The 56,308-nt window shown below is 38.6% G+C and overlaps 3 protein-coding genes across 7 annotated transcripts; all 3 read left to right on the top strand.

Annotated features, from left to right (window-relative positions):
• The first annotated feature begins 6,063 nt into the window (after positions 1-6,063).
• Positions 6,064-19,317, top strand: LOC124867886 (beta-1,3-galactosyltransferase 2-like). 2 transcript variants are annotated; one of them, XM_047364563.1, is made up of 3 exons: positions 6,064-6,259; positions 6,366-6,480; positions 17,634-19,317. In XM_047364563.1, exons 2-3 carry the CDS (start codon positions 6,395-6,397, stop codon positions 18,736-18,738), a joined length of 1,191 nt encoding a protein of 396 aa, XP_047220519.1. In that variant the 5' UTR covers positions 6,064-6,259; positions 6,366-6,394; the 3' UTR covers positions 18,739-19,317. The 2 variants fall into 2 exon arrangements, with proteins under 2 accessions (XP_047220519.1, XP_047220520.1); XM_047364564.1 differs by lacking the exon at positions 6,064-6,259 and adding an exon at positions 6,279-6,297.
• A 4,075-nt stretch (positions 19,318-23,392) lies between these two features.
• On the top strand, positions 23,393-28,911 carry LOC124869102 (beta-1,3-galactosyltransferase 5-like). Its single transcript, XM_047366836.1, has 2 exons — positions 23,393-23,837; positions 27,627-28,911. Exons 1-2 carry the CDS (start codon positions 23,800-23,802, stop codon positions 28,732-28,734), a joined length of 1,146 nt encoding a protein of 381 aa, XP_047222792.1. The 5' UTR covers positions 23,393-23,799; the 3' UTR covers positions 28,735-28,911.
• On the top strand, positions 25,634-41,671 carry LOC124869100 (beta-1,3-galactosyltransferase 2-like). 4 transcript variants are annotated; one of them, XM_047366833.1, is made up of 4 exons: positions 37,348-37,835; positions 37,978-38,011; positions 38,344-38,406; positions 40,410-41,671. In XM_047366833.1, exons 1-4 carry the CDS (start codon positions 37,812-37,814, stop codon positions 41,411-41,413), a joined length of 1,125 nt encoding a protein of 374 aa, XP_047222789.1. In that variant the 5' UTR covers positions 37,348-37,811; the 3' UTR covers positions 41,414-41,671. The 4 variants fall into 4 exon arrangements, with proteins under 4 accessions (XP_047222791.1, XP_047222790.1, XP_047222788.1 ...); XM_047366835.1 differs by lacking the exons at positions 37,348-37,835; positions 37,978-38,011 and adding an exon at positions 25,634-25,977; XM_047366834.1 differs by lacking the exons at positions 37,348-37,835; positions 37,978-38,011 and adding an exon at positions 32,848-33,059.
• Positions 41,672-56,308: the final 14,637 nt, after the last annotated feature.

Raw genomic sequence — 56,308 nt, 5'->3', positions numbered from 1 at the left:
ATGGTTTTAAAGATTTAAAGTACTTCACATTGTGTGTGTGGTGACAGTCTTCCTATTAGAAATCGAGGAGGCATATTCTCGTCATTATAATGATCAGCATTGAGCTGTAATTGAGCTTAGTGCAGCAGCTAGAGTGCCGAGAGGATTTGATGTAGACATTGTAGAACTTAACGGGTCAGTTTTGTCAGGTTTGATTAGCTGATTTCATTCAAGAAATTGTTGGTTTGCTGTAATTCACAAAACTCCCTCATGGTGTGCAGTCAGTCTCTTAGCGTTTTTCCGCCAACAGGAACCAGTTCTTTGACTGTCACAGCACCGTTGCCATGGTTATTTGGACAGGTGGTGGGTGACTTCCGGCTATTTATAATACTTTGCATGTGCATTTAGGGGCGGGGACCAAGCGGTCCAAGTGCCATGTGCAGCTATGTCAAATTCACCACAAATTGGGTGACACGTCTACGCACAGTTTTGTACATCTGAATTTTTTGTGCGCTGCAAGTTGCAGAATTTCACCCTACCCATAACTTTTAGTATGAAAGGCCCCAGAACATTATTCCTGACTTGCTGTGGTCCGTGGTCTTCTTGATGCTGTCTGTTCACTAGCAAACGTCTGAGGCCTTTACAGAACTGCTGCATATTTACCAAGATCAAATAACACACTGGTGGACTCATTTTTACCAATTACCCTACTGCTAAAGCCAATTTGTTGCACTGGATTTATTAGATATAATTACTGGATATAATATAATCAGTGTAAAGGGGGCTGAATCCACTAGACTTTTCATATTTTATATTATTAATATAAAACCCCAAAAGAATACATTGAATTGTATGGCTGCATAAACTGACAAAGTGTAGGGGTGTGAATACTTTGTAACTGTAAAAATAAAAATGTTTGTAAGTTTGTAAACTTCAATAATTCAACAATAACCTGTGAGACCAGACTGAAGAAATGACAAATACTCTACTTGATTGTCAAGTGCTCTTGCAAGTTAAAAGCTTTTTTAAATAATACTGACCAGTGGACTACTGTAAGGCTTTACAGGAGAGAAGATTTGATAGATTAATTATTATTTTCCTATTGTGTCTCTCTCCTTCCTTACACAGATAGCTCACAAAAAAGGCAAATGACTAACTGATAATCTGTCAACTTTTATATATTTTAAAGTTTGTCTTTATACGCTGTTGCAAGTTTAACGTTTTCTCTGGAAACGTTTTAATATTTATGTTGCATTTCTCAGTCACTGCCGTTGTTGCACAATCCCCTTGTAAATGAGTCGCTATCTGCATAATTTTCTGTTTTCTCTCATCCTACTTTATTTAAATTTCTCTCTTACTTTGAGACAAGACATCAAGAAAGCTCCTAACGTCTGCAAATGTTAAAAGTAATGAGAACTTTTAATTAGCCTATGAGTGTCTTATCTTAAACAAGCAAGATGGCGGAAAGACAGAGAGAAAGAAGAGATATTCTCCAAACAATGAGTAACAATGAAATAATAAAACGCTACCAGCTGGACTGCGCAGGGATCCACCCCCTAAACAGTCAAATAAATGAGCACATAAACTTCTATTACAACCATACAATTATTAATTTAGAGATAAGAAAAACCTTATGATCCTCTTAGCTAGAAATTAAATAGTTTAAGTGGCAGGACAGATTAAAGGTGCACCTCTAGTAAGGTAATATTAGGAAGGATAAATAATAGAAACAATAATAAATAACCATGAATAAAAAGTTAACAAAATTACAAACAATATAGTACAGAATTATTTAAATATTTACAGACTAAAATGCTTTCAAAAAATAAATTCGGAAAAACCGAGAAAAAATAAAATTTTATATATATATATATATATATATATATATATATATATATATATACACACAAACTACACAAGATACAGTACACTAACCTAAGCACTCTATACATAGAAGGAAGATGTAAATGAGGTGAATAAGTATTTGCTGTATTGTTCATGATGATGTCAGCAGCCTAAGCTACAACGCTACCCATCTGAGGAGAAGGTCTCTGGTGTGCTGCTATTTCCTCTCTAGCTTCTGAACGCAGCAGGCATCAGAGCTGCTCACATTCCAGGTTGGTGCTGAAAGCAGAGGGAACAATGCATTGATCTGCTCGGGAATACCTGCTTGTTTCCACTGTGATCCCAGGACCAAATCTACTTTTTAACACTCCTCTCTTCTCCTCCACCAGCAGGTTTTGCTCCTCTGTTCAGTTCAGTTTTCTCAACCTTTTTTCTCTGCCTTGTTTTGGCCATTTTACCAGACTAAACCTAATTATGCAGGAAGGAGATCACAGTGAAATGCTGAATTTTAATATTAATATTAAATTAATTCATATGAAATAGATGCAGTAAGACAATGACCAGCATGTAGAGTAAACATAATATTTAATCAAATCAAAATAATGATGAGCATGTAAATAAACTTTGTTTAAACATTTTGAGCCTGTGTGACAATTTAATTTTTGAAGTTTCCTAAGTCATCATCATGATTTACACATTTCTGAATCCAGTCTAAATTCTATCATCAGTTAATTTCTCCCCATTGATTACTTGGAGCGAATTTGTTTTTTTGTATTTTTGCAAAACCAATCACAGCGCTTAGAAGATAGTGCCACACCTAGCAACCGGGTCAACCACACCTCCTCACTAAAATGGGAATTTCTGTCATCTCCTCGCTCAGAGTCACTCTCAGCAGTGGACAGAATCATTGTTAAGCTAGGAGTCCTTCCCAAGAAATTTTAGGCTAAGATAGGAGCTCTCTGAGAGGACTCTGAGAATCTTTGTGAATACAGAGAGGGGACACACACTCACACTGGTACCTAGAAACGTCTGTGTGTTGTCCGTTTTGGAGGGGCCACAAATACCTTTATATACCCTTCGCTGCTATGCAGTACACATACACAATCATTCTATCTGTGGATATCTCTCCAGCAACCATATAACCTCATATCCAAATAAGGAGTACTTCTGGTTCTTCTCTTATAACAAACTTATCGTGTCTGGCCCAATTTATGACCTTGCCCTCTCTGTGCGCTGTTCTCCCCTGTCTTCTTCTCCCCCATCAGTGATTCCTTGTCCTTCACTAATTTGTGACTTTGGACTCTACTTCCCTCCCCAAGGACCTTGCACTTTCTATGCTTCACTCTCTAAGCTTGACCCCTTCTGCTCTATGTACACATGTCAGTTACACACAGAGATAGTTAATATTACACACATAGATATTTTATATTCTACAAGAGGAACAGGAATAGGTCAAACACTATTTCCATCATGGGAGAAGAAGTGGAGGTGGTGGAGGAGCATAAATACCTCGGTGTTCACCTGGACAACAGACTGGAGTGGAGATGCAACTGTGAAGCCATCTACAAGAAGGGACAGAGCAGACTGTACTTCTTGAGGAAGCTTAGATCCTTTGGTGTTTGCAGCAAGATGCTGCATATCTTCTATAAGTCTGTTGTGGAGAGTGTGATCTCTTCTGCCATCATCTGCTGGGGAAGCAGCATCAGAGCCAGGGACTTAAAAAAGCTCAACAACCTAATGAAGAAGGCTGGCTCAATCCTGGGGACTCCTCTGGAAACTCTGAAGATCATTGTGCAAAGAAGGAGCATCCTCTTCATGAGACTGTCCTACAACAACAGTGTCTTCAGTCAGGGGCTTCTTCAGACCTGCTGTAAGACAGACCGCTACAGGAGATCCTTCTTGGCCACAACCATCAGCATCTACAACGGCTCTTTTAAGAAACCAGCATAATATGAGGTACAACAACATTTCATTTCTCTTTGAGATTAATAAAGTATGTTTGAGTTGAATTGAGATTAATTCAGCAGATATAAGGCCCAATTAATTCACAAAAAGAAAGCAGAGCACAGGCAGATGCAACGGGTGGTCTATAAAAGCCAGCTATAGTGATTAAGTTTTTAGATAAATGGATTTAAAAAACAATTATCTCAAATTATCTCATTTACTTTTCCTTCCCACAGAAAGTACTCCTGGATCAGTGCTTCTTTGTTCTCTTTGTGTCTCTGCTCTGTTCTCTCAAACCCCCAGTCAGTCGTGTCAGATGGCCGCTCACACTGAGCCTGGTTCTGCTGGAGGTTTCTTCCTGTTGAAAGGGAGTTTTTCCTCTCCACTGTCGCTACATGCATGCTCAGTATGAGGGATTGCTGCAAAGTCAACGCCAGTGACTGTCCACTGTCACTACATGCTCATCCGGGAGGAGTGAATGCTGCAAGTCACTGACTGGATGCAATCTGCTGGGTTTCCTTAGACAGAAAAACTTTTTATCCAATTTGAATAAATAACTGAATCTGACTGAACTGTTCAATGATTAGGATTAATTGGAATGTATGTACCTGACTTTTGTGAAGTGCCTTGAGACGACATATGTTGTGAATTGGCGCTATATAAATAAACTGAATTGAAATTGAATTGAATTGAAACACTTCCTGCCTTCTACTGAAGAAGTTTCATTCCACACAGTCATCCAAAGACAGGATACCTTTAATGATGCTTCTGGAAAAGATTCTTAGAAACTGAGAGGAAAGCTTTCTGAGGAAAAACTGCTAAGCCAAAAAAAAAAGAACGTTCAACCATTAAAACAATATTTGGCTAGGGAAACGCACCAACCGCAAGCCCTGCCCACACCACATTTCCTCATGCAAAAGAACACAGAAAAAGTGCCACAAGAATATGGCCCTGCAAGTGACTGCTGGTATCATCTTTGACCTCCTCATATAAATACCTTCTTGTTTGAGTCATATATGACTCAGGATAATACGTATACGTATTATCCTGTTTCCTTGAGTCTTGTGCAAATACTGAACTTTGCTCAGATCACCCAATTGTGGTATCCAGCAAGTAGGACAACTGCACAAAGACTACTGTTTGTGCAAAAATAAAATAAAAAAAAAATTAATGTCAAAAGCTCAAACAATTTCTGATTAAACTTTTATTTTGATATAGTTTATTGCTAACATCTCAGCTTCGCCTGTCAGGTTAAAGAATCTGGTAAAAAAAAAACAAAAAAAAAAACCCACCCATAATCATTATTTTTCATTCGCTGACCAACATGATGTTGTCCAAAGTCCGCATATGAAGGAGTGAACAGGCTTTTGCCAGCTCCTTCCCTGGAAACCAAAATCTCTAGTCAGCAGCTGTGTGCCGAGTCAAATAGAAACTCGAGAGACAACACATAACTAACAAGTTTTTGCCCACCTGAGTCAGAACCAAGCCGCTGCTTTTAAGTTAATGTATATAAACTTCTGAATTTGAAGAGAGTGAAAATCAACCTAATTAGTCTAATTTAATGTCTTCATTTCTTTTGCCTTTTAGGTGTGCCTTTTACAGAATTTCTACTTAGAAATATTGAATAAAATCTGCAAATATAAAATGCATGCAAGTTGTAATGGCAATTTTATTGTTTATCAGTTTGTTTCATCAGCAGTGGTAATTTTTGATATTGGCAATATGGCTCACCACCCAGGGTGCACAGTCTAAGAATATCTGGTCGTACAACATCGCAGACAAGTAACATTTACTTTGGTCTTTGAACTATTCAGTGCACATTTTTTAGGGCTGCTCAACACATTTTTAAGAAATGTGGCCGGCGTTTAATAACCTTCACCTTGTGTTCTAGGCCATCTCTAGGTAAACCTTTATTCCATTTCTCAAAAAAACTAAATAAATTTAAAAAAAATTAAACAAAAACAACATATTTTTGGACCATAGACTAAATTATGCTACACTGATAAAAGATGCTTTTCTTTTCTTTTTTTTAAACAGATATTAGTTAAAAAAAATTGATAAGCCTTAGCTTTCTCAACGACATAGAAAAGAAAAAAAAGATTAATGCATTCTTGCACAAACCGCCACTTTTGATCAATGTAGAAAGAATTAAGAGAAGATATTAAATATTTGAGCTGTCCAGTTCTGCCTCAGGTATATTTGCTTTATATGGTTTTAGCTTATGATAAAAACATATGTCATCCTTTAAGGAAGTAGATTCGATCTGTACTTTCATGCAGTTCAAGCTTTATAAAGCGCATCCTGCAGGTGGCACGTATAAACGTCTCGGGTGAAAACTTTCTTATAAAGCTGAGTTTCATTTAAAAACATACAGTGATCTTTGTTTAGAAACGCTGCTAATCAACTTTGTAGGTGTGCCCTTTTCATCTGAATCTCCTCTTGTTTCCTTTACCGTTTCATTAGAAGTGGTTAAAGACCGCTTGTTATGAAGGTACGTGGCCTCATTGTTCTGGTCTCCTCCCACGCCAGGTATTTGCCTCGTTGTTCTCAGTCTCTTGACGTTTAACTGTGGCCTAGAAATGATTCATATCTCACAGGTCGTTGTAAGTTAAACATCCGTGAGGTGATGGCTAAGGCTGGAGAAACGGGTCGGGTCGTAGCAGTCATCGGGGATCAAGAAATTGGTTCGGATGGAGAAACTGGTCGGAGAAGGTAGGGGACCCTGATGTATTGCACTCACTAAAAATGACCTGCGAATTAACAACATTTTATCGGGAATAGATTGTGGTAAATTTAATTGTCTTAAATCTTGACTTGGTCAAATTACCCTGTCGTACACTCAGGAGCGCCTGTTTTAGCGTGAGAGCATCTATTTTTTTTTTAAACAAACACAGCTGTGATATTTTTGGAGCGGTTTTTAAAATATGTTTGTATCAATTCAGTAAAGAAGCAGCGTTAAAGCAATATTTAGACATTTATCGCGTTTCCTTGTAGGGGCAATGACTGGTTCGATATTTAATTTTTTTCTTGTTGCAGGAAGTGTTAGTTTTATATTTGCATAAAACATGTAAACCAGTCTTCCTACACTATGTTGCTTTTAGTCTTAGTGTAAAACAAAGCAGAAACAATGGCAAAAACTGTATCTGCATCTTAATGAAGAAACTTTATATCACAATTATTCAGTTAACTGTCCTCAAAACTATTTCCTTGGTATTACCTCTTGTACACCTGTACACTTTTATCAAATGTAACTGTCAGGCTTTTAAACACATTTGTTGTTCTGGCTGGTTTGTTTTGTGGTGACTGAATTACTTTATGAAGGTGGTGGTAGTTTTTCTTTTTGGGTTGTAGAAAACAACTGGTTTAGCTCTAATGAACCAACTAATCTAAGTATATTATTACATTTTACCAGCTCAAAAGTGGTAGATATGTCAAACAGTAAGCCCATAGAGAATAAAACAGCATATATTTTGATTATTAATCACTGGATCCAGCATCATAATAGGTATGCCACATTGATGTAATAGTACCCTGTCTTTCTGCTCTCGGTGGAGGAGGACGCTTTTTCTCTGTCTCCCGCACCCCTCCCATATTTGCCCTGCTTCAGCTCTGTGTCTTGTCTTCTTTTTGGAGCCTCTTCTTGCATATCTTCCAAATTATTAGTTATGGATTTGGTCAGCTGGTCTCTCAATGCAATTGATAAAATTTTCTTGACGAGAAGACAGGGTGAAGGAGAGCCCAACTTGTCCGGACGGGACGTTTTTCTCTGGATACACAATGGACTCCTGGCAGAAGTGGAGGATTGTGTGTTTGTCGATAATGTCAGTCGAGGATGTGGAAGTTGTGTATATAATTGGATGTTTGATATCAGGATTTCTGCTTTTTGGAGTCAGCGGTTACCTGGCATATCGAGAAATTCAGAGAATGTCAGCAGCTGTTCTGGCAATTGTGAGGCTGCCTGGCATGTGTGATGGGATCTTCAGGGCGATGAGCACTCAAACTGAGATGTTACGTGAGCTGAATCGCAGACTGGATGTGATCCTTACACAGGATCGCAGGCAGGTTGCGGTTCCTGGACTCAGGGGTGAAATGGGATAAATCTTGGAGAAAGTTGTTTGCTCGGATCTGGCGAAAGATCAGGAATTTGGCTGTTTGGATTCGCCTTTGAGAAGCACCAGCGAGACTCTCAAGGCTGACGGAAAATTAAGAGTCAGCCTAACCCAAATAATTATTGTTTTTCTGAATCTGGCTCCCCTGCACGGTCTTGATGGCTGGCTATCTTCAACTTCTCCTGGAAGTTATGTAAACATGACGCTCTGCTCCCTCTGCACCCTCCCTTCCCTGAGGACATCTGTGGACCTGCTCAGAACTTTGTGGCCGGTTGATGAACATTCCAACGTACCATCAAGGACAATGGCCTCTGTGACAGTGCTTCATGGACTTACTTGCACACACTCACTTGCACACACACACACATGCTCAGAATAAACATATGCACCCCTCACACCACCTTTACCGTTCCCGGCATGATGTTGTTTTGTAAACTTGTTGCTTCTTTGTGCTGAGGTTTTTTGCAATCTCAAACTGTATCCTGATAAGGATAAAGTGTGAAATATGATTTTTTCCCCTCTACTTTCCTAATGTGGCCTCTTTTCTCATCTAGCAAGGGCAGCGCCTGTGAGTGGGCAGCAAAGCCTTGGTGACCCGTCCCCCCCTTGTCTTGTGTCATGATGTATGTGTGGATGGGTTGTACTGGAATTCTAATTTCCCCTCGGGGATCAATAAAGTATCTTTGAATTGAATTGAATGACCTTCAACTATTTTGATTATTTGTGTGTCTGTACGTGGGTGGGTAAACAAGCAAATGTGTAGAAATAAGTGTGTTGGTGTTGAATGGCTGTATGTGAGTGGGTTTGTCACCTAGAAGTGCACAGTTGTTAGAATGTTGAGAACCTGCAACACACAGCAACCAACAGCAGCAACAGTCAGAAGGCCTCAGTAGCCCCAGGCAGACAGACACAAGGCATCACCCCAAGGCAGCTATACGCACATGCGTAGGTCATCAGTGAAGCACAGGACAGCAGCCACCAAGCCTAAGAGGCACAGGGTGAGATGTAGGGCAAGCAGCCCCCTGATTTAGCCCCATACCATCTCCCAACGCCCAGGCCAAGCCCAGGATCCAGTTCCCTCTGTGGCCAGGGCCCGTACCAACCCCCTGTAGCAAAACTGCTGCTCACCAATCAGGGGAGATCCCCTCAGACCCTCCAACTCGCTGAGTTGGCATCAGCCCACCGTGGCAGCCAGAACATGAAAGGACCAAAGTAGGGAAGGAACATTACTACTCCACAAGATGAGCTAGCCCCTGGGATGTCAGGAGGGAGGGATGCCTACCAGAGCCCAGCGTAGCCCTTCTGTCCAACGGCTGTACCTGCACATCCCCAATAGCCATAGGCCATCTGACAGGAGCTCATCGCTCCAGGACATGCCCTGTGCACCCACACAAATGAGACTCCACCAAGGGGGGCCCTGCATGGTGCTCACCGGCATGAATCACCGTGGGTGCCAGCTTCCCAACTACTCCCCTGTTGTGCCACCTCTGTCCACACCAATACAGCACCTACCGAGGCTAGGGACCCCTCAGAGATCCCTAAAGATGTCAGTGGGGAGTCCCTAAAGAGCAGCTGCCCCCTCCAAGAATGGTTTGAGTTAAACTTGTTTATCATTTTAGTGCAGGGATAACTAGATGTTAGGTGACCAATGTATGATGGAAAAATAAATCATGCAAATCATGTGAAGATATTTCCCAGTTGTTAATAACAATATGTAGGTAAAAATTATTTTAATATTTCTTAGTGGATACTGGTCAGTTTTTTTTTAATTGTCTCAATCATAAATGTGACTGGAGTGTAAAAGCACACCGTAGTTTGAGTTCTGCAAGTCCAGTTTTGCAACCCACTACAATGCTGAGCAGAGCTGAACATAAAAGTTGCAAAATGCTAAAAGTGCATTGCATTGGACATTAACTTCCCTTTTTTGTGCTACATTTGTGTTGGAAAATCAAGCAAAAATCTGCAGAGCAGAATTCCTTTAGTGATTTGAATACATGACAAAATATGTCCTGTAGTAAAGCACAAGTGAAAGTGTGTATATTAAAAAAAAAGGGGACTGTCAGTGGGCTGGTAAATGCAAATATCTATAACGTCTAAAAAGTTGCAAGCTTCTATCATTCAACCATTTTTGATTAGATAAATATAACCTTTTGCATAGCCGGTAATGTTTCTGTTGTTGTGAAACAGCATGCATTGGCCTACTGTAACTCTGTTTGTTGCCTCTGGCCAGGGAGAAAATTAAGCATTTAAAGCAAGATCTGCCATTGTCAGGTTCAAACAATGTCAGTTGTCAGTTTTTACCCAGTGCATAAAACTGAAAACCTCAAGGGAAGAGGGCAACTGAATGTTGGCACAGAAAAAGAAAAAAAGGGTGCAGCAACCGTTTTTCCTGCATGTATGAGCCAATTTTCACTCAGTAAAGAGAAAACCACACCATGGTTAATAAGCAACCAGTTATGAACACTCACTTCCTCTGATCTTTTGCAAATTTTTTTTTTCAAACCTAACATTGAACACCATGTACAACTAAATTGGCAGGTCTTAACAATATACAGTATTTAAGTTTTACTCAAGAAAGAAAGGCAATGAGCTTTTATTGTAGGAAAGAAAGGTGTTTATGAAATATTTGAACAAAACCCTTATTTGAGTGTGAACTACAGATGATGCATGTTTTTAAATCATCAGACAAAGTCATTGACCCCTACATCAATCCAATTCAATTCAGTTTCATTTATATAGCACCAATTACCGTCGTCTCAAGTCAGGTACATACTGTTGAGGTAAAATAATCCTATCACTGATATCCTTGCGGCCTCAACCTCATCTCAGACTGGATGTTGTGAGAAAGAACAGATGAACAGCAGGAAATTAAGATTACACAAGTTTAATTTGGAAAACAATAAATCCAATGATTTCCAATGCAAAAATTGAATACAAGAAGAATAATACAAAGAAAGAAAGATTTACCAAAGGCCTTTAGGAGAGACTCGGGTTAAACACTGAAAGACAGGGCCATGTGGATCATCGGTAGAGGGTGAGCATTAAGTTGTTGCCAGCAGAAGCTTGGACGAATCCCCCCTTCAGAAAGGTGCCACATGCAGACACAGAGTCAGGCCAGGTGTAGCTTCTAGGAAGATAAAAGAGAGAGAACATAAAGTTAAAAGCTGAAATAACAGCAAATAACGCAAAATTGGAGAGTAGTGTGAGAATGTAGCGAAGTGGGTGAAAGTGGTCATTATGTCCTCCAGCAGCCTAAGCCTATAGCAGCATAACTACAGAGATAGCTCAGGATAACCTAAGTCACTCTTATCATAAGCTTTATCAAAAAGGAAAGTTTTAAGCCTAGCCTTAAAAGTAGACAGGGTGTCTGCCTCACGGACTAAAACTGGGAGCTGGTTCCACAGGAGAGGAGCTGATAACTAAAGGATCTGCCTCCCATTCTACTTCTAGAGACTCTAGGAACCACCAGTAAACCTGCAGTCTGAGAACAAAGTGCCCTGTTAGGAACATATGGAACAATCAGATCTCTGATGTATGATGGAGCAAGATCATTAAGGGCTTTATATGTGAGGAGGATAATTTTAAATTCTATTCTGGATTTACCAGGAGCCAATGAAAGGAAGCTAAAATATCATATGATCTATCTTTTTAATTTTGATCAGAACTCTTGCTGCAGCATTGTGTATCAGCTGAAGTCTTTTAACTGCATTTTGTGGACACCCTGATAGTAAAGAATTACAATAGTCCAGCCTTGAAGTAACAAATGCATGGACTAGTTTTTCAGCATCACTCCTAGATAGGATATTTCTAATTTTGGCAATGTTCCAGAGGTGAAAGAAGAAAATCCTAGAAACCTGTTTAATATGGGATTTAAATGACATGTCCTGGTCAAAAATAACACCAAGGTTTTTTACTTTTTTACCAGAGGTCAATTTAATGCCATCCAGGTTAAGTGATTGACTAAGCAGTTTCTTTTTTTAAAGACTCCGGTCCAAAGACGACAACTTCTGTCTTGTCTGAATTTAGAAGCAGAACATTTTAAGTCATCCAAGTGTTTATGTCTTCAAGACATGCTTGTAGTCTATCTAACTGGTTGGGTTCATCAGGATTTATGGATAAGTAAAGCTGAGTATCATCAGCGTAACAGTGAAAATTGATCCTATGCTGCCTTATAATTTTACCTATTGGAAGCATATACAGGTCCTTCTCAAAATATTAGCATATTGTGATAAAGTTCATTATTTTCCATAATGTCATGATGAAAATTTAACATTCATATATTTTAGATTCATTGCACACTAACTGAAATATTTCAGGTCTTTTATTGTCTTAATACGGATGATTTTGGCATACAGCTCATGAAAACCCAAAATTCCTATCTCACAAAATTAGCATATCATTAAAAGGGTCTCTAAACGAGCTATGAACCTAATCATCTGAATCAACGAGTTAACTCTAAACACCTGTAAAAGATTCCTGAGGCCTTTAAAACTCCCAGCCTGGTTCATCACTCAAAACCCCAATCATGGGTAAGACTGCCGACCTGACTGCTGTCCAGAAGGCCACTGTTGACACCCTCAAGCAAGACGGTAAGACACAGAAAGAAATTTCTGAACGAATAGGCTGTTCCCAGAGTGCTGTATCAAGGCACCTCAGTGGGAAGTCTGTGGGAAGGAAAAAGTGTGGCAGAAAACGCTGCACAACGAGAAGAGGTGACCGGACCCTGAGGAAGATTGTGGAGAAGGGCCGATTCCAGACCTTGGGGGACCTGCGGAAGCAGTGGACTGAGTCTGGAGTAGAAACATCCAGAGCCACCGTGCACAGGCGTGTGCAGGAAATGGGCTACAGGTGCCGCATTCCCCAGGTCAAGCCACTTTTGAACCAGAAACAGCGGCAGAAGCGCCTGACCTGGGCTACAGAGAAGCAGCACTGGACTGTTGCTCAGTGGTCCAAAGTACTTTTGTCGGATGAAAGCAAATTCTGCATGTCATTCGGAAATCAAGGTGCCAGAGTCTGGAGGAAGACTGGGGAGAAGGAAATGCCAGAATGCCAGAAGTCCAGTGTCAAGTACCCACAGTCAGTGATGGTCTGGGGTGCCGTGTCAGCTGCTGGTGTTGGTCCACTGTGTTTTATATCAAGGGCAGGGTCATTGCAGCTAGCTATCAGGAGATTTTAGAGCACTTCATGCTTCCATCTGCTGAAAAGCTTTATGGAGATGAAGATTTCATTTTTCAGCACGACCTGGCACCTGCTCACAGTGCCAAAACCACTGGTAAATGGTTTACTGACCATGGTATCACTGTGCTCAATTGGCCTGCCAACTCTCCTGACCTGAACCCCATAGAGAATCTGTGGGATATTGTGAAGAGAACGTTGAGAGACTCAAGACCCAACACTCTGGATGAGCTAAAGGCCGCTATCGAAGCATCCTGGGCCTCCATAAGACCTCAGCAGTGCCCCAGGCTGATTGCCTCCATGCCACGCCGCATTGAAGCAGTCATTTCTGTCAAAGGATTCCCGACCAAGTATTGAGTGTATAACTGTACATGATTATTTGAAGGTTGACGTTTTTTGTATTAAAAACACTTTTCTTTTATTGGTCGGATGAAATATGCTAATTTTGTGAGATAGGAATTTTGGGTTTTCATGAGCTGTATGCCAAAATCATCCGTATTAAGACAATAAAAGACCTGAAATATTTCAGTTAGTGTGCAATGAATCTAAAATATATGAATGTTAAATTTTCATCATTACATTATGGAAAATAATGAACTTTATCACAATATGCTAATATTTTGAGAAGGACCAGTAGTAAAGAGAATTGACCCAAGTACTGAACCCTGAGGTACTCCACAATTAACCCTGGAGTTTAAAGTTGATTTATCATTTACATGAACAAACTGGAATCTGTCAGACAAATAAAATTTAAACCAGCCTAGCGCTGATCCCTACAGAATATTCCAGCCTTTCTAAGATAATATTGTGATCGACTGTATCAAATGCACCATTGAGATCTAAGAGGACAAGTACAGACACAAGTCCATTATCTGAGGCAATAAGAATATCATTAGTGACTTTCAGCAGAGCTGTTTCAGTGCTATGATGAGCTCTGAAGCCTGACTGAAACTCTTGAAACAGGTCATTGCTGTATAAATACTCACACATTTGATTAGCAACTATTTTCTTACACACCTTGAATATTTCATGGTTTGTCATGTTACAGCGACTAACATCAATGCATTTTGTTCTGATTTTATGTAATAGGCTAACCCAAAGTAGTATGTAATGAAAAGAAAATGATTAATGGAATTCAAATTCTTCTATAAATTAAACCCCAAGAAGAAAAACATCTTGTTGCAATAACAGGTCTCTATCAGTTTTGTGCATTTTGAGACTTCGCCTATTTTTCTTAGCAAATTAGTGCAAGCTCAGTCAGACTGGATAGAGAAGAAAAGGTGTACAACAATTTGCAAATCTTGCCACAGGTTGTTAATTGGATTTATGTTTGGATTTTACCTAGCCCAAAGTAACACATGAATATCTTGCAATCTAAACTGTTCAGTTCAAGCTCTGGCTGTAGTTGATCATTGCTTTGCTGAGAGATGAACTCTGCCTAAGTCCTAAGTCTTTTTACAGGTTTTAACAGGTATTACACAACATTTGGCTTTATAAATCTTCCTATCCACACTGACCAGTTCACTTGTCCCTATTTCAGAGAAGGTGTGCAATAATGCTAGTTTTCCACCACACATAGTGTTTTCATTTAGGCCAGAAAGTTAAGTTTTAGTCCGACCAGAACACCTTCTTCAACATGTTAGTTGTGTCCTCTAAATGGCTTCTGGCTTTTGGGGCTGTGCCACTAATAGCTACCTAGTCGACAGATTCTCCCACCTAAGGTATGATCTCTGCAGCTCCTCAAGCGGTACTATGGGCCTCTTGGCTGCTTCTTCTATTAATTCTTTTCTTGGCCTGGTATGTCTGTGTAGGTGGATGGCCCAGTCTTGGCAGGTATTTTAAAGCGCAATGCACAAACAATGCAGTCACAAGGAACTTAACACGACAAATGGATCAAGTTTAGATATGAGATTTCAGTTTAGATACAACAATATGTAATCAGTCCAGTCTTTTAGACAGAATCAAAGTAAAGTTAAATTTATTTATATAGCGCTTTTCAGCAACAAGGCACTCAAGGTGCTGTACATAAGGAAAACATTACAATGATACAGAAAATCAAATGGAGGTAATTAAAAAAATAAAGAGAATAGAATGATGGCTAAGAAAACGAAAGGAAAATTGGACTGAAGACTTTAATAATGTTTAGATAACAGTCAAAGGCCACTCTAAATACGTTTTTAATCTTGATTTGAAGCATTTTAGGGTTTTTTACAGTTTGCTGGGAGTTTATTCCAGATTAGTGGAGCATAAGAACTAAAAGCTGCTTCTCCATGTTTGGTTCTGGTTCTGGGTATGCAGAGTAGATTTGAGCCAGAAGACCTGAGAGGTCTGGGTGGTTGATACACTGACAACAAGTCTGTAATGTATTTTGGTGCTAAGCCATTCAGAGATTTATAGACTAACAGAAGTATTTTAAAGTCTATTCTCTGAGCTACAGGGAGCCAGCGTAAGGACTTTAGAACCGGGGTGATGTGCTCCACTTTCTTAGTTTTAGTAAGGACGCAGGCTGCAGCGTTCTGGATCAACTGCAGCTGTCTGATCGACTTTTTAGACAGACCTGTGAAGTCAATTGCATATATTCCAAATCAGTCTTAGTAATAAAACAATGCAGTCAAGTTCAGTTTACAATGACAATTGGTAAAAATGTCTAAAGAAAACCCAGCTGAATGCATTGATTTGCTAACTTTGCAGTGAATCCTCCTGAATAAGCATATAGCAACAGTGGAAATTCATTTGCATTGTGTAATTAACTTTGCAGCGATACCTCATACTGATCATGTGGGTGGTGACAGTGAAAAGTAAAACTGCTCTTTAACAACAAGAAACTTCTAGCAGAACCTGTCTCAGTGAGAGCGGCTATCTGCTGCAACCGACCGGGGGTTTGAAAAAACAGCACACAAAAAAATCAGAAGCACTAGTCCAGGAGTACTTTCTATGTAAAACAAAAAAGGTAAAGAGTACATTGCAGCTGTGGTTCAATCAGAATATCAGAACTCCAAGCAGCAAAAGTATCAGAAATTATTTAAAACCTAACAGCTAAGGGAATAAAATACCTCAAATATTGGTTTTGTCTTGCCTTGTGGGCGTATGTAAACCTCCTTCTTGATGGTAGGAGCACTGATGTCAGTGTGCAAATGTTACCGAGGATTGATGTTGCCTCTTAGTCACTTTTGTTCTGAAGACCAGATTAAGGGTTCTCAAATCAGCAACGACAATCTTAGTACAGACCCTAACTACACCTAATAACCTCTTTTTGTTTGCCAAGCTGAGGATACCAAACCAGCACACCATTCCAAAAGTTAAAACAGATTCAATAAAGGAAAAAAAAAACATAAAAAAAAAACCATTACATCCATTCATTTACCTTAGAACAAACGACCTCTGGTTGACCTTCTTATAGAGGACATTTGTGTTTGCCACAAACGTTTATTATCCACTAGCTTATTATCCAGGATAGTGCCCAAATACTTGTACTGCCTGACAATCTCAACAACTGTACCAATAATGAGTGTTAGTATAATTATAGGCTGATTCCTACGGAAATCGGTCAACATCTCTTTTGTTTTGGAAATATTTAGATGCAAGTATAAATTGTCGGACCATTGCCTAAATTAATCTAAAACTGGGCCATGGCTTGCCTCCTTGTCCTGCAAAAGGCTAACAATTAGAGAGTCACTAGCAAATTTAATGATGAACTCAGACTCTATTTGGCTCTGATTCTCATTAGTGTAGAGCATAAATAGCAGGCATTATAAAACACAACCCTGAGGAGAACCAGTTGAGCACACTAGTACCTTTTGAAAAAGTGTTATTAACTAATTTTAGCAATATAGTGGAGGTGAAAGAAGGAAGTTCAAGAAACCTGTTTAATATTGGATTCAAATGATATGTGCTGGTCAAACATAACCTCAAGGTTCTTTAAATTGTTAATAGAGGCCAATTTAATGTTTTTCAGAGTAAGTGACTTCCTATGCAGTTGTTCTTTTAGAGGCTTTGGTTCCATGCTTTTACCAAGTGGAAGCAAGCATATGTAAATACTAGTAAAGATCATTTATCCAAGCACCAAACACCTGTTTTTCTTGTGGTATTCTATGAGTAAGATTGTTCATTAACATGAAAAAACAAAATTTGTTGGACAACTGTATCTCTGACATGATATACTGAGATTAAATTACAAGCAGATATTCTCTTTTTACTAATTAGGTGACCTCTTAAAGCACTCGATGTTACTCAGGGGTGCCTGAGTAAAAACGGCTGAACACGGTTAGTGAATGAAAGAAAAGGGAAAGTGTGCTTGTTATTTCCCTTCTACTTTGCAATTATTCCCTAATAAGTTTTATATGATGCATGAAATCCAAATGAAAGCAAGTTCAAGCGGTAAGAATACTTTGCTAGGCTGGGCTTGTGTTAATTATTTGTTTTGAGTAGATGACTTCCTTTATGAAATGCATCGAAACAATGTTACAGCTATTATTGTGCTGCTGATGTAATCTAATTTGCTTAGATCTAATACGTCTATTCTGTATCATATTTATTTAGGAATGAAATATTAATGAGTTTTAATTGTCTGTTTCTTTTCAGGGAGATCACCAAGGACCTGTGTCGTCTTAAGATTCTTCTGTTTCAGTCCTGGTTTCAGGGACTGCTTGTGCTGTGTTTACTCGTGTTTGTCATATGTTTGGCCTTGTCAGACAATGCTTTATTGTGGTCCAAAAGGTTTTCTCTTCACAGACAGTACTATTTACTTTTCAACCAGAGCTATCAAGCTAGAGCACCTGCTTATCGAGTCCACCCAAAACACAAAGTTACTCTAAATACAATTAATGAAACCACAGAATCTCCAGCTGTGCAGCCTGAAGGTCTTCAGTACCATCAAGCCTATCCAAGCAACTACCAGTTTGTTATCGATAATGCTGAGGTTTGCAAAAACACACCTTTCCTGGTTCTGATGGTGCCGGTGGCACCAAAAAACGTTGCAGCTCGGGATGCGATCCGCCAGACGTGGGGTAAAGACAGCGTGGTTAATGGTGAGGTGGTACTCACTCTCTTCATGTTGGGTCTCGATGGAGGAGCTGATGTCGAGACGCTCAAACAGGAGAATCAGCGGTACCATGACCTGATCCAGAGCAACTTCATGGACTCGTATCTCAACCTGACCATTAAAACTATGGTAATTATGGACTGGCTGGCCACACGCTGCCCTACAGCAGCTTATGCCATGAAGGTGGACTCTGACATGTTCCTGAACATTGATAACCTGGTGATCATGCTGCAGATGCCGGGTATCCCCAAGCTGAACTATCTTACCGGAATGCTTATGTGGAACAGGCCGGTTGTTCGATCAAAGAACTCAAAGTGGTACGTTCCCGAGGAGATGTACCCTGATCCCCAGTATCCCACATACACCCTGGGTATGGGTTACATCTTTTCCAATGATCTTCCTGCTAAATTTGTGAAAGTCTCAAAATATATCAAACCCTTTAATATAGAGGATGCTTATATTGGAGAGTGTATGAAAAAGCTTGGACTTTCACCAACATCTCCACCAAATCCTTCCCAGTTTAAGGCGTATAATTCTGAGTATAATCGCTGTGAATTCTCTAAGATCATTACATACATTCTTGGTTCTTCAGAACAATTGATAAATTATTGGACAGACTATAAGAAGCCTGGACCTCATTGTTAGAACCTTTCACACTACAGATGCAATATGACATCCCTCAGGGTTTAACTTAGTTCTATATTCTCCTGTTATTGAAAAAGACATATGGATTCTACAGTTTAAGGGTAAACTGCAATCAACTTTTAAAAATAAAGCAAGAACTATTTTTTTATTCCTAAGGTATTTTTATTTAAAATGTCTGAAGTTATAATGTGAAGTTATAATGTAAAACGCAGTTAATCTACAGAATGTGAACCGCTACTGGAGTTGTAGTGGGCTACATACTTTTCTGCTTGTTTGTGTAATAGTTTAAAAAAATATATTCAGAAAGCTGACTTGCAAGTCGTTTAAACTGAAGGGTCAACCTGTGCTTTAACTGTTAATGTATAGAAAAACAGTAAAACAATTTGTCAACATTAAAAAGGGCTTGGGTAGAAAAAAACATTACTTGAAGTTCACACAACATAAATTAGTAAAATGCTACAAACAGGGAAAAGCTTACAATATATTAAGTTTGTCTAATTGGTTAATGAGATGAATCAGCTGTACAGTCTATGGGTATTAACAAAGTTTGAGTTTTTTTAAATAAAATGTGAAAATTAAGTTTTTGTGTCAGGTTTTGTTTTCTTTTTGCCTTGATTTTAACTGTTTTTAACTAAAGCCTGATTATGCTTGTATTTAAACCCTTCCATTGTACCTCTGGCCGTACGTTTAGGGTTCTTATCCTGCTGGAAAGTGAACCTCCACCTCAGTCTCAAGTATTTTGCTTTCTGGATTGACATTAAATTAGGTCTGTCTTTCTATCAGCTCTTTCTTCTCCCTACTGAGGAAAAGTACCCCACAACATGATGCTTCCACACCCGTGGGGATGGTGTGTTCAGTGTGATGTGCAGTGTTGGTTTTCCTCCACAGATAACAGATGGTTGGAAAAACCTGCTCAGATGAAACGGGGTTTGAACTTTTGTGATTTCATGCAAGTTTGGCAAACTACAATTGGGACTTTTTGTGAATGTCCTTGAACAAAGGCTGTATTCTTGTCACTCTTGGATAAATGTCAGACCTGTAGATAGTGAAACTGATAGTCTTCCTTAATTTGACGGTAACAATGACTAAGGTGGGCGACAAGTATGAAATAACTCAAAAGTGAAAGCCAAGATGCAGGTTTTCCCTGCAGAACATTTTTTCAGATAAACAGTGTTACTCTATTTGTCAGAGGCAATGATATTATGGAAAAATACAGCACAGTGACTGCAGAAAGAATGCAATTTTGCATTTTAAAGACGTTTTTGGATGCTGCAGTGGACTTTTGACAAGTCGTCATTAGAAAGGAAGCATAAAATTTTGCCCCATAGTTCCTTTTTTTTTAGAGCATTGGCTGGGAGGTTTTAGTTACTTAGTTAACACTTTATTCACATTTGGATTTCAGAGCTAATACATTTGAAGGGTAACCCAAGTGCTCCCTCTACTATATACATCAGATACATCTTAACATGAAAATCTTTTCAATTGGCCACATTTATGAAGATCTTCCATGTTTTACCTGTTGCATCTCCCCTGATTGTATTGTCAGGCCATTTGAAACTGTTTACATTAAAGTGGTCTGTATGCTAGACGACCTGCAAGGGTACTATATATAGAAAATATTCATCTATATATCCACATGTGTGTATGTATGTACATACTATTTTCGGTTAATGTTTGTTTTTTTGTTTTTTTTGAATGGGCCATCAGGTGCAAGTTTTTTTGACCTGCCCAAAGCCTAACCCCTGACAGTGTCAGAAAGGCTATTTGATTCGTTTTGCTAAAGTTTGAGGACAAATAGCCATTACAATATATATATGTGTGTGTGTGTGTGTGTGTACGCGTATGATCATGTACATGTTTAAAAACATAATCAAAGGTCAACTAAAGTATTCTTAAAATATTTGGTGCTGACAGAAATAATAGTTACATTTCTGCTTTGCTTTTTGTCAAGAAGCATTAATAAAATCCAGGATTTTGGTAGAAAAAGGCTGGATGAAACTCAGGTCACAGTAACAGGAAGCACTGCAGTCATTAAATACAACATGTCAACATGAATGAGGTAGCAATGAAATGGAACAGTTTGTTAATGCTTGTCTTCAAAGGCTTTTTTTTACTTAGTTTTTACTTTATTTTCCTTCATTCCTTCACTCCTTAATCATTCCACAGACACTCCACACCAATGTTGAGCCAAATGTGCCACATTCAGAGCAGAAAAACGTGAGATGACATTTTCCATTCATACCCTTCTTTGTATAATCCCAAGTGGCAGCTCTATCATTACAGCTTTTTTGATATATACACCTAAAGGTATTCAGAGTAAACTGGACCACAGGCACTGGTGCAGCTTACCTAAACGTGTCTTCTTGAGTTACACATTTTTCACACCATCATGTGAAACGTCTGGCCAGCAGGGAGCACCCTAAGAGCACTTGCTGCAAGAGCTTGTGCCTTGCTACTGATATAGCATATGTCAAATATGAATACAATCATGTCTTAGTTTTTATTCTGCTATTTATCCAGTGTTACTGTTATGTATAGAGTATGTGACAGTGTAGTTTTCAAAGGCTTGTATTATTCAATTTCTTAAAATGACCCTGGCTTTGTGAGAATAATACATGTCAATCAGTTATGCCCTTTAGTTATTTTATTCTGGCCAGAAGGAAACAGTGAATACAGAGTGCTAACAAGGAGTCAATTGTATAGCAGTCTTTTATACACTTCAGATGTGTGTAAAAATATTTTAAAAAACAGAAGAAGCTTGTAGAGCTTGAAGATTAAAGAAGCAAAGCAGAACAATCTACTAGACATGCAGATGACACATGGTTGTTTTTTGTCTTTTGTTCCTGTCTAAGATACCACAAAGTCATATATTGCCAGATGTTGCTAATATAGAAAGATAGAAAATATTAGCATGTCATGACACTTTTTGTTCCTCAAACACATATTGCTATGAATATTACCCAAGCACATTAATAAAGATACAAATATACAATCTGTTATGAAAAATAACTTTTCTATAACACATCTGGGTGCAATGGTGTATCAGAGCTCCAGTGGTATTGTCTGAAATGCCTTATCAATGCACTTGATTCAAGGTTACAAGACACTTTTTTGAGCTCATTGAAATGAGTTGTTTCAGAACCAGAAATTCACCTGGTTCAAGTTAAGTCCTGTAGGAATTTATTCATAGATCCAGAGATTATAAAACCTCTTTTCTTGAATTAAACCTTTCTGATGCTTTGGAAGCCCTCTGCTGACCTTGGATTTTTACTGTGAGAAGCGACTAAGAAAATATGAGGGAACATCTACAAGAAATGTTAATTTCAGAACTCACATGTAGAAGGTCTGTTCAAGTTTAGATGTATTACAGATTCACTTTGGAGTGAGGCAGCAAAGACCTGCTTTTTCTTACTGATTGTCCCTCTCATAGCTATTATTTGATAAGCTGGTCCAACACAACCCTACAACTTTAAAACCTTTGGAATAACTCTACAAACAGATTCTCCAAGTTTTAGGTAGAAATCAGGCAATTTCTATTATTTCTTAAATAAATATACCCTAGTTTGTTAGGATTTTTTTCATAATGTATAGGAATGCTTTCCTAAGTTATTGGATTCTGCCAGGCCCTGCTCCTGATCTTTCGTCTGATTTAGTCAATCTAAAATCGGCTGCAAACAAAACTAGAAGAGGAGCTGCCAGTGGACACTGTATGCTCACACTCAGAGCGATAAGCTTTGGTCAGTTATTTTCTTTCAAAGCTTCATATCAGTGGAAATCTATCCACTAATCTAGCAGGTAGTCCTCACCATAACCTGCCTTCACAATGTGAATAAATGTTTTCTTTGAGAATCAACTGTCAGCATTAGTCATTTTTATGACATGTCTTTTTAACTTGATTGTGTTGATATTATTGTTTAAGTCATATGCTGGATGCCTTTTTGCATCAGACTAAGGGGCTACTAATAAAAACAAGCCTGCTGGCTGACTGGAGTACATTTAAAGTGTTTATTTGTGTATTAACGTACACTGTCACTTTTCTAAATTAGGAAAAGGAAAATATTAATTGAAACAGCTGGTTTTATATGGGATAAATCAGATCAACTTTAAATGATGGAAGCTATGTATTGACGCCTGTTAAACATAAGTCTCAATTCTGAACGCAGCCGCATTCCCAGGTCTTTGTGCATACTTTTACTATTTATTATTGTAGCATTTTCCTTCCTGGATTTCATTTTGTTTTTTAGCTTAATTGTACAGCTTATACATTAAATATAGAACATGTTCAGATATTGCTTATCTTTACTGTCATATTTTATACCAGAAAACGGCAGCGTTTTAACAGCTGCACAAAGACTTTTCTTTAGTGTTTCAAACATGAAGTCAAATACATTTATATATTTATTATAGAATAAGTTGATAAGTTATTACCTTTTGTTTTTCAATATTTTAAAATCTAATTTTTGCAAACTAATAATCAAAATGTGGGAGGTATTTACAAATACGTCCAATAAGTGAAATGTCTGCAGTTTTTTGAACTGTTAAAATATGTGGAGGTTATGTTCAAGAGAGCAAAGATAAGTTGCGTAGAATGTTTGGGAGCTTTTTGAAAAGAAACCAGCTGTTTAGAGAACTAAAGAAAAATCGAACAAAAACAACAAACAAAGCTCCCCCGGTTATGAATAGTTGAGTCGTTATAACGAGCTTTTTTTTTTTTTTACATAATTTGAACTTGAAAAGTTCGTGTAAATAAGACGCAGTTGTTCTGTATGGCCACACCTGAACCTTCATGTGTCGCTTGCTGCTGACGCTCAGTGAACCAGACAAAAAAAAAAAAAAAAAAAGAAAGCTGACAGTAAGAACAAGGTGGTTCAACCGTGACAACCTCTTCTATGACAAGCCAGTTAAATCTTTATCAGACCTTTAACGGTCATGTTTTAACTCTGTGAAGAACCCCGACCATGGCCGGTTAGAACTCTCAGAGTTCGGTTGGACTCAGCTCTCAGGTGGACGTCGGAGTCCTCGTTTTCCGCTTCTTCACAGCGTTCAAGACGACTTCTGGAAATGATCTCCGGTGATGTGCGAGCGCTCAGTCCCTCAGAGTAAGCTCTGAATTTACTGCTTGTTTGTATTTTTTGTTATAAGTTTACATTCAACTGCTGGTGGTTTTTGGTGAAGGACTTGTAGCACTTTAAGCTAATGGCAGTTTTTGCAGATGGGTGCTTCTTTAATGAATAGAATAAGCATTTATCAAACCAATAACTTGGAAATTAAGACGTGCAAGCTGGGTTTTTGAATTTATAAAATAAAAACAAGTTTTAATTTTAGACTAAGCAACAGTTTCACTTTGTTTGCTGCTGTTGAACAAATGACAGGAAACATAAAGTTAAACCTGTTATTTTTATTTTTTGGTAGCTGGCATTGGAACTTACATTTAAAACAAAAACCAAACAAAGGTGTACAGAACATTTGCTTGGATTGGATCAATTGTTTATTCTTATGTCTAAAAGTGACAAATGCTAAGTTAAATGAAGACAAAACACCCCTCCTAAAGAGCTGTTTTTAATATTTTTTTCTTCAAAAAACTTAAAATTACAGTAATTCTGCAGTCGTTGAAATAAAAACAGGAGTTTGAAACTTTTCAGCCAAGATTCAGAGAAATAGGACCTTTTGCAGACAAACATCAACAAAATGTCTCCTGCATAGGATACTTACAAAAATACTTGTATGCCCATCGTTCAATTTTGTTGTAGGGAGTTGAAAGGTGTAAACTCAAATATCTCACTTCTTGCAGTCAGTTCCTGAATTTGTTCTCTCTAGAAATGTAGAACTGCTAAATGAAAGCAAAGTTATCTCGGTGAGGATTGGGGACTTCCTGTTTCTCGGCAAAGAAAATGGTGCCCTTCAGCAGACAAACAGTTTTTAGAGAGATACTATTTATCTTTTTAGAGAGATACTATTTATCTTTTACCCACTTTCTGTCTGCAAATATTCATGATACCGTTAGTTTTGTTTGCTTTTTTTTAGTAAAGTAAACTTAGAAAAGTTTAGTTATTAAATTTGATAAAGTTTGAATGTGTTGATGATTCCCTATAAACTACAGTGTCAAAAGTATGGCCCTGGACTAAATATGGACTATATATATCTATATATAGATATAGATATATAGATATATTTTTTTATTACTTCATTACTATGCCACTAGTGCAGTGCTTCTCGTAATATTAATACTTTGGATTATTAACAGTATTCTGCTGAAAATCAGTGATTTTGTGTGTTGTGCAGCCATGGCCATTGTTGGCGTGTGGGCAGTGAAACTAATCATTTGAAATACTTTTGTTTTCAATAGGAAAATAGGTTTTTACATGTATGTTTTCAGTTACCTGTTCAAATAAATTAAATGTACTTCACCGGTCAAACGTTTTAGATGCACTTTCTCACTTAATGGGTCTCTTTATTTTCATGACTATTTACATTGTAGGTTCTCACCAAAGGCAACAAAACTATGAATAAACACACAAGGAATTATGTAGTAAACAAAAAGTGTGAAATAACTCTAAACATTTTTATATTTTAGAATCTTCAAAACAGCCACCTTTTGCTTTGATTTTGCTCTCTTGGCTTTCTCTCCATGAGCTTCATGAGGTGCTCACCTGAAACAGCTTTCCTATGAGTCTTGAAATAACTTCCTAGAGGTTCATGGAGAGACGGCCAAAGGTTAAAATGTCAGTCATTACAGCAAAGGGCGGCTACTTTAAGGAATCTAAAACATAAAAACAGATTTAAGTTAGTTATTCTACAAGTTTTCATCCGCTACATAGTTCCATATGTGTTCATTCACTGTTTTGATTCAGTGAGAATCTACATACAATGTAAATAGTCTTGAATATGAATATATATATAATAATAATAATTATTATTATTATTATTTATTTTTTGCAAAGATGTTGCAGTGAACAAGGCAGGTTATCATATTCGCTGTGGTCGCTGTTTGGTTCCGTTCCATTGTCTGGTGGTTCGGCCAGGGCGAACAAGGAAGTGGGACGTTTCCTCTATATGCCACAACGGTCTTTACTTTCACCTTTTCGTCGCCGCGCAGTTTTTTTTTTTATTGTTCACCTGGTCCATTTTTGATAACATCTATTTTAACATGAGCTCGAGTCTGCTGGATGCTTTTCTAGATCTCAGAGAAAACATCGAAGAGGGGAAAATTGTTTAAAGAGCGGAGCGAGCAACACAAAGGTAGGCTACGGGAGGAAAATACCAAGTTACCACCGTGTGTACACATACGGCAAAATACGGTAAAAATAGTCACCGTCCTCCGTTTTGCACAGGTCTGATGATGTTTTCTTGGAGAAAGACATTTATTTCCTTCATACAATACCCACAATACCCACTTCCTTCGTGCTTGGTCTAAACTCTGTAAACACAAAGTTCCCCCAACTTGTTGCTTCACTGAATCTAAACAGTAAATTACGACAAGTTTTGTTTTAATGACGGACATGAAAACAAACATACAGATATAAGAACATCTGTCCATGAAAAAGCTATGCATACCAGCCATGTTCTTTGTAAATAAGTTATCGCCCTTCACTTTGTTAAATCATGAATTGACTCAGGTTGCTCTCACTTATCGGAAAGCTGAATTTCATTTCACAAGTGACACCCAATCTAATTTCTACCTGACATGTAGAATGAATAAATCACTTAAATAGGACCAGTATTACAACATGAAGTAAGATAAAATATATCAAAAAGAGATGAGAAACAAAGTCACTGACTTAAATCTAGAAAAGTTTAAAAAGCCATTTCTAGGAACGTACCACAGTGACTTTAAAAAAAACATGTAATGGTTGTGAACATTTTTAGGGGCCAGACTACCACAGTTACTCCAGCCTGACACAAAGGGTCTGACAAGAACTCAGAACAACATCTAAAGCCCTGCATGCTTAACTTGCCTCAGTTAGGTTCAGTATTCATGGTTCCACAATTCAAAGAGCCTGGGGAAAAATGGCTTCAAAAGGTGAAAATTACTGCTGACCAAAATGTACATGAGGGCACATCTGTCATTTACCAAAACAATATGATGATCTCCAAGATTTTTGGGAAAATGTTCTGGGGACTGACGAGAAAAAAGTTGAACCTTTTGGAAGGTGTAGCATCTGTTGAAAAACCCAATTTCTGAAAGAAAACAAAAAAAAAAAAACATCATACAGGCAATCATGGTGGTGGTCTGAGTCTGCTTTGCTTTGTCAGGACATGGACAACCTGCTGTTATTGATTGAACCATAATTTCTGTTGAGTACAAAAAACCCCAAAAGCAGAATATTCCACATCTGAGTCAGAAAATGAAAGTTTGGGAGTGGCCAAGTCAAAGTCTGAACTTAAACAGATACTTAAAACCCTCCAGTGTGGCTGAAGTGGGACAAAATTCCTCAAGTTATTGTTGTCTGATCTTCAAATTAGTTTGATGATGAAATCATGTAAGTCTAACAAAAATGGAAGAAATCTGTAAGGGTATAAATATGTTTTCATAACACTGTATATAGTCTCTCCAGCATGTTCTGGTTCCCTTCCCATTAGGATGTTTCTAGAAACCTGTAAAGGAAGGCATCTTGATGCCAAAACTGCTCCTCTCCCCGCTGATGACAAATTAATTCCTCACAAGAGGCCATTGGAACATTTTTTCATACCGTTAAATGTCAGCAAAGTCACCTACATTCATTTGACTGGAATATAATTATAATTTGTTTTTATCATTTATACTTTATCAAAAAGATTGGTGTGCATGTGAAAGCTCATCTATAAGTAATATTAAGAAAGGTTATTCTTAACAAGACTTTGAGCCCATGACGAAATACAATAACCAGTTTTAATTCTTTTCTTTTCAGAAAACCTCCAGAGAGCCCATGCCGTGAGAAGAAGTTTTTGTTTCGCTTCTGGTTTAAATTCCTGGTTCTTTTGGGACTATTATTCATTTTTTTGTGTTACGCCCTGTGCAACAACACACAGTCACTGCAAGAAAGTTTTTCTCTCCAAAAGCACTACAGATGGCTTTTTGTCCTAGCTCATCAGGTTAATGCATCCTCTTATAGAGTCCATCCAAAACACAGAGTTATACTAAATGAAATTAAGGAAAACACAGAACCGTCTCCTGTGCAGCCTGAAGGTCTTCAGTACCATGAAGCTTATCCTCACAACTACCGGTTTGTTATGGATAATGCTGAGGTTTGCAAAATCAACACACCTTTCCTGGTCCTGATGGTTCCTGTAGCACCAGAAAACATTGTGGCTCGGGATGCGATCCGCCAGACGTGGGGTAAAGACATCACGGTTCAGGGTGAGGTGGTACTCACTCTCTTCATGTTGGGTCTCGATGGAGGAGCTGATGTCGAGAAGCTCAAACAGGAGAATCAGCGGCACCATGACGTGATCCAGAGCAACTTCATGGACTCGTATCTCAACCTGACCATTAAAACCATGGTAATCATGGACTGGCTGGCCACACGCTGCCCTACAGCAGCTTATGCCATGAAGGTGGACTCTGACATGTTCCTGAACGTTGATAACCTGGTGATCATGCTGCAGACGCCGGGGATCCCCAGAATAAATTACCTGACAGGATTGCTTATGTGGAATTCACCTGTTATCCGGTCAAAGGATTCCAAGTGGTACGTTCCCGAGGAAATTTACCCCTATCCTCAATATCCGACATACCCTCTGGGCATGGGATACATCTTTTCCAATGATCTTCCTGTAAAATTTGTGGAGGTCTCAAAATCTATCAAACCCTTTAATATAGAGGATGCTTATATTGGAGAGTGCATGAAAAAGCTTGGATTTTCACTTTCCTCTCCGCTGGATTCCTCACAGTTTAAGACTTATAGTACAAAATATGATCGCTGTGAATTCTCTAGGATCATTACATGCATTCTTGGTTCTTCAGAAGAATTGATAAATTATTGGACAGACTATAAGAAGCCAGGAGCTCACTGTTAGGGACATGACTGCTCAAAAATACATGTAGTAAACCCCTAGCAGGGATTGGAGTTTGCAGCTGAGAAAGCTGGTTCTTCAAACTAATGACTCAGGGTGGCTGAATACAAATACATGTCACACAGTTTATTTGTAAAACAAAAAAACACATAAAAATAAAAGTGTTTTCTTATACTTTCACATTAATTTTTGGTTGCAATTTGACAAAATGTATGAATACCTTTTAAAGGCACTAAATAAGCAGTCAACATAACAGCAAAATGCGGGTCCACGTCAACAAGTTGCTTTTGAAGTGAGCAATCTGGATTGTAAAATTTGCATTTTTCTTTTCAAGTTTCTGCAACATTTCTGTCGCTTTGCAAAAAATGTAAGGAAATCCTTTTTACATCTTCAAGAGATACAATTGGCAAGTAATTTGTATGTATGCTCTATAGAGCTTTGCAGTACACTGCACATTGGCATTCAAAAATAGTCTTATTATCAGAGAGAATTTCTGTATTGCGCTGGGATAAGTCCACTAAAATGTTTTTTCTTTCTCCTGCCACACTTCTGGAGATAAACATGAAATGTTTCAATACTAAAAGGTTCAGGATTCCTGAAGGCTGTTATTTTTGGTAGACTGATAGTTTGTGATTGGGTGTAGATCAGCTTCTGGAATAATTTCAGCTCTCAATCGGGGGTGGTTTGTTCAAAGGGGAGTTGGTATCAACAGGAAGGGTGATCGTGAGCTTACTTCCTCAGGAAGAGAGCAGCTCTGACTAAACAAAATGAGTTTTTAGCCATCTGTTAGTGTTTACACCACCTAACGTTGCTGTAGTTTTGGATAATTATTCTATTGAATGTGTAAATTTATATATTTTTTAATGGTCCCACAATAATACTAGTAACACCACATTTATTCACATGAGATGATTGAAGTATCTTGATTTCACTGATTCTTTATTTGTGATCCCTAGCAAACTAGCATCTTAGAAATACATCTGTATTTAATCTGATTATTATTCCAATTACAGAATGTATCACAGATACCATCTGCCAATACAAGATACAGAGACTGTTTAATCAATTTCAATTTCTCTAAATGTAAGCTTTAAATTTTCATTTTAAACAAATGCTTCTGTCCTTGAAAACTGGCTCAGAGTTTATCTGTTCTTTCTTTCTAGGTGAAACGACTAAAGGAGCTACATCCATTAACATTTACTTTTCCTTCCCATAGAAAGTACTCCTGGATCAGTGCTTCTGTGTTCTTCTTGTGTCTCTGTTCTCTCAAACCCCCAGTCGGTCGTGGCAGATGGCCGCTCACACTGAGCCTGGTTCTGCTGGAGGTTTCTTCCTGTTAAAAGGGAGTTTTTCCTCTCCACTGTCGCTACATGCATGCTCAGTATGAGGGATTGCTGCAAAGTCAACACCAGTGACTGTCCACTGTCTCTACATGCTCATCTGAGAGGAGGGAATGCTGCAAGTCACTGACTGGATGCAATCTGCTGGGTTTCCTTAGATAGAAAAACTTTTTATCCAATTTGAATAAAAAGCTAACTCCGACTGCACTGTTCAATTGTTAGGATTAATTGGAATGTATGTACCTGACTGTTGTGAAGTGCCTTGAGACAACATGTGTTGTGAATTGGCGCTATATAAATAAAACTGAATTGAATTGAATATATTGAAGCAACATCTCAAGGGATCAGCCTAGAAGGTAAAGTTTGGACTTAAATTGGTTTTCTAAATGAACAGTCATCCTAAGCATACCCCAAAATCACAGTGGTTTAAGGACAACTATGCACTGGACTGGCCAGAACGAAGGCCTAATTTCAGCTTCATAGAAACTTTGTGAGCAGAGCTGAATAATTGTGTGTGGGCAAGACACACACACACATATATACAGGTCCTTCTCAAAAAATTAGCATATTGTGATAAAGTTCATTATTTTCCATAATGTCATGATGAAAATTTAACATTCATATATTTTAGATTCATTGCACACTAACTGAAATATTTCAGGTCTTTTATTGTCTTAATACGGATGATTTTGGCATACAGCTCATGAAAACCCAAAATTCCTATCTCACAAAATTAGCATATCATTAAAAGGGTCTCTAAACGAGCTATGAACCTAATCATCTGAATCAACGAGTTAACTCTAAACACCTGCAAAAGATTCCTGAGGCCTTTAAAACTCGCAGCCTGGTTCATCACTCAAAACCCCAATCATGGGTAAGACTGCCGACCTGACTGCTGTCCAGAAGGCCACTATTGACACCCTCAAGCAAGAGGGTAAGACACAGAAAGAAATTTCTGAACGAATAGGCTGTTCCCAGAGTGCTGTATCAAGGCACCTCAGTGGGAAGTCTGTGGGAAGGAAAAAGTGTGGCAGAAAACGCTGCACAACGAGAAGAGGTGACCGGACCCTGAGGAAGATTGTGGAGAAGGGCCGATTCCAGACCTTGGGGGACCTGCGGAAGCAGTGGACTGAGTCTGGAGTAGAAACATCCACAGCCACCGTGCACAGGCGTGTGCAGGAAATGGGTTACAGGTGCCGCATTCCCCAGACCTGGGCTACAGAGAAGCAGCACTGGACTGTTGCTCAGTGGTCCAAAGTACTTTTTTCGGATGAAAGCAAATTCTGCATGTCATTCAGAAATCAAGGTGCCAGAGTCTGGAGGAAGACTGGGGAGAAGGAAATGCCAAAATGCCAGAAGTCCAGTGTCAAGTACCCACAGTCAGTGATGGTCTGGGGTACCGTGTCAGCTGCTGGTGTTGGTCCACTGTGTTTTATCAAGGGCAGGGTCAATGCAGCTAGCTATTAGGAGATTTTGGAGCACTTCATGCTTCCATCTGCTGAAAAGCTTTATGGAGATGAAGATTTCATTTTTCAGCACGACCTGGCACCTGCTCACAGTGCCAAAACCACTGGTAAATGGTTTACTGACCATGGTATCACTGTGCTCAATTGGCCTGCCAACTCTCCTGATCTGAACCCCGTAGAGAATCTGTGGGATATTGTGAAGAGAACGTTGAGAGACTCAAGACCCAACACTCTGGATGAGCTAAAGGCCGCAATCGAAGCATCCTGGGCCTCCATAAGACCTCAGCAGTGCCACAGGCTGATTGCCTCCATGCCACGCCGCATTGAAGCAGTCATTTCTGTAAAAGGATTCCCGACCAAGTATTGAGTGCATAACTGTACATGATTATTTGAAGGTTGACGTTTTTTGTATTAAAAACACTTTTCTTTTATTGGTCGGATGAAATATGCTAATTTTGTGAGATAGGAATTTTGGGTTTTCATGAGCTGTATGCCAAAATCATCCGTATTAAGACAATAAAAGACCTGAAATATTTCAGTGAGTGTGCAATGAATCTAAAATATATGAATGTTAAATTTCCATCATGACATTATGGAAAATAATGAATATCACAATATGCTAATATTTTGAGAAGGACCTGTATACATATATATATATATATTTATTTTTTTCTACCGGTCAAAAGGTTTAGGTAAACTTTCTCACTTAATGGGTCTCTTTATTTTCATGACTATTTACATTGTAGGTTCTCACCAAAGGCAACAAAACTATGAATAAACACACAAGCAATTATGTAGTAAACAAAAAGTGTGAAATAACTCCAAACATTTTTATATTTTAGATTCTTCAAAACAGCCACCTTTTGCTTTGATTTTGCTCTCTTGGCTTTCTCTCCATGAGCTTCATGAGGTGCTCACCTGAAACAGCTTTCCTATGAGTCTTGAAAGAACTTCCTAGAGGTTCATGGAGAGACGGCCAAAGGTTAAAATGTCAGTCATTACAGCAAAGGGCGGCTACTTTAAGGAATCTAAAACATAAAAACAGATTTAAGTTAGTTATTCTACAAGTTTTCATCCGCTACATAGTTCCATATGTGTTCATTCACTGTTTTGATTCAGTGAGAATCTACATACAATGTAAATAGTCTTGAATATGAATATATATATAATAATAATAATAATTATTATTATTATTATTTATTTTTTGCAAAGATGTTGCAGTGAACAAGGCAGGTTATCATATTCGCTGTGGTCGCTGTTTGGTTCCGTTCCATTGTCTGGTGGTTCGGCCAGGGCGAACAAGGAAGTGGGACGTTTCCTCTATATGCCACAACGGTCTTTACTTTCAGGTAGCCACACCTTTTCGTCGCCGCGCAGTTTTTTTTTTTTTATTGTTCACCTGGTCCATTTTTGATAACATCTATTTTAACATGAGCTCGAGTCTGCTGGATGCTTTTCTAGATCTCAGAGAAAACATCGAAGAGGGGAAAATTGTTTCAAGAGCGGAGCGAGCAACACAAAGGTAGGCTACGGGAGGAAAATACCAAGTTACCACCGTGTGTACACATACGGCAAAATACGGTAAAAATAGTCACCGTCCTCCGTTTTGCACAGGTCTGATGATGTTTTCTTGGAGAAAGACATTTATTTCCTTCATACAATACCCACAATACCCACTTCCTTCGTGCTTGGTCTAAACTCTGTAAACACAAAGTTCCCCCAACTTGTTGCTTCACCGAATCTAAACAGTAAATTACGACAAGTTTTGTTTTAATGACGGACATGAAAACAAACATACAGATATAAGAACATCTGTCCATGAAAAAGCTATGCATACCAGCCATGTTCTTTGTAAATAAGTTATCGCCCTTCACTTTGTTAAATCATTAATTGACTCAGGTTGCTCTCACTTATCGGAAAGCTGAATTTCATTTCACAAGTGACACCCAATCTAATTTCTACCTGACATGTAGAATGAATAAATCACTTAAATAGGACCAGTATTACAACATGAAGTAAGATAAAATATATCAAAAAGAGATGAGAAACAAAGTCACTGACTTAAATCTAGAAAAGTTTAAAAAGCCATTTCTAGGAACGTACCACAGTGACTTTAAAAAAAACATGTAATGGTTGTGAACATTTTTAGGGGCCAGACTACCACAGTTACTCCAGCCTGACACAAAGGGTCTGACAAGAACTCAGAACAACATCTAAAGCCTTGCATGCTTAACTTGCCTCAGTTAGGTTCAGTATTCATGGTTCCACAATTCAAAGAGCCTGGGGAAAAATGGCTTCAAAAGGTGAAAATTACTGCTGACCAAAATGTACATGAGGGCACATCTGTCATTTACCAAAACAATATGATGATCTCCAAGATTTTTGGGAAAATGTTCTGGGGACTGACGAGAAAAAAGTTGAACCTTTTGGAAGGTGTAGCATCTGTTGAAAAACCCAATTTCTGAAAAAAAAAACCATCATACAGGCAATCATGGTGGTGGTCTGAGTCTGCTTTGCTTTGTCAGGACATGGACAACCTGCTGTTATTGACTGAACCATAATTTCTGTTGAGTACAAAAAACCCCAAAAGCAGAATATTCCACATCTGAGTCAGAAAATGAAAGTTTGGGAGTGGCCAAGTCAAAGTCTGAACTTAAACAGATACTTAAAACCCTCCAGTGTGGCTGAAGTGGGACAAAATTCCTCAAGTTATTGTTGTCTGATCTTCAAATTAGTTTGATGATGAAATCATGTAAGTCTAACAAAAATGGAAGAAATCTGTAAGGGTATAAATATGTTTTCATAACACTGTATATAGTCTCTCCAGCATGTTCTGGTTCCCTTCCCATTAGGATGTTTCTAGAAACCTGTAAAGGAAGGCATCTTGATGCCAAAACTGCTCCTCTCCCCGCTGATGACAAATTAATTCCTCACAAGAGGCCATTGGAAAAAAAATTTCATACCGTTAAATGTCAGCGAAGTCACCTACATTCATTTGACTGGAAAATAATTATAATTTTTTTTACAGTACGGTCAAATTTCGTTACGCCAGCTTTAAAAATATGTGTGACCAGACTGTTACAGAATCTGGTGTAACACCAGGCTCCCAATAGAGGAATCTCATTTCCGCTGCCTGTCTCTGGTTCCTTTGGTCATAATCGATATCTCATCACTGTAGGTGGAGGTCGGAAAGTAGACGGAGCGGTTAATCAAAGAGTTTCGCATATTCGGCTCACCTATTTTCTCTCCATGACAGACTAAAGCACTGCCGACATTGCTTCAGATTAAGCCATAATTAGTCAATAAATCTTCCTCTCATACCTACCATCACTTTCTTACAAGGGCAGGCATCACTTGTGAGAAGACCCTTTTAAATTTGGTAACATTAAGTAAACAGGAGCTATTTGTCCTAATCTTTGTTCCACATTTCTGTGATCCTCTTCTCACTTTTCCTGTCTGCCTACTTGCCCATTGACCAAACAAAAATGTTCTCATGTAAATTTAAACATTTTTTGGCCATATTTAAAATTTAGGAAATGTTCAGCTGCTTTGTGAAGTTTAAAAATGATAATGAATTTCAAGGACTTCTGAGTGGCATAAATTGTTTTTTGAGTTATATTGGCTTAGCCCATAATTCAATTCAATTCAAAAATACTTTATTAATCCAAAAGGGAAATTAAATGTTGTTGTAGCTCATATTATGTAGGTTTCCTCAAAGAGCCGTTGTAGATGCTGATGGCTGTTGGCAGGAAGGATCTCCTGTAGCGCTCCGTCTTACAACAGATCTGAAGAAGCCTCTGACTGAAGACACTCTGTTGTTGTAGGACAGTCTCATGAAGAGGATGCTCAGGGTTCTCCATAATGTTCTTCATTTTATGAAGAATCCGTCTTTCCACAATGATCTCCAGAGGTTCCAGAGGAGTCCACAGAACAGAGCCAGCCTTTTTTATCAGCTTGTTGAGCTTTTTTAAGTCCCTGGTTCTGATGCTGCTTTCCCAGCAGATGATGGCAGAAGAGATCACACTCTCCACAACAGACTTATAGAAGATATGCAGCATCTTGCTGCAAACACCAAAGGACCTAAGCTTCCTCAAGAAGTACAGTCTGCTCTGTCCCTTCTTGTAGATGGCTTCACAGTTGCATCTCCACTCTAGTCTGTTGTCCAGGTGAACACCGAGGTATTTATACTCCTCCACCACCTCCACTTCTTCTCCCATGATAGAAATAGTGTTTGACTTATTCCTGTTTCTCTTAAAATCTACAATCATCTCCTTTATCATCTACTGTGTATAAACCAATCCAACTTGTATGCCACAGTGTGTAAGGTTCACATTCCATTGTCAACATGTCTAGGAGAGGCTTCACCTTGTCTCCCTCCCCAGCGAGTCTGGGTCCCATGAGAATCACCTTGAAAGCTGTTCTAAGGAGAACAGAATGATTTGGATGCACTCCTGAGCACTTGTCCAATGCTTTAATAATCCTTCTCTTTTGCAAGATATTAATAAACCTGATTCTGAGTGACAATTATCAATGTCTGTCTTGAGTAAAAAATAATTTTTCCACAGCAGTTTTTAGACATGCTTCTTCCGGTGTCTCACTTTTCACAGCTATGCTGATGACACCCAACTTTACATTGCTGTGTCTCTTGATTACCCTCAACCAATTGATTTACTTCCTAATTGTATTTTAGATATTTTTTTGTATTTTTAAAAAGCAGAACCTTTAAATTATATTTGTCATTGTTTACAGGGAGCATCTTTCAGCTGAATCAGACGGAACCTGAAGTTTGAATAATTGATAATGGCCTACAGAGAGAATGCATTTTCATCATGTGAATAACTGTGCTGCGTTTGACTGTTTCTCTCTCAGTTCAATGCAGAGACTTTAATAAATGTTTTCATAACAGGAGGACTGTGGTTCAGTGGGAAGAATAGTTTTCTTGTGTTTGGAAAACAGTTTCATTTCCAACTTCGTTTTCAGCTACATGTTGATGTACACCTGGGCCATTTTGCTGGTCAACTTGCATATCGGCGTATGATTGTGTCCATGTTTGTGGATGCGACTCGATGAATGTGGCTCCAGCGCTTAGAGTGGTCAGCATGACTAGAAAAGCGCTATATAGGTTGCAAATTAGATAAGTACAATAGGTCTGCTTTCTGTCGTTCCTAAAAAGAATACAGCCTCTCTATAACTAATAGATCATTCATATGCATGGATGCTGATGGACATCAGAAAGTGAGCTCATATTACTCCAATTTTAAAGTCTCTGAAATGGCTACTTGAACAGTTTAGAATTGATTTTAGTGTTTTTAATAACTTTTATGTTCATTAATTGTCTTAGTTCCACATATGTAACAGATCTGTTTTTATTGTATCACCAAATGCCAAACTCTTCAGGTTTTGGTGTTTATGCATGAAAAGTTTATGGGTGATAAAGTAAAAAAGAGAAACCCAGGGAGATGCACCATTTTCTTAGTTGTGGAGAGTGCTGATTGTTTTTAGAGGCTAACTTCACACTTATCTTTTTGATTTGGTCTTTTAGTTGACATTTAGTAATTCAGATTATTCCTAATTTCACTTTATTCTAATTTATCATTACACCATTGCTAGGTCAAGATGTGCTGACAGAGTCTCCTGCTGAATAAAATAAAAGTCTAAATTGAATCAAAATGTGCTTAAACAAACTAATAGTTTAAAAAAAAAACTCTTTAATTGAAATGTAACAAAACATGTATTTGTGTGGAAGGTTTTTTTTAAAGTTTTTTTTCTGTGCTGCAAGTTCTTGAAAGAGGCAGTAGTTTTGAAATCATCACAGCCTGACTGAATTATAAGATTATTGCCATTTATGCATCAAAGCATAACAACCTTATCAAAATGAGTCAATGAACATAACTGTTTTTTTTTTTTTTTTATGCGTTTATAGACCGGAAGAAAGGTGGGAGTTTTCACCTCTGATGCAGTTAATGAACAGGCAGACGTGTCTGATTTTATTTTTGAACATGTCAACAGTTAGTTAACGTCCCACCTTAAGCAGCCATGATGTCATAATCTCCCGCCTTATTGCTTCAGGTGGCAAGTAAAGCAGGAAGTCAGAGAGCAGAGGCTGAGTTTGGTGTCATTTTGTTGTCTGTTGTCGTCACGTCTTTTCCGATCAGGTTCTGGTTCAGTTTATTTATGTGTGTGCTTTAGATAATGGTTTTTATTCCAGACTTAGTTTGCAGAGCTGTTTGTTGTCTTGCTTGTGCAGGAAAAAGTGTGGAGTCAAAGAAAAGAAATGAGACTAATAAGTCACTCAGAGGTACCGTTAAAGTTTTTTTTATTACAGCCTTTTGCATATCAGAATTGTAACACATTAATGTGCTGGAAGTGTATGTTATTGAAGTTGCTGAAATGACCAAAGAACGGATTCTGATGGTGTTTCTTCTGCTGTTGTGGCGCAGTGGATTTCACCTCCTCTTTTTATACCACAAGGAGGTAAACTATAAATTTGTCACTTCTTGGTGTATGACCTAAACATGGTTTGAAGATCTGTTTAGCTGATTTAACGGCTATAGGAAAGTTGACACGTGTTAAGTAACACGTGTTATTTACATCTGCTGGAGCTAAACCTGTTCACATTGTTTTTGAACTACCTATTCTTATTTTTGTTGCCATCTTTTGACCCCTAAGAGAAAGCTGACTTAACAAAGATGGCTGCCCATGCTATACAGTATTTGTTTTCTAACTTTAATTGCAAAAGTAAGCTGAAAATACTAAGTGTATTTTTTTAGGATTGTAATTTAACATGCTTATCTTTTTATTTTCAGCTGGTTTGGGCCTTTTTTCACAAGGTTTGGCTCATAGACTTCAGTGGACCTTTACACTAACAGGTATGTGGGGCTTATGTATCCCAGTACAAAAATATTTTAAAATTAGCAAAATAAGCTCTTTTATTTATGCTCTTCAATTGATCCATATTTTCCAAAGGTTAAGAAATGCACTTACCGGTCACTTTATTTGGTACACTGCCTCTAATATTTGAGGAATAGTTTGGTTTATTCTGATCTGATAGCAGCTCTCAGTTGCTTTAGATTTCTCTGCTGCACGTCCATAATATGAATCTCCCATTTTACCTCATTTGAAAGGTGCTCTGTTGGATTGAGGTCTGGTGACTGTGGAGTTCACTGGACCACAGTGAACTCAATGTCATGTTCTGGGAACCGGTTTAAGATGATTTTGAACTTTGTGACATAATGTATTATCCTACTGAAAGTAGCAATCAGAAGATGGTTACACTGTGGTCATAAAAGGATGGACATGGTTAATAATATTATAGGGATGAACTGTGGCATTAAAATTAAGAGGCTCGAAGGTGTGCCAAGAAAATATCTCCCATGCCGTCACACCAACAGCAGCAGCCTTAACCTGTTGCTATGAGGCTGGATGGATCAGTGCTTTTTATTTTGTTTACAACAAATTCTGACTAAATGTTGCACCTGAGATCGAGAATTGTAGTTCCAGTTTCTGTTCTTGTCTGACAGGAGCAGGGCCCGGGGGGTTCTCTGTGTCCTGAGCCCATCTGGTTCTGGGTTCAGCACGTTGTTCAGAGATTGTATCAAGTTTGAACTTTAGGAAGTTGTCTTCGCCATGTCTAAATGCATTAAGTTGCTGCTATGGCTGATTTGCTGACTGTGTTCACAAGTTTTGTGAAAACATTTTTGTTTACCAAGAAAAGAGACCGGTGATCGTCACTCAAGTCAACTTTATTGATTACTACGCGCATGGGAGAGCAGTCGGACATCTATTACCGCACCCTGCCAAAACTGCTCTAACTTTACAAACAAACAACATCCCTTTTTTATAACAGTTTGAAGACAAAGTAATTCTTGGAACTGAAGCCCTAATACAGTGGCACACTTACCTGGGACTCTGGAACCCTCCCTGGGACAAACAGCCTTCTGTAGATCCATTGCTCTGGGCCCTGATTATACGTTAGGCCATAGATTAACAGGACGGGAAGAAAGGGTGATTATTACATTAGGTCATGCGGAGTATCAGGTTATGACGAGGGCTCTTATCAAAAGGCACCAAAACTTTCAGTAACACAAGCAATTAAACAAGTGTTGCTAATGAAGTGGCCGGTGAGTGTATTTTGAAAAATTCTTGTAACCATAAATAAGACTTCGTTTTAGGTTTATTTCAAACATAATCAAACGCATTCACTGTCATCTCAGCAATAACAAATGTCATCTTCACATATTACATTTTTTATTTCCATGTTTGAAATTTTGTTAATAAAAGTACTTATCTTTGTACTGATTTAGTCAAAAAAACTTCAGGACAATCAGGAATGTTTCACTTGTTCGGGATCTGTTGCACCAATGTTTTTAAGTTTAGTGCAGCTTCAGGGCGTACTTTAATAGCCAGTTTATTTTTCCAATGATGGACTTGGATTCTTCTAATGTGCCTACCATCAAATTGTGCGGGGTCAGATCTTTTTGTAGCCAGGCTGAATTGTCCAGTTTAGTATAAAAGCCTCACTGGCCATTTGATCTTGGTCAAGAGAAAAAGCTTCCAACTGAAAATACCTCACACTCAGCCGACTCAAGAACTGATTACGTGTTTTTATTTTGACTGGACTGAATTCAATAATTAATAACTTACTAAACAATTTAAAAATATTGTGGGGAAATGGTGAAATAATATTAACAAAAATGCTTGGAAGTATTGAGTCAGCCTTTCTTGTATGTTCAAAGTATTTTGAAATTAAAGGATCGGCTAGTGAAATGTCAGTATACAGCAGTATCTTGGTGTGTTCTTTACCGAGGATTTACTCTTTATCATATGCTTTGCGCTGAAGGTTTTGCAATAACATAACTTTTTTTTTTAATAGGTTTAATGGAAAACAGGAGACAACTGAAGAACGTATTCATTGCCATTGTGGTAGGAGTGACAGTCTTCATCATTTACCTCACTACTGAGGATGGGCCTGAGCCAGCATACAAAAAATCTAATTCCACTGCCTCTCCATTGCCTGAACCAAAGTGGGAGGATCCGGGCCCGTATCATGTGGCTTACCCACGGACCTACAGATTCATCATGGATGACACTCCAACGTGTAAGACCACCCATCCATTCCTGATCTTGATGATTCCTGTTGCTCCTGCCGATGTGGCAGCTCGGGACACCATCCGAAGGACATGGGGGAGTGAGAAACTTGTCCTTGGTCAGCTGGTTGAAACCATCTTTATAGTGGGGCTTCCTGGGGGGAATAATGCTAACCAGCAGCAGGAGAGACTCAGACAGGAGAATGAGCAGTACCATGATCTCATTCAGAGTAATTTCCAGGACGGCTATCGCAACTTGACCATCAAGACCATGATTATGCTGGAGTGGCTGGTTCGGCACTGCAACACGTCTACCTTTATGATGAAAATTGACTCAGATATGTTACTTCATGTTAAAAATTTGGTTACATTGCTGCTTGATTTGAAGACGCCTAAAGAAAACTACATGACAGGTTTGGTATGGTGGCACAGCCCAGTTTTAAGAAACCCATTCAACAGGTTTTATATGCCTAGATACGTGGTACCCGAGCCAGAGTATCCCCCCTACCCTCTGGGCATGGCTTACATCATGTCTCTGGATCTACCTAAGAAAATCTTAACCGTCTCACCTCAGATCAAACCCATCTACATTGAAGATGCATATCTGGGTATGTGCCTGAAACGCCTGGGTATCTCTCCTACTGACCCTCCTGATGAACAGATGTTTCAGGTAAACCCCCGGCATCCTCTGAGCAACTGCGATCTCTCCAAAGTCATCACCATGACTACGATGCGTATTTCACAAATACAAATGTACTGGCAGAGGATCAGGTGGGGAGTTCAGTGCTGAGCCTAAATGGAATATCAAATACTGTGGGTGGTTTGGCAAACTTTCTGTTTCAGTTTGAAACATGGAACCAAGTTTTATCTGAGTTGAATAAGAAAATGTCTGTTGTCAGGACTACCAGTTCGCTGCCGAATTCATTCTGTTAAGATATAATTTTTTTTCAAATTGTTTTAGTGGGGTTTTAATGGATGTATGTGAAATTTGACGTCGGCTAAAACAAATTGATATTGGTAAAACAAAAATGTCATGAATGCTTTTTTTAATTCATGTAAACTTTCTTAGAGCGCTGTTTGACAGTTGATTGGCATTTGGCTGTTTTAGTGTTTAGCGTTATTGGTGTGGAGTTTTGAACGTTTTTCTCATGAATGCATGGATTTTATAGGGAATGACTGCTTACTGTCAAAACCACTCATGTTAAGATGCATTCATGTTGGTGTTATTACAAACACCTTGTGTAGGTCCAAATATAAACTAGTAGTCTTTAAAGTATGTGTGTGTATGTCACATATGATGCATCCCATTGTGCATAGGATTTGTGTTGGGTTGAAAGTTGGTAAAAAGATAGAGGCTGTTTTGCAGTGAGTTTGTAGAAAAGTTAACAATTTCTCAGGTGTTGGAAGCTAACAGCTAGTCAGATGTACTCTGACTACTCTGCATATCTTCTATAAGTCTGTTGTGGAAAGTGTGATCTCTTCTGCCATCATCTGCTGTTCTCCAGCAGATGGCAAAAGATATTTCTTAATACTTTCTATTTTTGTACATTTGTTATGATGCATTGCCATGGCAACGGGGTTGTTTCTTACAACCGAGAGCAGTTGATTAATATCTCGAAAGCTCAAATAATACTTCAACTACAACCCCAAATCCCTGATGAGTTGAAAAGGAGACGCCATGGATGCAGAGCAGGAGCTAAGAGAAGAGAGAGAAGGAGGAAGTTCAAACCATCTCTTCCGTCGATTATGATGGGCAATGTGAGATCGTTGGGAAACAAGTTGGATGAACTCCAAGACCTACAAAGGACCCAGCCAGAGTACCGGGAATGCTGTATTAGGTGTTGTACTGAGACATGGCTGCAGGATCATATCCCCGACTCCAGCATCTCTCTGCCGGGCTTTTTAACCATACGAGCAGACAGAGATTTAAAGAGGAGCGGCAAATGTAAAGGAGGTGGACTGGCAGTATTTGTGAACAGCAGAACATGTAACTGTGAAGTGTCGTCTCTGCAGTCCAGATATTGAACTGTTGGCAGTAAGTTTTCATCCATATTATTTACCCAGAGAGTTCACCAGTGTTATTTTGGCAACAGTTTACGTTCCACCTTCTGCTGTTGCCGACACTGCATGTGATGCCATCAGCTCAGTTGTTGCTAAGCTACAGACACAAAATCCCAATGCTTTTGTGGCAATTTCTGGTGATTTTAACCACGCTTCACTCTCTGCTACACTTCCAACGTTTCAACAGTTTGTCAGCTGCTCTACCAGAGAAAACAAAATGTTGGATTTGTTTTATGCAAATGTCAAGGACTCATACATCTCTACAGCAAGACCTCCTCTGGGCAAATCAGATCACAATCTTGTTTTTCTCTGCTCGAAATATAAGCCCCTTGTTCAGAGGCAACCTGTAATAAAGAGGACTGTGAGAAAATGGTCACAGGAAGCTGAAGAAGCTCTGCAAGGTTGCTTTGAGGCTACAGACTGGGACGTACTGTGCCAGCCACATGAAGAGGACATCAATGCCATGACTGAGTGTGTAACCGACTATATAAACTTCTGTGTGGATAACATCATCCCCACCAGAACCATGAGATGCTTCTCCAATAACAAATCCTGGATCACCAGTGACCTGAAGGACCTGCTTAACAAGAAAAAAAGAGCCTTCAGAGAGGGAGACAGAGAATTATTGGAGTATACAGAAGCAACTTAAAGTCAAGATAAGAGACAGCAAGGAGGTGTCATCTACAAGAAGGGACAGAGCAGACTGTACTTCTTGAGGAAGCTTAGGTCCTTTGGTGTTTGCAGCAAGATGCTGCATATCTTCTATAAGTCTGTTGTGGAAAGTGTGATCTCTTCTGCCATCATCTGCTGGAAAAGCAGCATCAGAGCCAGGGACTTAAAAAAGCTCAACAAGCTGATAAAAAAGGCTGGCTCTGTTCTGGGGACTCCTCTGGAACCTCTGGAGATCATTGTGGAAAGACAGATTCTTCATAAAATGAAGAACATTATGGAGAACCCTGAGCATCCTCTTCATGAGACTGTCCTACAACAAGAGAGTGTCTTCAGTCAGAGGCTTCTTCAGATCTGCTGTAAGACGGAGCGCTACAGGAGATCCTTCCTGCCCACAGCCATCAGCATCTACAACAGCTCTTTGAAGAAACCTTCATAAAATGAGCTACAACAACATTTGATTTCCCTTTGGAATTAAAGTATTTTTGAATTGAATTGAATTGACCATTTAGCTGATTTTAAGAATGTTCATAATATAAACCTAATATTAGGTGATAAAAACATTACATGTTCTCAAGATACTATTGTTTGTGGCTGCTTTTACAGATTAACAACAAACCCGTTACTACACGTATTCACCTGGATAGAACCTGCTGCCTGTATCAATACGGCTCATCAGTTGACCGTGAGTCCCCTGGGAGGATTTTAAACTACTATGAGACATGGAAAGCACAGCAACATACCAACCTTGTGGCTGTTGCAAACAAAAATTTCATTCTATTCTTGGCAGGCAGAGCAAGAGCAGATTCATACGTCAGAGCGGATCTGGCATGTAAAAACAGTCAGGACCCTCAACCAACATAATTAGGTGTGGTAAAACGGTCATAATTTGGCTGAGTAAACAGCTAACGCATAACGACAGTTTGTTGTGAGACTACAAACTGTTAATATCTGCTAACATAGCATTGCATCACATGGACATAAGCATTTTTTATTTTTGCGAAAAGCACCTAAAACAAGTGTAGAACCACTCTATCACCAATGTTAACTTCCACAGATCTAAGGATTTATTTACTTTTCTAGAAGCTTACAGTGACATGACTACAGCCGATTATGAACCTATTACAAACAATAACTTCATAGAACCTCACTTCACAAAAACAGAACTATTACTTTAAAGCCTTTTGTATAGTGTTCAAATTCAATGTGGATTTGCAGTGTGACGGGGTGTTCAGTAAACTGATTCTAAATTGATCTTATAGGTCAGGGTGCATGCTCTGCCACACAGCTTGGTGCTGATGTTTCCTTAACTTCAACTGTGTTATCTCATTTTTTATAGAATTATTGACTGACTTTTTCAGATGGTTCATTATTGCTATAGAGTTGCCAGCAATGTCATTTGGCACGGTTCAGACGCTTCTGGAATATGAGGCCTGATGTATCAGGCAAATGTTTTGTGTTGCATATGCTACTCAGACAGAAAATAAGTGTTTCAGTAACTCATTGTAAAAAAAAGAAATTTTTTTTTTTCATTGTAGTCTGGTCATGAAGTAATTCTACCAACATACCTGAAAGTTGTCAGTTTCAGTCACCTTAATGTTTCTGTTGTTAGGTCTCCTGCCTGTTAGACCCATTAAATGTTTGACTTCAAAGCAGTCTCAAGACTTTGTTAATGTCTGACCTTTAATTGTATAAAGGGCATCTAGTGGGTCGGTCTTGCCTCATAATTTCCTGTAAAACACTTTAAACATTGTGTACAAAAGTAATAAACTGAGAAGGATTTTATTTTTACAGCTGTAGTTTATCGACACACCAGAAGGGGGCAGGCAAGCCTTGGATAACAGCTGTAACCCTTACCTGCACAGACTGAAACTCTCTGGACCGCTTTACAATGAGACTTTACATCTTTTAACACATTTCAACCTTTTCTTTTAACAGAGATTTGGCTGCCCCCAGCCTTAGCTGTTTTTTCTCAACAGCTTGATGAAGAATAGATATGGTCTAATCGCAATGTTTTTCTTACAGAATTTACCGCAACATTTCTAGAATTGCGTCGCTCAAGGTGGCAGCAGGTTGGAGTAGCTCTGTTACTTTTGATTCTGATTTATTCTTTTTTGGGAACTATTACTCTTATGGTGGATACAGTTGATTTTTTTTTGGACAACTGTCCTCTCTGGTGTCAAATGCTGTGCAGCTTGGAGGATTTTTCCTAATACTTTCTATTTTTGTACATTTGTTATGATGCATTGCCATGGCAACGGGGTTGTTTCTTACAACCGGGAGCAGCTGATTAATATCTCGAAAGCTCAAATAATACTTCAACTACAACCCCAAATCCCTGATGAGTTGAAAAGGAGACGCCATGGATGCAGAGCAGGAGCTAAGAGAAGAGAGAGAAGGAGGAAGTTCAAACCATCTCTTCCGTCGATTATGATGGGCAATGTGAGATCGTTGGGAAACAAGTTGGATGAACTCCAAGACCTACAAAGGACCCAGCCAGAGTACCGGGAATGCTGTATTATGTGTTTTACTGAGACATGGCTGCAGGATCATATCCCCGACTCCAGCATCTCTGCCGGGCTTTTTAACCATACGAGCAGACAGAGATTTAAAGAGGAGCGGCAAATGTAAAGGAGGTGGACTGGCAGTATTTGTGAACAACAAATTTCCCTTTGGGAAATTAAATGTTTTGAATTGAATTTGAATTTGACATATCGGCATGTTACAAATGCTTATTTTATGGAACAAACTTCAGTTAAATCTTGTTCTGTCCTTGACACTTATCAGTCTTCTGAACTTCTTTAATGTACCATCATATTGGGATTTAGCACAGCTCATCGAGGCTGCACTCTGCAGTGCCTTTGAAACAAAAAATGCAGGCTTTGTTTTCACTGCATATAATAATAATATGACCTGGTTAAAATCTGAATTTGAGGCTAAATAAGGTGAAACTACATCCAAGCCTCAAATAAGTTGTACATATTGGACTTTTAAAGTCCTCATTGGCAAGTTTCAAAAAATTATTGAAGGTTGATGAAATTAATGTTATATTTTTGCTTTTGTAAGTTTAAGAAAAAAAAAAACCTTAAACACAGACAATGGCAATGAAAAATGCTTTGTTATTACAGCTTTTGTCTTTTTTATGATTGTATAATACAGATTTGGGCTGTATCATCTAAAAATTTTAAAATAAAATATGGTTCAGCCATCAGACTGAGATTTCTTGTTTTATTTTTATGGAAGGATACATTTTCCGTCCACATCCTGTTTCTCTCCACTGAACTGTTTGTTTGGGTGTGCATCTGCTGAGTGTATACCTTGTCCATTTGTTGTCTCACCATTTTAGGTAGTTATAGACATAAACACACACACTGAGACTATACAGACTTTCCAAATTGCACACACAGTTTAGGAAATTTTTTATCTTGTCTTCAATTGATGTTTTAAGACCGTGTTAACTGGATACATTTCCAGTTCCCCTAATTGTCAATATTATCTTTCTGTAGCCAAATATGCATTCATGTCTAGAATGAAATGGTGAAAATCATGTAGTTGTTTTAAAGCTAGTTTAGCATGCTGTGCTAACAGACAAACATGCTTAAGAAATAAGCATTAGTAATCTAACTTTCTGTTTACCTGGGGTATGAGTACAATGTGACACAGAGGGCTACTGCTTGATGGGGACCCATATTTATATTGCCACCATGTACAGTGACGAGGTAGAGAGTTAAAATAAAATATATCATACTCACCATTAGAGAGCTGCAGCAAAGAGTGGTATCTTGGGGTCACCGAGTCTCCCTAACAACCATTAGATATCACCTACAGGGATTGGACAATGAAACTGAAACACCTGTCATTTTAGTGTGGGAGATTTCATGGCTAAATTGGACCAGTCTGGTAGCCAGTCTTCATTGATTGCACATTGCACCAGTAAGTGCAGAGTGTGAAGGTTCAATTAGCAGGGTAAGAGCACAGTTTTGCTCAAAATATTGAAATGCACACAACATTATGGGTGACATACAAGAGTTCAAAAGAGGACAAATTGTTGGTGCACATCTTGCTGGCGCATCTGTGACCAAGACAACAAGTCTTTGTGATGTATCAAGAGCCACGGTATCCAGGGTAATGTCAGCATACCACCAAGAAGGACGAACCAGATCCAACAGGATTAACTGTGGATGTTCGGGTGCTAACCCGGACTGTATCCAAAAAACATAAAACCACGGCTGCCCAAATCCCGGCAGAATTAAATGTGCACCTCAACTCTCCTGTTTCCACCAGAACTGTCCGTCAGGAGCTCCACAGGGTCAATATACACGGCCGGGCTGCTATAGCCAAACCTTTGGTCACTCATGCCAATGCCAAACGTCGGTTTCAATGGTGCAAGGAGCGCAAATCTTGGGCTGTGGATAATGTGAAACATGTATTGTTCTCTGATGAGTCCACCTTTACTGTTTTCCCCACATCCGGGAGAGTTACGGTGTGGAGAAGCCCCAAAGAAGCGTACCACCCAGACTGTTGCATGCCCAGAGTGAAGCATGGGGGTGGATCAGTGATGGTTTGGGCTGCCATATCATGGCATTCCCTTGGCCCAATACTTGTGCTAGATGGGTGCGTCACTGCCAAGGACTACCGAACCATTCTTCAGGACCATGTGCATCCAATGGTTCAAACATTGTATCCTGAAGGCGGTGCCGTGTATCTGGATGACATTGCACCAATACACACAGCAAGACTGGTGAAAGATTGGTTTGATGAACATGAAAGTGAAGTTGAACATCTCCCATGGCCTGCACAGTCACCAGATCTAAATATTATTGAGCCACTTTGGGGTGTTTTGGTGGAGCGAGTCAGGAAACGTTTTCCTCCACCAGTATTACGTAGTGACCTGGCCACTATCCTGCAAGAAGAATGGCTTAAAATCCCTCTGACCACTGTGCAGGACTTGTATATGTCATTCCCAAGACGAATTGACGCTGTATTGGCCGCAAAAGGAGGCCCTACACCAGACTAATAAATTATTGTGGTCTAAAACCAGGTGTTTCAGTTTCATTGTCCAACCCCTGTACATGCTAACTGGTTGCTTTAGAAATTAACTTTCCATGACCGTTGTTGTGGTATGGTGGAGGATCTGTGATCCTGTGGGACTTTTTGCCATCTAAAGGCCCTGTCAACCTTGTTAGAGTAAACAGCAGGAACTCTTTGAATTGCCAAGACATTTTTAATCTAGATCTTGTGACTTCAAATAGCAAACTGAAAATGGGTCAGCACTGAAACTTTCAATTTCGACAGGATAAGGATCCAAAATATACAGCAAATTCAATAGAGAAATTATTTATTAGACGTAATCAACCTACTTCCCTGGCCATCTCAGTCCACAAACCTAAATTCAACAGAAAACCAGGGGGGTGAGTTGAAGAGGAGAGAAACCAGGACTCTGGACGATCTAGAGAAGTTGTTCAAAGAGGAACGATCAGATCATATTAACAGATCCCTCTCTCTGTATGCTACAGCCTAAGTGCTGTCCTGTTGGCAAAAGAGGATTGTCTAAAATATTATTACATTGAGGATTTTTTTCACCTGAATAAATGCATTGGAATTAAAGGTTGGACTTCCTACATTATTCAGTGTTATATTAATGCTACTGCAATGAAAGATGGTATTTATTGTTTTTATACACATTTAGTGCACTCCCACCTTCACCTTAGTTTGGTCCTTTAATTTCCTGATCATGAAAGCAATATGGGTTAATACTTGCAGTCACTTAAAAGTGTTAAAAACCCATGTATGCACAGAAAAGGCCCAGTTTTGCTCAGACTGGGTGTTTCTGTAATGTAGCCCCCCCTTCTTCTGCTGCCTGAAGACTGGCTGTCCTTTTCATCACCCTCTGAAAACAGACTCCACTGTGGGGTCATAAACTGCAGGTGGCTCTGTTTGGGCTACAGGCACAATCTCACACAAACACACTTCTCACTTGAAAGAAGAATCTATAGACAAAGTCTGATGACAAGAACAGAGATCTTCTGCTTCCCGAATCTCAGTCTTTCTTTATGAAATAACGCTTAAACAGCTCACTTTACTAACTGCACTACACTTTGATACTAAGTGGGTGACTCTTTCTAAAACCTGGTACCAAAACCTTTAAAATACAATTGCGATATTAGTCAGAATCATATTATAATAATGCTGCAAACTCTTAAGCTTTATGTGCTTTATGAAGTGGTTTTATTTAAACCAAAAGGCAAATATCCAACAGCATTACCCATACAATAACCTGATAACCCTGTGCTGTCTCAATCTTAAATTATGTGAACAGTTCCACCAGGTGGTCAAACAAACACAAGACAGAGTGTTTTCAATTGATAAGCACTTTAAATAAAGTTTGTAGGCAACCTCACTCAAGGCCCTTGGCAATAAACCCACAAGCAATCTATACCCTGATTTATGAATAATCATGAGTTAATTGCAAGGGAAGATATTTATCTGATGTTATCAAGAATTAGTCAGTTTTATTGGAATTGGGTTTACTGTTAAGATTTTGTTAGATGCTGCCTGTAAAACACTTGAATGAAGCCTTATTTGTTGTCTCTCTTAAATACACAAACACCACTGATGTTAAAATAAGACAGACTGTGTGTTGATCTATGTGTGGAAGACAGCTGGAGGGTAAAGGTTGAGCTCTTTGTCTCGTGTTATCTCCCTCCATATAAATAACATGAGAAATAATCAAACACACTGAGATGAGGGATCCTGCAGTTCGAGATTAAAAATAGAGGGAAGAAAACAGAAACGAGAATTTTCTTTGTGATCATCAAAAAGAAAAAGAGAAGGGAAAGCAGATAGGTGAGTGAACTTTCGGATGTTCCAGTTCTAGGTCAAATGGAGCAGAGGAACAAGGAGTAAATCTCAGACGTTCTCATCCCATTCTTCTTTGCAAAATAACTCAAGTTGAGTCTGATTGAATGTGAGCTGAATCAGTTTTTAGATCTTGCCACAGATTTTCATGAGGATTTGGATCTGGATCTGTCTAATCCCTTCCAGATCTGGCTGTGTGTTTAGGGCTGTTGTCCACTCAAATGTGAACTTTCACCACCGTTTAGTCTGTATTTAGCTTCATGCTTCTTCAACCTATCAACTCTGACTATCTTTTCAGTTCCTACTGAAAAATAGCATCACCACACTGTTGTGACTATGAATCTGAAAATATTATTTAATATTAATACTTTAATACTTTTATCAAATAATATTTTGGTCTGTTAAGGGTTGTCCTGTGGATACCATCCCAGTAAGGCGATGGTATTAGGACAAAATCAAAAGGGTGAGCCAAGCTCTGACATTATTGAACAGCATAAACTCTGCACACACATGGAATGAATTCACACAATTTCTTAAAATACAAGAATTTATTAACAAAAATAAGTCAACTCAAAGTCAAACATATTTCAATCAACAAACTCTTTACTATGCTAAAACAATTCAACTAAACTACCAAGCAGAATTAAAGAATAACGAAGACTAATGGACTATGTACAATATAAACAAGTTGATTAAAGATGATTAGAAATCATGACCAAAAAGAGTGATGCAACATTACCATGCAATGTTTATGTTTGAGAACCAAGGATTATCTTGAAGAATCTGGAAGTGAAGTTAAGTTAGTCTTGGAACTAACTTACCACGGTGATGTGGCTCCTGTTGTCCTCCTTTCAGACCGGGAAACCGCTTCACTCAGCTTTGTAGAGACCGTGTCTCTGCAGGGAACTCTCTGGATCACAGTTTTCTTCTGCAGGCCTCAGAGAGAAAGTCAAGCAATGCTTATACCTTAATTACCCCATTTTATGAATGAATACCGGATACACAAACAGTGATTCATTCCTACTTAACTTGTGCATATGATCGCGTCATCGTATGACACCCTTGGATCCAGTTTGAAGAGTTATGTCTGTTTGCCAGCAAAGAGACATTAGCGCGCTGTCTCTCCGGCCAGCCTCGCACGGAGTCCGGGTGGAAGAGATCGGACCATTGGAAAGGTGGGGGTTTTATACGGGCAGTGGCATCATGGGAAGTCCGCTGTTACCCTCCTTCCCCTTCTGACGTTGTGCTGGAAGTCGGTTAAATGCAATTTATTTTGAAAGTTCCAGAAAAGTTTGTAGCGGAGTTTTCATGTTGCAATCCATGGCTGTGGGTCTCAACAACTCCATGACACTGCCACCACCTTGTTATACTGTTGGCATAGTGTGGTCATACGCACTTAGTTTCTATCCTAACGTGAGGTTTTTGCATGTTGGCCAGAAGCATAGTTTTGTTCTGCTTCGATCAGAGAATCTTACCTTGCAATGATCCTTACATGGCTTGTGGCTGACATAGGTGGAGTTTGACAGATTCTCCCACCTAAGCTGTGGATCTCTGCAGCTCTTCCTGTCAGTTCAGGTGCCCAACCATATCCTTGTAGATTAGTTATGTTCCTTATTTTTACATTTTCAGATTCTTGGTTAAAGACTACTTTGTGAGATTTTCAAAGCTTGACTTCAAAATCCAATCGGCTGCATGGGATTTTATTTAGGGATTTCAGATAAAAAGGGGTGAAAAGAAACATTACATTTCAAATTACTTTGTGTTGATCACAAAACAATCCCAAATAAAATACCAATGTCACGGACAAAATGTCATAAAGCTAAAGTTGTGAATACATTTTCAAGACACTCTGTTCAACCATAGTTATAGCACTCTTTGATCCATTTTAAAAAGATTTCAAATAAGTTGTTATGAAGATTCCAAGAAGGATCATATTTTACCTCCATTATCTTCCTCTCTGTCTCTAGATATGGGAAGAAAGCAGAATATGCTTCACATGTATAAAGGAAATGGTCAAAAGATGTGTCTGTGTTTGCTTGAACAGCTTCCACACATGCTGTTTTTCCAATCACGTTGATCTTCTGACATGAACGAACACAGATGTTTTTCTTTTACATTTCGTCAGATTCCTCTTCGTCATGCGGACCCCTGCCAATCAGGTTCTCACGATCCATGTCAAAGAGCTCTGTGGACTGTGAGAACCCACCGGCTGCCCACCCCACGCTGTGAGCCACTCCCTCGGTGCAGACTCAGACAACAACAAAAACAAACATTGACACATCACAAGTCGATACACACTTTACATCGCACAAGAATTCAGATGGCGTGCATTTGTCTGATATAAGGAAGGCTTGGAGAGATTTGTGCTGATCAACTTAATTGCTAATCATTTTGGTTGCTTTTGATGTTTTTCTAATTGTTGGCGGAGTTATGGGAGTTGTTAATGTGGGTAATTAGCAGTTATTTTAGGAGTAAATACTGTGGTTGTGTGGCAGGGTGGTTTAACATAAAATCAGCTTCGTCTGACCATCTGCAATTACATTATGGATAGCTAAAAATGAGTTTTGAGATGTCACAACTACATTTTCACTATCCGGAATTTAAGATATATTCAATCACATTATGATGGATCAAAATGCCTTTCAAGATATCTCAAATGACAACACTGGATTTGTCCTTTGAAGAGTCAGAAATCCATAGTTACAAGTTACGATATCTCAAACTTATTTATAATATTGAAAGAGCTCAGCAGAATGGGATATCCAGAAAACATGAACTCCATGTGCTTGAAGACTGCTTAGAAACCTACTCTCTCCTGACATTATATCTTTCTATGAGATCTAAAAATAGCTTAAAATCAACCTTGAAAAGATAAATCACATGTCCACAATGTCTATTTATTGCAGTATGTTTTGCTGTTACAACTTGCATGTTCTGTAAAAACGAAAAGAAAAACAACAAAAAACTGCAGCACTAAAAATTCTTAAAAACACAAGAATTTGATTTTGACTGCTCTGACAATGCAGACCAATGACTAGCAAGTAAAGCTAAAATGCCTTATAAACTTGCCGCCAAAATGGCACGTAAATCTGGGATGATTTCACTAGATGGAATAATAATTCAAGATATCAGAATTGTCATTCTGACCAGTCAGAATGTGAATTTAAGATATCTGAAATTCAAAGCCCGTCTAGATAAAAAAATGTTTGAAATATCTGTAATTTATTTGGAAATATCTTGAAGATATCAAAATAGAAATTTTGACTAGTCAAACTGTTCTAGATATCTCTAACTTAGTTTTGCCTAGTCATTATTTGCTTTCATGATACCTGCAATTTAATTTGCAGTAGTTGAATCTTAGTTTAGGATATCTGAAAGTACATTTAGATATCTTGAATAATAAGGTCAATTAAGATATCTTTAATTGGAATTATGACTAGTCAGAACAAAAAGGGAGATATCTTAAATTTAGTTTATGACTAGTCATAATTTAATTGTTGATATGAAATATATGTTTTAGATAGTCAGTAATTTATTGCAGATATCTTGAAGCCTTGGAGCCTCTACGCAACCTAATGGTAAATCTAACGTCATTTATATCAGTAAGAAAGTAATGAGAGATATCTCAAATTTGTATTTTACCTAGTCAAAATATAGTTAGCGATATATTAAATAACTAATATGCCTCGTCATAAATCCATTTCAAATATTTGGGAAGCTGATTTTTTGTCAAATTGTGATGGCAGTATAGTTTTCACAGAAGCCACAAAGCAAAAAACAAAATTACATCCAGAGTCATTAGAGAGTTCAGCTTTGGTTACAGTAGGAGTAGGAGGATTCATGCTTGTGCAAAAAGGGTGGGTTTATGTATGTGTGTTTCAGTGAATGGTGTTCCTTGAGCTGCACCTCTGTGTGATTTGAATTATACTTTGTGTTTTGACAGAGCAAACATTTATCTTTCATGGTGTCATAACAAACACCAAGTGAGAAAATGAATCAATTCATAAACTGTGCAGCTAAATGCAGAATATTAGGTATTTCAGGGGGGTCTTTTCTCACTCTAACATATCTAAGCTAAATGATGTGTGACTGAAACACCATACGTCTTCTTTAGTCTTGTTGTGAAAGACCAGATGTCCTAAGTTAAATCCTAATCCATGCTGTCAACACAAAATAAAGCTGGTTAAACTCTTTTATAATTTAAACATTAGAAATACTCATTCCAAATGAAATGCTATTTGTTATTCAAAAACACATTTTTCCTCCTGACATCCATTATGGGTGTATTCACCCCAGGAAAGTCCTATAGTCCCCCTGCTTGGTCAGGACAAAAAGTGGACTTTTTCTTTTTTTGGTGCGGTTTGCTTTCACATTGTAGTTTCTACAAGTGAACTATTACTTTTTATTTTTTATTTTTTATTTTTATTTCAGACAATGATTTCGGTAAATAAATCAATTTCAGAAATGCTTATAACAAACGAACAAATATCCAAATACCATACAAAAAAGTGTTTGGTAAACATTAAATAAAATTTCCAGTTCCAAATAAATTAAATTAACTTAAACACAAATAGCAACCAGTAAAATAAACATAAAATAAACATATTCCAACAAGCAAACTTGTCAGTATATTTAACCTGAGATCTGACATTGATTATTAATTAATATAAATTGTCTGAAAAGGGGTATGAAGAAGTAAAACTTATTTTTAATACCCCTTCTCCCTCTAATTGCACTTAAATTAACTGAGTAACCTTCCTAATTAACATCTATGTTTTTGATCCAGAATTCACAAACCAAAAACTAATAAATAAATATATATACACAATTATCTATATATATACATATACACACATATACACAGATATATATCTACACATATATACAGGTCCTTCTCAAAATATTAGCATATTGTGATAAAGTTCATTATTTTCCATAATGTAATGATGAAAATTTAACATTCATATATTTTAGATTCATTGCACACTAACTGAAATATTTCAGGTCTTTTATTGTCTTAATACGGATGATTTTGGCATACAGCTCAAGAAAACCCAAAATTCCTATCTCACAAAATTAGCATATTTCATCCGACCAATAAAAGAAAAGTGTTTTTAATACAAAAAACGTCAACCTTCAAATAATCATGTACAGTTATGCACTCAATACTTGGTCGGGAATCCTTTTGCAGAAATGACTGCTTCAATGCGGCGTGGCATGGAGGCAATCAGCCTGTGGCACTGCTGAGGTCTTATGGAGGCCCAGGATGCTTCGATTGCAGCCTTTACCTCATCCAGAGTGTTGGGTCTTGAGTCTCTCAACGTTCTCTTCACAATATCCCACAGATTCTCTATGGGTTCAGGTCAGGAGAGTTGGCAGGCCAATTGAGCACAGTGATACCATGGTCAGTAAACCATTTACCAGTGGTTTTGGCACTGTGAGCAGGTGCCAGGTCGTGCTGAAAAATGAAATCTTCATCTCCATAAAGCTTTTCAGCAGATGGAAGCATGAAGTGCTCCAAAATCTCCTGATAGCTAGCTGCATTGACCCTGCCCTTGATAAAACACAGTGGACCAACACCAGCAGCTGACACGGCACCCCAGACCATCACTGACTGTGGGTACTTGACACTGGACTTCTGGCATTTTGGCATTTCCTTCTCCCCAGTCTTCCTCCAGACTCTGGCACCTTGATTTCCGAATGACATGCAGAATTTGCTTTCATCTGAAAAAAGTACTTTGGACCACTGAGCAACAGTCCAGTGCTGCTTCTCTGTAGCCCAGGTCAGGCGCTTCTGGCGCTGTTTCTGGTTCAAAAGTGGCTTGACCTGGGGAATGCGGCACCTGTAGCCCATTTCCTGCACACGCCTGAGCACGGTGGCTCTGGATGTTTCTACTCCAGACTCAGTCCACTGCTTCCGCAGGTCCCCCAAGGTCTGGAATCGGCCCTTCTCCACAATCTTCCTCAGGGTCCGGCCACCTCTTCTCGTTGTGCAGCGTTTTCTGCCACACTTTTTCCTTCCCACTGAGGTGCCTTGATACAGCACTCTGGGAACAGCCTATTCGTTCAGAAATTTCTTTCTGTGTCTTACCCTCTT

The sequence above is a fragment of the Girardinichthys multiradiatus genome, chromosome 5 (genome assembly GCF_021462225.1).
Source record: "Girardinichthys multiradiatus isolate DD_20200921_A chromosome 5, DD_fGirMul_XY1, whole genome shotgun sequence".
Lineage (NCBI taxonomy): Eukaryota > Metazoa > Chordata > Actinopteri > Cyprinodontiformes > Goodeidae > Girardinichthys > Girardinichthys multiradiatus.
The sequence above is the reverse complement of the archived record's forward strand: the minus strand, read 5'-3'. Positions and strand labels throughout refer to the sequence as shown.

Bases quoted from the DNA above. Each gene is read 5' to 3' on its own strand.
- LOC124867886 (XM_047364563.1), top strand. From the start codon at position 6,395: ATGGCTAAGGCTGGAGAAACGGGTCGGGTCGTAGCAGTCATCGGGGAT. The intron at 6,481-17,633 runs GTAGGGGACCCT...GTTTCTTTTCAG, and splicing joins GGAGAAACTGGTCGGAGAAG to GGAGATCACCAAGGACCTGT.
- LOC124869100 (XM_047366832.1), top strand. From the start codon at position 37,730: ATGGTTTTTATTCCAGACTTAGTTTGCAGAGCTGTTTGTTGTCTTGCT. The intron at 37,836-38,343 runs GTACCGTTAAAG...TTTTATTTTCAG, and splicing joins GACTAATAAGTCACTCAGAG to CTGGTTTGGGCCTTTTTTCA. The intron at 38,407-40,409 runs GTATGTGGGGCT...TTTTTTTAATAG, and splicing joins GTGGACCTTTACACTAACAG to GTTTAATGGAAAACAGGAGA.
- LOC124869102 (XM_047366836.1), top strand. From the start codon at position 23,800: ATGATCTCCGGTGATGTGCGAGCGCTCAGTCCCTCAGA. The intron at 23,838-27,626 runs GTAAGCTCTGAA...TTTTCTTTTCAG, and splicing joins CGAGCGCTCAGTCCCTCAGA to AAAACCTCCAGAGAGCCCAT.